Below are 69,654 nucleotides of genomic sequence, written 5' to 3'. Positions count from 1 at the left end.
ACGAATGTGAAAAAAAAATACATTTCAAGTTTTGAAAATAGTGCATCTTGTAACCCATTTTTAGACCATCTATTTTCAAGATTTTCAAAGATCTCAATCACAAAGATATTTTGTATTGAAACCACATTTATTGCAGATGCGCTCTACTTTGCTTGTTTAGAGCCTCTCCTCTATACAACCTGCACCTTTTATTTTAGGGAGGCATTTGGTGGGTGATGCGACTCACATGAAGATATGCGGCCCCATTTCAAAATTCATCTTTGAGATAGATTTTGGACTTAAAATATGAGAAAATTTTATATAAAGTTGTAACACTGAATTGTAGAATTAAGTTGCATCTCAAAATCATTGGAAAATGTTATTTTGATGTTGGAAAACCCTCTAATTAATCATTTCAATATCAAGATCTATGAATATATATATACAAAAAAAAAAAAATTTGGGTTCCAAAAATAGTACTGCTTGCAATACATTACTTGAACCATCCATTTTCAAGATTTTCATGTGTTTATTGATCTATTTGATTTAAACCAGTTTTTAGAGTTTCAAATTTTGTAATTAGAGATGCTCTTTGAAACCAAAATTATATCTTATGATAAAATTTGGAGGTGTACTTACTTTGATTGTTAAAGGTTGCAACCTTATATAAACCACACACCCAAAATATAAGAACTTGTTAATCTCAACTTTCATGGCAATGGCAAATTTGAAATTTTAATTTTAAAGAAGGAAAAAACATATATTTTTTAATATGTTTTTCCACTATCCATTTTTTGGGTATAGTGGAAGAACCATCTTTTGACGCTCCATCTCTAAGATGGATGTCTAGATGCATGAGGAGAAGCAATGTTTGTCGATTCACCAAACCGTGTCCTTTTTATTATGTACTATTTATAAATGGGAAAAGTTTATATAACGTTGCAACCTTAAAATGTAGAATCACATATGCACCTCAAATATCTATCGGAAATGTTGTTTTAATGTTGAAAAAACCCTCTAATTGATCATCTCGACATTGAGATGTATGAATATGAAAAAAAAAGTTTTTGAGTCCCAAAAATAGTGCATCTTGAAACACAATATCTAGACCGTCCATTTTCAAGATTTTCATATATTTATAGATCTACTTGATTTTAACTATTTTTTAAATTTAAAATTTTCTAATTAGGTATGAAAATAGATTTTAAGATAATACCAAAAAACATTTATAACAAAATTACATGTTATGATAAATTTTTAATGTGTGCCTTAATTGGATTGTTTAAGGTTGCATCCTTATAGAAACTGCAGCAAAAAATAGCTATGACACAAGAATGACAATCTTATCCATGGTCCCTAGGATGCGCTTTTTATAAAGTCCATACCTTGTAGAAAAAAAAAAAAGTAAAGCCTCAGCTCGAAATTTTTGGTGTGAAACATTTTGTGCATGGTATATCCTTAAGATGGCTCTAAAATCTATTTTCACCATTGACTATGAAATTTTTACCTCAAAAAGTAATATAGATCTTGTGGATCCATAAATTCTTGAGAATGGATGGTCTAGACAATATCTTACAATAAAACCTATTTTTAGAGCATAAAATCCTAATTTTTTTCACAATCATAATGATCAAGATGATCAATTTGAAAGTTTATAATCAATTTACGTTGGAACTATAATTTACAATGTGTTTTGAGGTGAGGCTTTACTTTTGTTGCGTGAAGCCTTGGCCTTATTTTAACCTTTATCCCGGTTTTTATTTTGTAGTGTTGTTAATTTAATATTGGAAAAAAGTTATATAAGGTTTCAATCTTAAAATGTAGAATTAAAGATGCACCACAAAAATCCACGAGATAGGTTACTTTAATGTTGAAAAACCCTCTAATTGATCATCTCGACATGGATATATATATATATATATATATATATATATATATATATATATATATATATATATATATATATATATATATATATAGTAATGATCCAATGCATCAATTGTATCGTAGTATAATGCAACGGCACTTCTAAAAAATCATGTTTGTGGTATTTGTATGACTTCAAAGTTTACACGCACACACTCTCCATCTCAATAATCAACTCCCTCCCCCCCCAAAAAAAAAACAAAAAAAAAAAACGTTCAATTTGAACCATAGATATGGTCAAAATGAGTCCCCTCCAAAAACAAATCTAGACCATTTATTTTGTGAATTACAAGATCTTAGCCTTTATAAACTCAAAATCATTTTTTTCTTTTTTAACATTGTTCATCTAATGATAATAAATCATTCAAAAAATTGGAAATGAAAAAAATCCTTCTAAAACCTAGATCTAAGCATCTCATCAAAATGAACGCCCTATGTTAATTGGGCTAAAAAATACTTTCTAGGTTGTGTTTTCAATTTTTCCTTTTTTTATGATTGTTCATTAGAATGAAAAGAATGTATATTTCAAATTTTGGATTAAGCAAATGGCCATAAGATGGTTTTTTAAGGTTGTTGCATTATATTACTATACAACGGTTGCATGAAATCATTACTTATATATATATATATATATATATATATATATATATATATATATATATATATATATAAAGGGTAGTGATCTAATGCAACGGTTGTATCATAGTATAATGCAACCACACTTCTAAAAAACTATGTTTATGATATTTGTATGACCTAAAATTTTGTACACACAGTCTCTAGATATGGTCAATAATCATTTCCTTCCAAAAAAAATCAATTTGAACCCTAGACATGGTCAAAATGAATCATCTCAAACAACAAATCTAGACCATTCATTTGATAAATTTCAAGATCTTAGCCTTTACAAACTGAAAATCATTTTTCCCTTTTTAACATTGTTCATCTAATATAATAAAGCCATACAAAAAAATTGGAAAAGAAAAAATTCTTCTAAGACCTCTATCTAATTATCTTATCAAAATGGACAGCCTATATTAATTAGGCTAAAAAAATAATTTCTAGGTTGTGTTTTCAATTTTGTTTTTTTTGTGATTGTTCATTAGAATGGAAAGAGTGTATACTTTAAATTTTGGATCAAACAAATAGCCCTGACATGCTTTTTGAAGGTTATTGCATTATACTATTATACAACCGTTGTATGAAATCATTCCCCATATATAAAAAGATTATGAGTCCCATAAATAGTGCATCTTGCAACACATTATCTAGACCGTCCATTTTCAAGATTTTCATATGTTTATAGATCTACTTGATTTTAACTATTTTTTTAGTTTAACAATTTACAATGAGAGATAAAAATAGATCTTCAGATAATCCTACGAATTTTTTAGACCAAAATTACATCTTACGATAAAATTTTCCTAATATGGGTACACATAAAAAAAAGGAAAATATTGTACTAAAAAAATAAGTGCACGTTTCTATAATTTCCACACTCCTCAAATTCAAGATATGTTAAGAGTGAGCAAATTGAGTTTGGACAACTGAAGGTAGGCTTCAAAACCAAGACATGAGCATAAGAAGCTTGAGCAGCTGCAAATTAGTGATCTTCAGAATCCGACGCCTCAAATAGAGTATTCTTGCATAACAGCAAATCAATAGGCCTCCAGAACAGACATGATCGAGTAACGGAAAAAAAAACTTGATCATCACAATTTATGGAGTAACAAAAAACTCCATCATCCAATAGGATTGAGTAACGGAAAACTCAATAATTAAACACGATCAAGTAACAGAAAGCTTGACCCTTAACCAAGATTGAGAAATTCGATTATTAAATAGGAGACACTTGGAAAAGCCAACAGAAATAAACGGCAGATCAACAAGTACAGTTGGACCTTAGATTCGGAATTGAGAAAGTTGGGGCGTGATGCCAAATAACCCCCATATGGTATTCCCCTCTTGTTCAAGGGCATTTTCGTCTCTAAAATGCATTTTTTGAGTGGAGGGTCCTTAAAAGGTTTTCACAAAAGAGAGAAACGTGGATGAAAAGTGGGAAATAAGGAAACTTGTAGAGAGGGAAGCTTGGGTTGAAAATTAGGGGGTTTTGTAACAAAAAACTAGTACCACCATTTGGGGTTCATCTTGGGCCATTTTGTCGGCATTTCTTCGCGGCATCGGTGAATCGAAGAAATGAGTCAATTGTAGGTGGTCTTATGGTAGGAAGTTTTTGGTTTGAGCATTCATTGAGATTGTATGAGGTAACTTTGTATAACCTCAATCTTGTAATTTTTTCCTCTTGATAATGAATACACATTTGCCGTCTTACTCGTGGACGTAGCCCATTTTGGGTGAACCACGTATATGTGAGTGTCCCTTGTCCCTCTCTATTTTCATTTGTGTTATGTTTTGAAGCTTTTCCATATTGCTTGCTTTATTGTTCTTATATTTTTCCCAATTATATTTCACTTGTTATGGCATCTTGGGCATGTTATTTGAGTTATTTGAGTGTTGAAATCATTGTGGTGGAGTGTGAACCACATCTAGTGGGATTTGAGATATCCCGATTTACTCAAAAGAGGTGATTGGGTTATCCTGATTTTACAACAGAGAATAGTAAGATAAACATATTAGAGAGACGAAACACGACTCGTCAGAGAGGGATCAGAGAGTCGAAACACGACTTGATAGCTGTTTTGCAAATGGTGCAGATCAGTCATTTTCAAATGTGGATTTAAAGGTAGGTTTCAGATCTAACACAACACAACAAGGGTTTGGCATCAGAGGGGGTATACATGAGTTTTGATGCCAGATGAATAGAGATGTACAATTAGATCGAGGGCTTCACCGATTAGAGAAACTGAAAACAGAGGCTCAATGCTTGATAGATGAAATACCCAAACATGACACTGGCAAGTTAACAACATTACCGATTCTGCTAATCTCGTGGCCAGGGAGGTGCTTGGTGTGTCACTACCTACTTGTTATTCCAGGGTTTTTTTTTTTTTCTTGGTAAACAAAAAATACTTTTACGAGAAGATCAGGCAAGATCAACTAGGGCAACTGAGAAAGAATTAGAGAGAGAACCAAACCCCATTCTCTGATTAATAAAAGAAATTGTTTGATATCAAGGCAACAAAGTAGCTGGATAAATTTGTAATAATCATCTGATGGGTACCAAGCAGGATAGCAAGATGATGATGTTTAATACATAAATGATAATCCTTAATATTTGAGGTGGGTCGTAAGATGCTATGAAGAGTGAATGGGACAAAAAAACAAGAATGAAATGGTGTGTGATATTAAAGGGCGCGAGGCATAGAGGGAATTTTGATACAAGTGGTATCCTTTGAAACCTAGTGGGGCCTACCCTACTTAGAGAGAAAATGATATAGGGCTTTTGTTGTATGGAAGGCAATGGCAAAAACGGAGCTAAATGTAAAAGAGCTTGGTGGAAATATCGGATGAGTCAAAGTAACGAAAGATAACATTAGCGGATCGGGGAACACCGATATCAAAAGGGCAGAAAAACGGTGACCAAAGATTCGAACTTGTAAATGACGAAGGTTGTTCGGTCGTTAGAGAATTCTTGATTTAGACAAAATTGATCTAATCTTGCTTTGATACCATATTAGAAATTGTATTTGTGCCTTAAGCCCCTATAAAAGATGTATTTCGTAAGTTATCAAATATATGAACAAAAACTCTAATTTATACGGTCACAAAGTTGTGTATTACTTAAGAAAGTAATATACGCAATAAACCACCTTCTTAATATGGGTACATATAAAAATAAAGAAAATATTGTAAAAAAAAAGATAAGTACAGATTTCTATAATTTCCACAACAACCTTAAACAAACCACACCCTTTAATATCCGACCCCAAGTATATGTTGTCATCATTTGAATCTAACCCATTTCGGGCGATGCTCCTTTTATTTATTTGTTTACTTATTTATTATTATTAATATTTCTTTTTTAAAATATGGGGCACAGCTATTCTTTTTCAAGATTCTCACTTATGGTCCAAGTAAAATTCATAAAGACACGATACACGAAAATAGTAGCTTATATAGGGTTGAGAATTCATCTGGTTTGGATTCGAAACCGAATTTCAGTCCTATCTGAATCCAGATATGGATCTCATATTTGAATCCGATGGGTCGGAACTGGATCCAAATAGTAGTTTGGATCGGGTTTGGGTACAAGTAGATCTGATCCGACTCAATTATTAAAATACTATATATTAATATATGGGTGCACTTGGCTTACAGATGCATCCGGAGCTGTAGAGGTACGGTACACATTCAAATTTTATCATGGTATATAATTTTGATGTAAAATGTTCTTAAGATTATCTCAAAATCTATTTTTATATCTAATTATAAAATTTTTAAATTTCAAAAATGGTTAAAATCAATTAGATCTATAAACATATGAAAATATTGAAAATGGACGGTGTAGATAATATGTTGTAAAATGCACTATTTTTTAGACTTAAAATCTTTTTATTTTTTATGGTCATACATCTCGATGTCGAGATGATCAATCAAAGGGTTTTTCAACATTAAAACGACCTTTTCCAATGGATTTTTTAAGTGTATCCAATATATATATATATATATATATATATATATATATATATATATATATATATATATATATATATATCGTGGGAGAGAGAGAGAGATAATCTTATGGGACCCTCCCCCACCCATGTGTGTAGAACCCCAAGGGATCACCATTAAATTTGGCACTGATCTATAGAAAAGTCAAGTCCCACATCCATATGATAACTTTTCTAAAGATCCGTGCCAACTTTAATGATGATTATATATATATATATATATATATATATATATATATATATATATGATCCTATAGGACCCCTCCCCCACCCATGTGTGCAGGATCCCAAAGGATCACTATTAAATTTGGTACTGATCTATAGAAAAGTCAAGTCTCACACCTATGTGATAACTTTTCCAGATATCCGTGTCAACTTTAATGATGATCCTTTAGGGTCCTACACACATGGGTGGGAGAGGGTCCTATAGGATCATCACACACACACACACACACACACACATACACACACACACACACACACACACACACACACATATATATATATATATATATATATATATATATATATATATATATATATATATATATATATATATATAAGGTAATTTTTTTATCCAATTGTATGTGGATTCGAATTCAAATCCAAATTCAGATCCCACATATACTTTTTGGATTCAAACCCATTCTTGGCCCTAATCTTATAGCAAGAAATGATTCATATCCCACATATACTTTTTGGATCCAAACCCAATCAAACCCACTCTTGGTCCTAATCTTATAGCAAGAAATAAAAAATAAGAGTTAACTGTTGCTAGAGCAGCGTACTCTTTAGGTGAACAAAAGGGAGGAGTTATTAAAGGGATTGTCTACAAATGTACCATTTATCTTTTGTACATGGAGGTTACAATTATTTTCACTCATTAGATATCACATTGGATGGTATGGAGTAAATCACAAAGTTTGAGAAATTTTTTTTTTAAACTTGTATCCTTTGTTTAAAAAAACGCCGAGTCAAACCGGACTCGCCCGGTTCGACTCGGGAATCGCCATGGAGGAATCGAATCGTTGTAAAAAACGGGAATCGTCCGGTTCTAGAGAGAATTGGACGATTCTGCACAGTGACTCGTCGATTCACTGTACGGAATCGGCGAGTCCCCGTAAAGAACACGGGTTGCACAGTGTTCTTCACGGGATTCTTCGAAATTTGTCATTTTTTGATCATTTTTCTTGTTTTTTTTGGCATGTGATCTAATTTATAGGCTGTAAACAGCTTTATTCAGCTTTTACACGGATTAAATGGTTGAAAAATTTGGTGTTTTTGGATCAAGAAACTTGCATTTTTAGGGTTTCTGCCTTTCCTTGTGTTTCATGCCAAATAGGGCATGAATCTTTCAAAATTTGTAGGCATTTTGATCATAAAGTTGTGCATCAAAACCTTTTGTTACTAATTTGTGATAATCGTTGAGAAAAACAGAGTTTTTTGGAGATTGAAGGCTTCGGTTCAAAAAATCAGGTAAGAAGTTTGGGTTTTTTTTTTTTTTTTCCGCCATATGATTAATTGCACTGCATATTTTGAAGATAATGAGTTCAATTTGTAGGGTTTTTAATCTTTATTGTGTCTATTATGATTTAAAATTTTCAATTTTATGTAATTTGGTCAATTACAGCATGAAATTTGAAATAAACATAGAGATGTCTGCAGAACCAAAATTCCGCTGTTTTTTTTTTTTCCGCCTTTTGATTTTTTTTCATGATATATTAGAAATAATGTGTTAAAAATTTAGGGTTTTGATTCCTTGTATTATTGTTTATCAAAATATACTCAATTGGATGTAATTTATTCACTTAGAGGTGGATTTTTGAGTTAAAATGGCTTATGTAAGATGGCTCTGGAAAAAACAGACTTTTTTTTTTTTTTTGTAATCCATGATCGAAATTTTTGTAATACTTGATTGATTTTTTTTTAATCCATGATCGAATTGTTTTTTTTTTTTTTTTTGTAATCCATGATCGAATTTTTTGTTTTTTTGTAACCCATGATAGAATTTTTTGTAATCCATGATCGAATTTTTTGTAATCCATGATCGAAATGTTTGTTTTTATTTCTTGTAATCCATGATCGAATTTTTTGTTTTTTTTTTTTTTTTTGTAACCCATGATAGAATTTTTTGTAATCCATGATCAAATGTTTTGTAATCCATGATCGAAATGTTTGTTTTTTTTTTTGTAATCCATGATCGAAATGTTTGTTTTTTTTTTTAATCCATGATCGAAATGTTTGTTTTTTTTTTTTGTAATCCATGATCGAATTTTTTGTTTTTTGTTTTTTTTGTAACCCATGATAGAGTTTTTTGTAATCCATGATTGAATTTTTTGTAATCCATGATCGAATTGTTTTTTTCTTTTTTTGTAATCCACGATCGAATTTTTTGCTTTTTTTTGTTTTTTTTGTTTTTGTAATCCATGATCGAATTTTATGTAATCCATGATCGATTTTTTTGTAATCCATGATAGAATTTTCTGTAATCCATGATCGAATTTTTTGTAATCCATGATCGAAATGTTTGTTTTTTTTTCTTGTAATCCATGATCGAATTTTTTGTTTTTTTTTGTTTTTGTAACCCATGATTGAATTTTTTGTAATCCATGATCGAATTGTATTTTTCTTTTTTTGTAATCCACGATCGAATTTTTTGTTTTTTTATGTTTTTTTTTTTTTGTGATCCATGATCGAATTTTATGTAATCCATGATCGAATTTTATGTAATCCATGATCGAATTTTTTGTAATCCATGATCGAATTTTTTGTAATCCATGATTGAATTTTTTGTAATCCATGGATTTTTTTTAATCCATGATTTTTTGTAATCCATGATTGAATTTTTTGTAATCCATGGATTTTTTGTAATCCATGACTGAATTTTTTGAATATTTGTGATTTTTTTTTTTAATCCATGATCGAATTTTTTTTTGTAATCCATGATTGAATTTTTTGAAAATTTGTGATTTTTTTTTTTTAATCCACGATCGAATTTTTTGAAAATTTGTTAATTTTTTTTTTAATCCATGATTGAATTTTTTTTTGTAATCCATGATCGAATTTTTTGAAAATTTGTTGTACTTTTTTTTTTTTATGAAAAATGATGATTTTCCGAAAAGATGTGAAAATCGTGATAAGGTTTTGATTAACATGATGTATTAAACCCAATTTTTAATTTTTATTGTTTGAGTTTGCTGTACTTTTTTTTTTTTTCCATGATCGAATTTTTTGAAAAATGATGATTTTCCGAAAAGATGTGAAAATCGTGACAAGGTTTTAATTATCATGAGGTATTAAACCATATTTTAAATTTTTATTGTTAAAGTTTTTGTTGAAAAAATTGTATGTTGATAGATTATTTATGCAAAAAAATGCATGTTATTATATTTTTAATACAAAATTGTATTTTTTTTATCTGTTGTTCTTGGATTTTTTAGTTGGAATGACTGATGTTAGCTGGCTCTGTGAAGAATTGTTTTTATTATTAATTTTTTAATGCAAAAAATGTATGTTCTTGATAATTGAGTTATAGCCATGTTTGGAGTTTGCATTTTGTATTATATTATTCTGAATGTTTGTAATTGATATGTATGAAAATATTATTGTCAATAAAGGTATTTTGCAATAACAAATAACAACAAATATGATTACATGAACTACCGCAACTTATTATCACTACAGATGGTGATTATTTTTTTTTTTGAACTGTCAGGTTAATTTTATACTTTTTACATCTTAAAACAGTTGAATCATGTCAAGATCTGCAGACGACCTTGCATGGCAACATGGGGTCAGACTTGATCCCAACAAAAAAGACAAAATTATTTGTAATTACTGTCAAAGAGTGATAATTAGTGGGATACATAGGCTCAAACAACACTTGGCAGGGGTTAAGGGAGAAGTTTCTGCATGCACTAGTGTCCCGAATAATGTAAAAAAACAGATGGCGGCAATTTTTAATGCTAACAAAGGTAAAAAAATTGCCAAACATAGGATGAATGAGGAGATAGCTAGTTTATATACACCATCAAGCATGAATGATACAAAAGAGCAATATAATAATGACCTAAAAGAGCAATATAATAATGAGCTGGACATGGCCACAAGATTGAGTTTACATGAACAATATCAGAGGGAATGTGGGTTTAGAATGCCCGGTGGGTCTAGCTCAGACATGCATGGTGGGCCTAGCTCAGATATGCATGGTGGGCCTAGCTCAGATATGCATGGCGGGCCCAGCTCGAACATGTATGGCGAGCCCAACTCAAATATGTATGGAAGGATTGGTGGCAATATGTATCAAGGAGAATCAGATGTTGAAGAAATTGTTTCTAGGTTACCTAGGAGTGTCAGTATTGCAGGTCATGGTTGTAAAGACCCACTTCTCTCAAAGCCTAAGTCACAATAGATGACCCTAAAAGGTATGATTAAAGGTACAAGAAACATGTTAGGGAGATATGTTGGTAAATGGTTCTACGATAAAGGGATTCCCTTTGATGCAGCCAATAGCCCATATTTTTCACCTATGGTCAGTGCAATCCAGAGAGTCATGCCCGAGGTAAAACCCCCGACGGCATATGAGATCAGTGGGCCAATATTAGATGAAAAGATGGAGGAAGTTAAAAAGTGGATTGAAGAATACAAACATAGTTGGCCAAGGACAGACATTACTCTCATGAGTGATGGTTGGTTGAATAAAGTTAGTAAAAAAGAGTTTTTAAACTTCTTGGCCTATTCCCCAAAAGGTACAGCTTTTTTGTCTAGCAAAGACGTATTAGGGACGAAAAAGGATGCAAACTTCTACGTACGATTATATGATCAGATAGTGGAGGAGGTGGGAGATAAGCATATAGTCCAGTTTATTATGGACAATGTGCGTGCATATGTTTCTGCGGGCAGCAAGTTGATGGATAAGAGGAAGCATCTAGTATGGACCCCGTGTGCTGCACACAGCATCGATCTTATGTTAGAGGAGATCGGTGAGATCAAAATTGTGAAGGAGACTCTAGAGGAAGCAAGGTTGGTGTCGAGATTTATATACAACCACTCTAAAATTTTATTTCTGTTTAGAGAACACTCTAAGAAAAAAAAGATAATCAGGCCTGCCATAACCCGCTTAGCGACCGATTACTTAGCTGTGGACTCCATTCAAGAATCTGAAAGTGCATTAAAGAGATTGTTTACCTATGAAGAGTGGTTAAATGACCGCCTCTCGAAGTCCAGTACCGATATAAAAGTGGACAACATAGTCTCAAATAGGCGGTTCTGATCTCGATGTTCCAGTGTTGTAGAGGCCACTGCCCTTTTGGTCACGGTGTTAAGAATGGTGGATGCTGACAAGAAAGCTACCATGGGTATCCTTTATGAAGGTATTGAGAAGGCGAAATTAGCTATTAGGGAGAAGTGTAATTTTGCTAGCAAAGTGATCGAGATTATAGAAAAGAGGTGGAATACCAAATTTAGACGTCCAATTCATTATGCTGGTAAATAGATATTTATATCATTACAATGTTTCAGTTTAAATCATTTTTTTATGAAATTGTAAATGACATTTTTCTACCTATATATTGTTTAGGTTACTACTTCAACCTAAAATTTTTCTATTTGACACCTGAACAACCCCACAAGATTATGGAAGCGGTCAGATACATCATTGCAAGGTTGGAGAGAAGCCATCGAAATTAAGTAGCAGCAATACAAGAGGTATTATTTAATGTTTGGGTAAGAACTTCATTGAGTTGTTATATTTGTGAGGAATAATGCACTAAAACGTAAGATATTTGTTTTAGCATGCTATGTATAGGGATGCTATAGGATCCTTCGGAACTAGACTTGCCAGGAATTCTCGAACTATGATGGATCCAGGTTATCCCCTCGCTAATATTTTGTTCATTAATATATTTAATCTTATGAATTATTCTTTCCCTTACAATGCTTTTTGTATTTTAATCCAGCTGAATGATGGGAGATATATGGTACTGATGCACCTCACCTAAAGAGGATAGCAATCAAGGTGCTCTCCTAGACATGTTCTGCTACTGGCTGTGAGCGCAACCGGAGTACGTTTCAATGGTTGCACACTACTAGGAGGAATCGACTCGCTTCTGAGAAGCTTCATAAACTAGTCTACGTTCATTATAATTTAAACCTCAGAGAGCGACAAATAAGAAAGAAGCTTGAAGACTACGGGCCGATAGACTTAGACACAATATTTGTGACAGACACAGCAGACCAATGGGTAGTAGAAGAGGAAGAGCCAATGTTGCACAAGAGAGCGTTCCTTGAGGCTATTGGTGATGAAGATCTTGAAGAAAGTGATGAGCAGCATGAAAGAGGAAGCAGCTAGCCAACGTATCCACAATTCGTCGGAGATGTCGGTGATATTGCACCTAATGAGGGAGAGTGGGAAGGGGGTCTAAGAGAAAATGAGAGAGATGATGATTCTGAGGCCACCCTATCCCAGCCATATTATTCACATATCGAGTCCCAACAGCAACAATGTAGGGATGAGCATGACAGTGCAGGTGAGCATGAAGGATTGACAAGCTTCGGGGATTTTGGATTGGGAACACAACAAAACACTAAACACTCAGGGATTTGGGAATAGTCAGACGCCTGCTAATATCGATGATTCGTTTTTAGATCGAATCAATGAATTGTCAAACGAATTCAATCAATGGCACCAGCGTGACCAAGAAGAACAACAACGTCGTCTATCATTTTATTTTTAGATCGTATGTTACTAATTTTATGCTTTATTGTAGTCCATGTATGTTGATATACTTATTCTATGATAATTCTATGTTTATCCTTTTGTGTGATGTAAATTAAATGCTGAATGGCGGTTCATGTAGGGAAATAACATATCAATATTCGCATATTCATTCAAAAACATGAAAATTCTTAATGGAGTACCCTCATTTCTTATTGAATTCTTAAAAAACAATATTTATAATGAATTTTAATAAATTTTTTGGATTTTTTTGAAGCTTTATTCTGACCGATTCACCCAATTCCCTATCCGGATCGCCGATTCGCCGATCCGGATCGGTTTTTTGGGTGCCCGATCGGGGTCACCGATCCGTTTTTTAAACCATTGCTTGTATCTATTCGATGACACTCTTACAACCACCCATTTTGAAATTTAATGTACAAAAATGATTTTGACCTCTATGTACAAAAGATTAATGGTCTCTATGTTAGACAATTCCATTATTAAAAGATGCAATTTCTATGAGGCCTAGGTTTTTTTCGAAAACACCAAAAATTTCCTTGATGGCTTTAAACCCAGTTTTCAATATATGAAATTTTCAACTAAAAAATTGGCATAGATCTTGCGGTTCTGTCAGCACTTATTTTTAAGGCAAAATGGACCGTCTAAATAATGTATTACAATATAAACTACTTGTATTACAATATAAACTAGTTTACGGCTTGAAACCCTAAGTATTTTCAAAATTATAATGTTTAATGCCAAGTTGATCAATTTGAATGTTTTTCGATACTAGAATAGCAATTTCTTGTGAGTTTTGAGGTGAGGCTTTTCTTATTTTGATAGGGTTGCAACTCTTTCAAAATATTGCCCATTATTAAAAGGTAAAAAGAAAATTTCTGTTCGTACCATATTTAAATATAGTAGTAATATGTTAGTACAAATTTATAAAAATTTAAATGGGAGTATATTGGTCTAATAATTAAAACATCGGACACGTGCATTTATTTAAAAATTCCTACGACCTTTTTCCTATTTTTAAAGTTCAATATACCAAACATTGGACCACCATTTTTCTTTAAAAAAAAATTGTAATGTAGGGAGTGTTCTAATGTTGGAAATATGGTACCACCCAATACCTCATAACTTATTTATAGTACATTGTCTGATATTGGAAGCATCAGACCAAAGTTTTTTTAACAAAAGGAAAAATAGGCGTGTTCAATCTCTCTAATATCAGATTGTCCAACAAACAACTCGCATAAATAGGCCGGTTCGATGTCTCCAACATCAGACCCATTGAAGCATCAGTTGGTAGTTAGTGGGTCTTATATTAGACCTATTTTGCTTTTTTTAAAAAAAGATTTCAGTCCGATGCCTCTAACATTGGGCTACATATTTTAAAAAAGAAAAAAGTTCATGTAAGGTTGCAACCTTAAAATGTAGAATTAAAGATGAGCCTAAAAAATCCATCGAAAAAGGTTGTTTTAATGTTGAAAAACCCTCTAATTGATCATCTCGACATTAATAACAAAAAAAAAAAACAAAAGAAAGATTTTGAATCCCATAAATAGTGTATCTTGCAACACATTAGACCATCCATTTTCAAGATTTTCATATGTTTATTGATCTACTCGATTTTCACTATTTTTGGAGTTTAAAATTTTATAATTAAAAAAAAATAGATTTTCTCATAATTCTAAAAACAAATTACACCAAAATTACAGGTACGCCGTAATTGGATTGTTAAAGCTTGCAACATTATAGAAACCATACATTTTAAAAAATTATGAGATATTGGATAGTCAATAAAAAATGTATTATATTAAACGGCTCCCTGCCCTTCAAAAAAATAAAAAAAAAGTGGTATGATATAGGCAAAATAGAAACTACAAAGGGCGTGGGGTATTTTTAAATAAATGTACAGGCGTAATGGTTTAAATATTGAACCGGTATACCTGCCGTTAAAATGTTTTATATATGACGATGTCATTACAAATCCTCCGAGTAAACTCTGCGAAATCCATTGAGAATTCTGCAAAACTTTTCCATAGGTGAGATTGGAATTGGACCTCTCCTTCATCAACTGAGAAAACTCGGCAAAATCCACTGAAAAATTCTGCAAAACTTGTCCATAGGAGAGATTGGAATTCATCAACAATGGAAGCCTTCAAAAAATACTCTCCCTTCGTCGTCCACACAGACGGCACTGTCGAGCGCATCAAAGACACCGAAATCTTGCAGCCCTCTCCCTTCTCCGACGCCGGAGTCACCTCCAAAGATGTCGACATCTCTCCCAATGTATCTGTCCGCCTCTACATCCCTCACTCGGCCCTTTCCTCTACCACAAAACTCACAACTCTAGTCTACTTCCATGGAGGAGGTTTTGTCGCAGAGTCGCCCTTCTCCCCAATCTTCCACACCTACCAGGACGCACTCTCCGCAAAGGCAGGGGCAATCATCATCTCTGTGAATTACCGTCTCGCCCCCGAGCACCCGCTCCCAGCTGCCTATGACGATTCGTGGGAGGCTGTCGAGTGGACTGTCGGTCTGTCTGACGAGTGGCTGAGGGACCATGCCGACCTAGACCGCCTGTTCTTAGCTGGGGACAGCGCCGGGGGCAATATCGTGCATCAGATGGGGATGAGGGCAGGCAAACCCGCATCGAAGGTGAGATTGCGTGGGTTAGTATTAGTGCATCCATTTTTCTGGGGACCAAACTTGGGTGACACAGAGAAAGAACACAAAGAGCTGGTGGAGAGGATGTGGAAGATGGCTAGCCCCCCAGTTGTTGGTATTATGCAGTGTCACTGGGTTAATTGGCAGGCGGAGGACGCGACGCCATTGTCAAAGCTCGGCTGTCGGCAGGTGATGGTATGTGTCGCAGAGCTGGATTTTTTGAAGAAGAAGGGAAGGGAGTATTATGAGGCATTGAAGGAGATCGGGTGGGAGGGGAGGGTGCAGTTTGTGGAGACTGAAGGGGAGGGTCATGGGTTTCACTTGATTAAGCCCGACTGTGAGAAGGCCCGGGTGTTCATGGATCAGCTCGTCTCCTTCCTTAATCACGTCTAGCTAGGTGTTACCCATCTTTTTTTCTCTACTGGTTTCTTTCTTTTCAAGTTTGCCTGCACACACTCTCTCTAAATTAGACCTCTAATGGGTTTGTTTCTTGTTCAAGTTTGCCTATTCTCTCTCCATATGTATATGTAGAATTTTCAGTAAAAGAAATAGAGTGACAAGAGAACGAATAGGAATTAACAAAACTTATACGTAGTTCATTTATAGCAGCAAGATATTAAGTTTCTAAAGTTATTTCACTTCTCTCTCTCAATTAGATCTTTACTGGGTCGGTTTCTTTTTCAAGTTTGCGTACTCCTCTCAGCATATATTGTTGGAATATGTGGGAACAGATGGATCCTTAAATTTCCAGGATTAGGGGCAGTGTCGTGAGACTGAAGTTCACAAAGATCAGGCTTTTACCAGAATTATGAGAACTCTATAAATTTCTGTATACCTCTGCCATGAAACTCTTTTTAAAGAGGGATGGAGGAGACTATTCTCTAACATTCGGCTTCCTCTTGAAAGCTCTAAGAAAATGTGGTCCTGTAATCCTACGAAGTGGGTGGTTACTTTCTAGCTGTTAGATAATGACACTTTATCTCTCTAAGAAACCTCCATATTTTAATGGTAAGCATTAAATTATAAGAGATAAAAAAATTGCACGTTTAAAGGCCTCAAGGCTACACACTCGTACTAATATCTTCCACTTGGCTATGAGGACAAGATATATTGAACTATCATAAAGTCTTTATCACTTAATGAATTTAATATTTATGAGCATATTTTATCATGGGGCTTTTCACGCAAATATGGTTATATATCTCATAACAAAAAATATCCAAAGTCATGTCATGGTTTTTCATGCTAATGCGGTTTTTCATCTCATGACCAAGACATCAAAAAAATATCCCATTTGGGAGTTCCTGACTTAAATATTTTTAAGTCTCATCAAAGCTACATGCTTTGTTAATATTTCTGCACTCAATCCCTTTGTTAAAGTGTCTGCAATCCTATCCGGAGATGGCAAATAATTTACAATTATTTCATTCTTTCCAATAATATCATAAATATAATGATAATCAATTTCAATGTACTTACCCTTGGAACTATAAGCTCTATTTTTAATTGTTGAAATTACAGCCTGATTATCACAAAAAAATTTAACAGGTCCATCGGCGATATTTAGCTTCAAATCATTTATGAAGCGTTTAATCCTGACGACATAAGTTGTAGCAACACTACAAGTAATATACTCGGCTCCATAGTACACTGAGCTACACAACCTTGTTTCTTACTAGACCAAGAAACACATCCACCTCCAAAAAGGAATACAATTCCTGATATTGATTTTCTATCATCTAGGTCTCCTACAAAATCTGCATCAGAGTACCCAGTAACCTCTAAGTTGTCAGCTTGGAAGCACAACTTGTAATTTTTAATTTTCTGAATATATATGAGTATCTTTTTTACAACTTGCCAATGAGTTGTCCTATGATTACTCTGAAATCTATTTACAAAACCATATGCTTGACTTAAATCAGGTCTTGTACACAACATGACACAATTTATGCATCCTACAACTTGAGTATATGAAATTCTTTCCATTTCAGCTTTGATAATAGACACATTTTCTTTGATAATTTCAAGCCTTTATAAATAGTTGTATCTATAGGCTTGTAATTTTATATCTTAAATCTCTTTAAAACACTTTCTAAATAATTTTCTTGAGATAAATATAAAAGTCTTGAACTTCTATCTCTTGGTATTTTAATGCCTAGTACATATGAGGCTTTTCCCATATCTTTCATCTCAAAATGGGAACTTAGTCATGATTTAGTATGGTCAATCTTGCCAATATCATTACCGGTTATCAAAATATCATCCGCATATAGTGACAATATAACAAAATTGCTCGTACTATTCCAGACATATACACAATGGTCTAACCTATTGGCTATATAACTAATTTCAGTGATTGCATTATGAAAAATAAAATACCATTGCCTAGAAGATTGTTTTAAACCATATAAAGATTTCTTAAGTTTATATACTTTGTCTTCTTGGCTTTTAATTACATATCTTTCTGGTTGTTTCATGTATATATCTTCTTTTAATTCTCCATTTAAGAAAGCTATTTTGACATCCATCTGAAATAATTTTAGATCATAATATGCAACAAATGTAAGAATGATCCTAATAGATGAAAATTTGGCTACTGGAGAATAAGTTTCTACATAATCTATACCCTCCCTTACCCATTTGCAACCGATGGCTTTTCTAACTTTAGAGAGGTCAACCAACTCCCAAACTTAATTTCTTTTAATAGAATCAAGTTCATCATCCATGGCTTGAGTCCACTCGGCTGAGTCATGTGAACTAATAGTTTCACTAAAGCTTCGAGGTTCAACTATTGTATCCTCATTCATTGAAGAGTAATTATCTTCATTTATAAATACATAAAATTCTTCTAAAGTCATAGGTAGGGCTTTAGTTCTTTTAGGCCTATCTGGTATACTTTATTCAATTGAATCATTCTCACCAAATATAGAGGGAGTCTGAGAAACCAGGTCTTCCAGACCCTTATCTATATCAATTTCATGTAAGTCAATAGGCTTATTTAAAATATTTTTATCATATATATTTTCTAAGAAATGAGCATCACGACTCTCTACTAATGGTCTAATATCATGGTTATATAATTTATACCCTTTAGAATTTTCTGAATAGCCTATAAAAGAGCATTTTATAGTTTTACTTTGTAATTTATCTCTATTTTGTGGTGGTATAAGTACATGTGCCTAAGAACCCCAAACTTTCTTTCCATAATTCATATGGGGTCAAGTCTATAGATTTTGTTGGAACATGATTAATAATATACATTGCAGTGTTGAGAGCTTCACTCCAAAAATGAGCTGATAAATTTAAATGGCTTATCATGGATCTAACCATGGCCATTAGAGTTTTATCTCTCCTATCTACTGCACAATTTTGTTGTGGTGTATATGGCATGGTTGTTTGGTGAATTATACCATACTCCTTACAAAATTTGATAAATAAGGTGAAATAATCTTCATTTCCCCTATCTGTTCGAAGAATTTTAATATGTCTAACTAATTGATTTTCTACCTCAGCTTTATATTCTTTAACATTATAATGCATCTGATTTCTTACTAATTAGGTATCCATAACGTGAATAATCGCCTATAAATGTTATGAAATATTCCATATCTCTATGTGTTTTCATATTTAATGGGCCACATATATCAGAGTGAACATTACTAAATAGTTCACTAGACTTTTTCACTTTAGGGAAAGACTTCTTAGTTAATTTACCAGAAATACATAGCTCGAATGTTTTGAACACAATTTATCCTAAATTGGGGAGCAATTCTCTTTTAACCATTTGATTCATTTTATTTTTATTTATATATCATAATATTAAGTGTTATAAATATGGATCATCCATACACATAAAAGCATCAAAAGAAGCATCAATATAACCAGAAAATGATGAACTTTTATTAATATTCAATCGGTACAAATTGTCAACTTTAGTACCGTATACCAAAGCTCTAGAATGCTTCCCAATGGTAACCCGACCAGACCTGAACCTTATTGCATAACCCTTGTCGTCTAGCTTAGGGACAAAAATCAAATTGCGCCTCATATTGGACACATATAATGTATCAATCAATAAGAGATTTGTTCCTCCTGGTACATACAACTTGAAAGTGCCAACACTTAGTACATCGCAGTAGGTATCATTTCGCATATAGATCTCTAGTTACCGACTGCAATCTTTTTCAATTCTGTGAATCTGTCATTGGTCTTCGAGACATGTCGAGTGGAGACTGAGTCGACCCACCAATTTATCAGGTCATCGATGATTCTAGGACTACACAGATCAAGTCTTTTACCTTATTTTGATTACTTCGAGTATGGTTGTTATTTTGGTTCCTATTTTTATTTTTCAGCTTAGGACAATTAAATTTGATGTGCCCAATTTCCTTACAATAAAAATAGGTCTTCTCAACCTTATTATTTTGATTTTTAAAATTTCTCCCCTTTCCCTTATATCTATTATTTTTCTGATAATTGAAAGGTTTCTTGGGGATATGAGAATATGAACTTTGAGCAAAGCGGAGCTCATTTGACTTCTTTCTCATTCTTTTATCAGCTTCAATACTGAGATGCATGGGAAGATTTAACATGGTTATCCCTTGTGCAGAATGGTTTAATACAATTACAACAGACTCCCAAGATGGAGGGCGATTGTTAATGACAATGGACAGTTGCATGCGATCAGGGATTGAATTCCCAACTGTAGCAAGGTCCTTTGCGAGTACTGTCATTTTATTGACATGCCTGGTCACTTAGTCTGTTTCTTTCATTCTGTAAGAATTGTATTTTTTTAACAACAATTGTACATGGGTCTTAGAAGTGGTTTCATACTTTTCAGATAGGGCGCTTGTCATACTTTGAGCTGTAGTGTAATCCTCAACGACTCTAATTAAATCTTCTTTCATAAAGCTCAGCATAGTAGTCCTAGCTACTTTGTCATCTTCTAACTATTTTTTAAGTCGTTTTTTGACTTGACCATTGGCATTAGGCTCTAAAACTGGTAGTTCAATATCTAGGACATAATCTACCCTATCTTGGAAAAGAATAGATCCAATTTTTCTTTTCCACATAGAAAAATTGGTCCCATTGAGTTTTTCAAGTTTGGATAGTTCTGACATGACTAGCCTATATGCCATTTTAAATTTTTAGATAATACTTAAAAGTTCAAAAACAAATTTAATTGTGTTTAAGAAAAGGTTGTCTGCTAGCTCAATCAATAAGTTTGCCGACTCTCAGTGAGCTGCAACTTCAAATAAACTTTTTCTCGAACAGTTTATGTTCACACTGTTGTGATGCAACAAAAAATTAATAAAGTAAGGCAGAACTACTTTTATGTCAAATCTTGCATAGAATAATTTTCATAAATATGTGAATATGTCTTAGCATAAGATAGAGAGTCTACAATGATATTTGATATTTTTCAACAAAAAATATGGCATTGCATAATCATAAAAAAAAAAAAAAAAAATCACAAAATCAAAATCATGAAATTTTCTAACTTAAAGAGACCAAAGCATAGGACAATTATGCAATGCAGTGATAATTATTATGCAAATAAAATATGTCGAAAATCCCTAAATTATAAGTCACAAAAAAAACATATGCAATTGATATGCGGGCCTTTACTCCAATAGAATTGGCGCACGCATAATAAGATTCAATAAAAAAAAAAAATATGCACTAATTTTTAGCAACAAAAAGATGGAAGAAAGATGCCAGTTACCTTGCACAGAGTAGAAAATTTTTGGGCAGTCTTTATAAATTACTATTATTATTATTGTTAATTTTATTAGAAAATAGAGAGTAGAATTATTTGCCTTATTTTCTGTTACTTGACCGTGGGCTAAGTATGTACTTTATCAGCAAGAAAATAACTACACAACGTGCTCCTACTCTAGCGAGAACCTAATATTGAGGCATAGAGAACCTAATATTGAGGGGTATGCTAAGTCAAGATAACTCTTTTGCAATAACCTCAAACTTATTTTCTCTCTTTTTTTTTTTATGATTCTTCTAGTGTCTTTATCTCTTTAACTTTTCTCTACAAAAGATTAAACAGAGGACTTAACTGAGTCCGCTACGATCACGTAAGCCAAACACAATCTAGAAAGAGAAAATATGACAAAAGAATTATGGAGAGAAAATATCAGTAAAAACAAACACTGAATCGCAAATGAGGAGCAATAAATTAAGAGAGATAAATTCATAAAAAAAAAAAAATTCAAATTATTAAATTTAAGGTTAGAAAAAATTTACAGCAAGATATACGTGAATGACAAACACAATATCAAAGTTATTGTAAATAGTTACTGCAAATTAAACTCAGGAAAAAATAAGATATAAAATACCAAATTTTTTTTGGGACTTATAGGTTATGAGCCCACCATGCTTCCACAACCAACTCTGATACCAATGTTGGAATATGTGGGAAGAGATGGATCCCTAAATTCCTAAAATTAGAGGTAGTGTAGTAAGATTGGCTTTTACCAGAACTTTGTAAATTTCTATGTACCTCTCTATGGTCACAAAAACCCTTTTTAAAGAATGATGGAGAAGGCCGTTCTCAAACGTTTGGCTTCCTCTTGAAATCTTTGAGAAAAGATGCCTTGTAATTTTAAGAAATGGGTGGACACTTTTTAGCCATTAAATAATGACACTTTCTCTCTATAAGAAGCCTCCATATTTTAATGATAAACATTAAATTTTAAAAGAGAAAACATTGCACGTTTAAAGGCCCTATAGGCATACACACGTACCAACATGTATCTCTTCTGTAAATTAGATGAGGTCATGGCAATGACAACTTAGGAAAGAGGAAATAGGCATATTCTCGAATGTTCTCTATACATTGGTACAATGTGCTCGTGTACAGCTTACTGTGCATCTCCTTCCTCTTCGAAACACCTAGCTATATTTATTTTTTTAGTCTCAAATTTTGTGAACCATGTACCAATTATTAGATTATTATTTTTTTAAAAAAATTGAATTTCGTGTTTCGTGGCACTTATATCTAACCATTAAAATCTTGGACAGTCCGTATTCAATTTGAGGGTTTTTTTTCTAGTATATAGAGAAATTATTTCTATTCTATGTGATTATCGTAGGTTGTAGAATTTATGTGCCCAAAAATTGAGATCTAAAAGGTATTTTAGATTTATTTTGGCTGAGGGAGTAAATAAATAGCATATTCCAATAAAAATAAATAGTTATAAAAAGTAGGGAAAATGATAAGTGCCCCAAAATGAACTTTATAAACATCTTCTCACATAATACTTTTTGCATCGTAACCTAAACCCAATCCAACCTAGTACTATTTTTTTTTAGACATCTTCCCCCAAATATTTTTAACATTATACTCTAAACCTTAATGCCATTTTTTTGAAAAAAATATCTATTTTTCCCTTATTGCTAACTTTCTTATAGCATGACACCCAATAACTAAAATATTAATTACAAACAAAAAGTCTAGTTCTTTTCTATCTTATAACCCCTTGACCTATTTGACCGTTAAATTTTAACCCCTTAACCCCTTTGACCGTCAAATTTTAACCTAGAGAAGCGCTGAAATGATACTCGGTCCAAACTCCATCTCTCTATGGACGTAAGGGAAAATCAGGTGGTTTTTGGCCTGAAATTAGGGTTTTTTAGCGGTGGAGGACGCGGAGAGGGAAGATGCAGGTGCGGTGGAATCAGTGGAAGAGGAAAGGAGAAATTAGGGCTAGGGTTTGTGGGTTGTGGAAATGGCGTCTATGAGGTAACATGATTAGGGTTAACCAGAGGGTGGGGCTTTCCATTAAGAACCAGACCAGAGGCGGGGGGAGGGAGGGGCCCCATCCATGGCGGCTATGCTTGCCGTAAGGGGCTTGGAGAAGTTGCAGAGGGAGAACGGTGAGGGGACAGATGAGGTAGAGAACGAAGAGGGCGCGAGGATAGAGAGATGAATCGAAGGAGTCCTCGGGGGTGGCCGCCATGGCTGCTCTAGTTCTGCAACTTAGATTTTAGAGAGAGAGAGGATCTGGTTATACAGCTTGGGGTTTAGAGAGAGAGGCAAGTTGAGCAGAAAGGAGAGTGCTCGTCCATTTGTTCTCTCTCTAAAAAACCTCCTCTTTCTCTCTTTACAAAAGCCAGAAGCCGTACTCTCTTTTATCAACCAAAAACAAGAAGAGATGGCGGGTAGAGGAAAGGCCATCAGATCAGGAGGCTCTAGAAAGGAGACATCTAGGAGGAGCAAAGCTGGTCTCCAATTTTCGGTGGGTCGAATTGCTCGATTTTTTAAGGCATGGAAATATGCAGCGAGGGTTGGTGCTGGTGCTCCTGTTTATCTTGGTGCTGTTCTTGAGTATCTTGCTGCGGAGGTGTTGGAACTTGCCGGAAATGCAACTCGTGATAACAAGAAGTTAATAATTGTTCCGAGGCACATCCAACTTGCAGTGAGAAACAATGAGGAGTTGAGCAGGTTGCTTGGGACTGTCACCATTGCCAATTGTGGGGTTTTGCCCAAGAAAAGAGCACCCAGCACTGGTTCGAAGGCATCGGCTGAAGAGTAGAGATAATGACGTCTCCTCTAATTTAGGATATTGCTTTTATTGTTTTTACGGTTTTGTTTTTTTGTTGGGCACCTGTACTGTACATGCCCTGTAAGAACCGATGCTTAGCCTTGTTGGGTTCTTTGGATAATCATTTGTTAATGGAATATGTGATTTTTTATTAAAAAAGAAAAGAAAAGAGAGTGCTTTCTAGAGAGAGATGCAAACTGTGCCGAATGTGGGTTTTAGAGAAGAAAGGGATGGAAACACATGCAATTGGGTCGAATCAAGGGGCATATCGAGAGAGGAATCAGGAACGGATTGAGAGAGAGAGAGAGGGGGGTAGACGTTGCAATTGTATGGGTATTTTAGTAAGAGAGAAGAAGAAAGCTATGGTTTTGGAGAGAGAAACCTGAAACTTCTGGTAAAGAAAAAACGAGGTTTAGAGAGAAGTTGAAAAAAAGATGAAATCAAGAGAGATGCAATTTGAGATAGAGATGGAGTTTTGAATAAAGTGTTATTTTAGAATTTTTTTTGGTAAAAAATTTATGGTCAAAAGAGAGGAGTCGTAAAACAGAAAAGATAGGAGACCTTTTGTTTATAAATAATATTTATAATTTTTGGATTGTAAAAGTAAAAAATAAGAGATAAAAAGATATATTTTTTTTTATTTCTTTTGTATTTATCTCTCAATTTAAAAGTCAATAAAATATAGAATAAAATGCCCTTTCCCTTTCTATCTCTATCCGCCTGCCACTCTCTGTCTTTAACTCTACCATTATTCACAAAATTGAATCGGACACGAGGTTGGAAGCATTCAATCGGCCTAACCGGTAAACCGTCCGATTCAACTGTTCTAATCGAGCTATCAAAATATTGTTGAAAATAATAAAAAAGATATAAAATAATTTATTAAAATATGAGAAAGATATAAAAAATGATTAAAATAAAACATATTCAAATAAATTAAAAATTAATAAAAAATAGATTTTAAAGAACCGATTTGTGTCTAGTGATATTTTTAAATTTTTTGAAAAATATAAGAAAATATAAAAAAATGAGTACCACCTAACCGGTTACTAGTCTAGGTGATAACCGAGGGGTTACCAGTTAAATCGCTCGATTTTCCCGGCAACAGTCTCTACCCAAACTCTCTCTCTCTCTCTCTGTGTATACGCCGCCTCTCTATCACCACCCAAATTCCTCTCCCACCAGAAATGACAAGAGGCGACGATGGGTTTAGGAAATGCCACTGGAATCTGAGACACCCAGTTCTTTAAGAGCGAGGACATCCTGACCGTCCTTTGTGCCCATACAGAGGGCCTTAGATTGAAGAGAGATGAGGCTTTGTTTTAAGAGGTATTGAAAGGAGAGAGTAAAATATACCATTTTTCTCCGGTTCTTGCGGGTCCATAGCCTTTTCAGTGATTCATCAACTGTTTCACCGATGAGAAATTGGAAATACTGGTCTACAGAGGATCGCCAAGATATTTTCAAAGCTGGTTCAATACCAATTAGATCGGGGGTTCAGAATCATCTTGAACTATGACCACATGAACAAACCTCAAGCAAAGGATGAAAACCCAAAGAGCATGGCTCTTACAATGACATTCCTCAGAGAATTGGCCTTATGATTAGGCTCCATGCCCATGGAAATTACGAAAAGAAAGCTTGTTATGGGGATTTTTTCTTATTATCTGTTTGGAATTTCTTGATGTTGGTTCTGCAGGTATCAACCAGAAAAGTAAGAAACCCTACAAAAAATGAACAAATTGAGAAGAGACCAAACTTGTTTTAAGGGTTTTGATGGATAACCAAGATTCGAAATACAACCAATGTTTTGGTATCCAAAGAGGAGAGGAAAAAAGGGAGACGAATATAATTCAGATGATACGAGCTTTGCTTTTTGGTTTTCCTATTGACACCAGAAACCAGAAGAACGAAGATTTGGTGAGATCGAATGACGATTTAGTGAGAGAAAGGAAGTTTAGGTGAGAGAAGAGCTTGTAAGAGAGAGATGGACTCCAGGCAAAGAAAGAAAGAGCCGGAGGTAGAGAGGAGTGTACAAGAGAAGGGGAAAGGGCATTTTATTCTTTATTTTCTTTACTTTTTGATCCGGATAAATACAAGATAAAACCATATTTTTCAGGATAATAGCATGGAAAAAATTTATATAAAGCCCGGGCTCTATACAATCAAATTAGAGCCTAGCCTACGTTCAAAATTTCACTAAAAAAGATTGTTTTGATGCTCAAATATCTTCAAATTGATCATCTTGACATCAAGATGCATGGGCATGAGAAAAAAATTAATTTCAAAATTTAAAAATAATACATTTTTTTACTGTCAATTTTTAAGATTGTTAAGTTTTCACAGATCTACTCGATCTATACTATTTTTAAAGCTTTAAACTTTATAATATTGAAACCACATTTGTTGATACTATTTGAATGTAGGCTCTAATTTAATTGTTTAGAGCCTAGGCTCTATAACTTTATAATATTGAAACCACATTTCTTGATACTATTTGAAGGTAGGTTCCAATTTAATTGTTTAGAGCTTAGGCTCTATACCCTATTGGAATAGAAGGTAGTCTCTAATTTAATTGTTTAGAGCTTAGGCTCTATACAAACGGCACCTTAAAAGTATTGGGGGTAGGATGTCTATAAAATTCATTTTTGGGGTATATATATATTTTTCCTTTTTGTTTTTCAAATCTGTTATTGTCAAGATTGAGTTGATCAATTTGATGCTTTTCCATGGCCCAAACAATTAATTCCGACAAGATTTGAGCCCTAGCTTAAAAAGTTTGTGGCCCAAATTCTAACCTTTTCCTAGAGTAGAACCACTAACATTTTAATGGATGATCTAGATTAAACAGTCCGCTATGGCGAATGAATGGATGCCCCTTGTATTTCATAGTGCAAACTCATTTTGGAAATGTTCAAGCCATTCATTGAGAAACTAATACGTTAAACATCAGATTAGATTAGATATTAAAGAAGCAGCTCTAGATATCCATCATCTGCAGTAAATGGAGTCAAGTTAAAGGAATATTTCTCAACATCAGTAAATACTCAACCAAAAAAACTCAAATCCATTCAATTTTCCTCTTCTTTCCTTTTTCTATGGAGAGCTCAGTGGTTTTCCATGCAAAGAAAACCATTACAATTTCCAAGTTATCAAATTAAAGGGAACAATCAAAATTTTCCTCTTTTCATTTTCTTTGTAAATACGGTGAGTACTACTCAACACCGCAAATCAAGAAATAAATTCCAAAGTTACATTAAAGATCAGAAGAAAAAATTGCTGGAGCTCTTCTACAAAAATAACAACTCTTTATTTCAATAATATTACTGGAGATACAATCAGTTTCATGACTCATGTTGGTGCTCAGCATTTAGGTCACCCCACCTCACATTATACTTAGCAGCAAGATAGTGAGCCCCAACCGGGCCACGGCTTCCATATGGGTAGAGCTCTGGTGCGATCTTCTTCTCCTCTATCTCTTTGAGCAAAGGAGTGAAGAGCTCCCATGCCGCATCGAGCTCATCACTCCTTATGAAAAGCCTTCGCTCCCCTTCAATGGCATCGAGCAATAGCCTCTCATATGCATCTGGAATCTCCTTTGAATACCTATTAAGTCCACAATCCAGTATCGCATTAGTTACAACTAGAACAAATAGAATAAAGAAAATTTACTGTCGATCAGTTATAGATTAGGTGACAAACAAATATGCCCATCCGGTATATCACTGTTAATCAGTTATAGATTAGGTAACAAACAAATATGCTCCTCAGGTGAATTTGCTTTAACCCCAGAACAAAATATCCACTCGATAATGCAACAACTTTGGGAGCCAGTCAACAAGACAAATGTGGCAAATGCAAAGGGAAAATGAAAAGATAAGGTATAAAAAAATGAAAGGTGGAGAAATTTCAAATTCCTTCATATTTGTAGGCAGTTGAAGTATCATAGCCACCACAAGATAACTCAATTCACAAATTCAAAATAAATGGAAAGATCTTAGCCACATAAAGAAGGCTCCCTCTTAAGTGGATCTCAGCCACATAAAGAAGGATCTTTCTCTCCATACATTCAATATAAAAGACATTTCAGCCACAGAGAATAGGAGCACTCTCTCTTGCCCTTCGCACCCCCTCCCAAAAACAAAGGACTCAAAACTAAGAAAATCATATTTTTACCTTGCTGCATAATGGAGATTCAAATTACTTCGATCCAATCGCATCCCAAGCCCAGGAATCTTATTATTGATCTTCAAGTAAATGGCTTCATCGGGCTGTACACGAATGACAAGCTCATTGGTCGCACGGTCTAGGTCGGTTCCAAAGCTCCGTTTGTACAGATTACCAGGTACATGCCTAAATTGCACCCTGATCTCTGCTCTGTTTTCAAAACCAATAAATGTACCACATAACATCAGAGGAATGTTTACCTGTGCTTATCCTTCAAATCTAAAATCTGCTGACATTTGGATATACATGCAAACCTTATTTGAAAAATCCACAATTATTTGGATTATGAAACTAAAATTCTGATAATGACATGTCAGTGTTTCTCCTCTATTTTTTAATACTATTTTTTAAAATTAACTTCAGCAAAAATTTGGAATGAGTTATTCAATTATGATATTCATCGAAGCCTTTTCCCAACTAATTGAAAAGTTTAATTCATTTACAGTAATGGACCTAAAACATTTCAATTACAGGAATGGACCTAAAACATTCTGAAACTTCGATTATCAACCTTGGAGCATCCTACAAACAAAAAAAATGTGAGATAGTGAAAGAAAGATCAACAGCACGTTGGATGATTGCCTAAGCCTAGCAGGTTGAAGCTCTCAGTCTCAGACTAGCAGGCCGCAAATTCCACTAGTTAGCAAGAAAAACAGAATAAATGATCAATAGAAGGCCAGTCCAGGTCAAGCTTAAGCAAGTAAAGGACAAATAATGTGTTCAATCTGACTGATCCCCAAATTGTACTCTAATCCAATGGAATATGGAAAAGCTAAGTAGGAGGGTTGCAACACCATCTAATGAAATAATAGATGGTGATGAAGAGTAGAATCCATCTTCTAGATGGTGATGAAGAGTGGAATCCATCTTCTCACACTACATCACGGTCCCCCATTTCCCATTGTCCATTAAATTATAGGAGTCTTTCCCTGTGTGGAAAAAGAAATGGAATACCTCCTTGTGTGTAATGCTTTGCCCGCTTTCATAAGGAATGGAACCCCATCCCATCTAGCATTGTCTATGAAAAGAGCAGCAGCCGCAAATGTTGGCGTGAGGCTGTTCTTCGGCACAGTCTTGTCATCAAGGTAAGATGGATACGAGATGCCCCCTTTTGTGTGGCTCTTATATTGCCCAATTACTACATCCTCAAGTTGAAGATGCCTCATTGATCGAAGAACTTTTACCTGACAAATAAATGTTTTTTGTTGTTAAAGAATGACTCCCAATTAACCACAGATTAATTAACTGACTAGTAAGAGAAAAGCAAAGGAGGGTAGTTTGAAATAAAAACCTTCAATAACTCTTTTGGGGTCTGGCCTCTTGGTTTATTTCTTTTCCACTAAGTAAATTAACCAGGGATTAAGGATTGTGAAAAACAAACCTTCCTATTCCTAAGATTCCGAATTAGGCCCCATTTTGATAGCTTGCATATCAAAGAATTAACCCCGCCTAACTTTATACTGATAATACTGAAATACTGTAGTCTTAAGCGGTCATAGTGATATCAAAGAGGTCCAACTTCTTGGGAAGTAGAGAGAGAACATTTACGAGAGTTAAGGAGGCATTTTGGGAAAAGTGGAGCTACAAAAAATTGTCTACCATGTGATAGAGGCACCCTAAGCCAGGACACCTAGTCAACCTTTCCGTAAAAAAAGAAGTGCTGAACACTTATGAATCGTAAATGGGTGTAAGAAAAAAATAGTCATATTGGTAAAGAAATGCACCCAAATGGGGCCTTAAGGTTTATTCTCTTGGATTGGAGGTTAGGTAATAAAGGAACATCAATGTCTAATGCTTGAATCCTAAATGATCCATATCATTACTGAAGACAGATTAGGTAATAAAGGAACAAAAATATCTAATGTTTGAATCCTAGCTTATCCACATGGAAAAAAACATAAAAATCACCAAAACAATAAAAATCACATTGCATCCATATCATAGCCCAGGTCAGATGCCACACAAAAGTCATGCTGGCTTAGGCATTAAAAAAGAAGAATACAAAAGGGATAATTGACGATGCAAATCAGCAAAAGTAAAATCGAAGTGCTTTATGTAACCTTTTCATTCCTTATGTCTTCTGCATCTAAACTGACAGGGGTTTCCATGGCAAACAATGCCAGTATTTGAAGCAGATGGTTTTGCATTATGTCTCTGATGATCCCATAGTTGTCAAAATACCTGCAAAGGATGTGCAAAGATAGGAGAAAATATGTCAATAACAAGAAAAACTTTTAAAAACATTTTTTTTTCCCAAGAATTGGGTCGAATGATGCTTTAGAAGATTTGTTAGCCACACTTACCCTCCTCGACCTTCAGTGCCAAAATCCTCTGAGAAGAGGAACTGTACATTCCTAATATACTGTCTGGACCATAGTGGTTCAAAAACCAGATTGGAGAAGCGAAGAACAGATAAGTTCTCCACCAGTTCCTTTCCCAAATAGTGGTCAATTCTATAGAGAAGAAGAAATATGAGTTCAGCATGCAATGCATTAATTAACATATATGATCCTGAATAGAAACAAAGATAAAACCCCTGATTCTGAAACAACAAAGAACTGATATTGAAAAACATAAGGAAATAATAAATACTAGACCTAAGGTAGCTAAGAATAAACATATCTAGACCTTTGGATTGTGTTACTATGTGTGTCATATGCACTATCTCCTAAGGGGTGTATGTATGTAAACACGTATACTTGCACACATGCATGCATGCAGAAAGGCATTCAAACACATACACACACACACTTGCACTCATGGACACAGACAGAAATGCATAATATGTGAGTTACGCAGTTATGCACATGCATGCATCAGTACACACACAAACTTGCTATTTTCTAAGGGCATCTGTGTGCAGTTTACATACAAAGATGTGTGTGCATATACGCCTAAATGTATGAAATATACATACATGTGCAAATTGCATGATTATATGGATCCATTTGTGTGTGTAGCATGCACAAATCACAATTGTCCTTCCAAAGAGTCGTTCTACCTGAAAATTTGCTCTTCTTCTAAGTATTGCTTTAGTGCTCTGGTGAGTGCTGCTGATGACCCTAAATCACGGCCAAATGGTTTCTCAACAATGACCCTCGTCCATCCATTAGCAGATGATGCTGACTGGCTAGCACATCTCACTGCATCTATAAATATACTGGGTGGAGTTGATAAATAAAACAACCGGTTTGAGAGCCTTGAAGCCTGGGAATGAAATCATTAGAGAAAGAAACCGTTTAGAGTTGAGAAAAAGGAAGCCAAGACATATTTACAGAGAATATAAAAGTCTCCCTATTAAATATAAATAAGAAGCTGACTATAGGACGAACACCCAAGAGTTCTCACAGTTTGATGGATACATTATTGCAATCTGATTTTCTCTAGCAAAAAGAAGAGAGCAACGCAAGAATGGATTTATTTCCATGAACACTCAAGTAAATCATGAATGGAGGACTGCCAAAGAGGCAATTCATGTTGCAGTTTGATTTAGGTTATATGAATCCAATACTCAGGGAATGCACTTGAGGTTCTACAATTGGACCAGAGATCCCAAGCATGAAGCACTACTAATTTTGAACACCATAACTCAAGACATTGCATACAGTGATTATTACTTAAATAATTCAAAATAATATACGCTGACATGACAAACATATCCATAAATTTCCACACTATTAATGCGTTGAAGCCACTAATCTTAGAGTACCCTTGCACATGCAATGCTTAAAGAAGTGTCCTCAAGAAGCATATTGTATCAAATGACTTGGTAAATTTACAGCTGCAGGTCCACAAAGTCTAGTGCACCATAGATGCAGTGGTATCAATGTATAGGTCAGCTTTAAAACCATGTCAGAGAGAGATATAACAGTGCAGATTTTAAATTCAAACCACATAATACTCACATTACCTCATGTTCCTTCAGTTTCTTGTCCAGGGCTGCAAAATTCTCCTCGGAATCATATTGACCTGAATGATAGAAGCATCTTTTAAGAAATTGTTCCATCTTGTCACTGCAGTTCTCCCTGGCAGAAGAGAAGCAAATTACTTCTTTCTTTCAGAAAATTAACAATCTTTTATTTGTTTCCCATACACAGCCAGGGTATGGCATGACATAAGTAGATGGGGCATCCACTGTTCATTCTCACCAATAGCAGACATCAATTATCTTAAAAACAAGTTACAGATAATCAACCATTTGGGTCAAGAATGATCTGTGGATGCCGCAGCAGTTCACTATATATAATAATCATACACAGATTATGGGGCCATATTCTTTCCCTTCCTCTTCTTTATGATCTGAGAATTGGCATTTATAGGAATGCGAGTTAAACCCCAAAGTTTGTGATTGGGACAAAGAGCTCCATCCGACAGTTAGAAACTTGAAGCCACCCTCAAGATTATTACATCACAGAGGGGACGCACATCATAAACAAATAGACAATGGAAACACCGTAGTCTAGTTGACCATCACTATCTATTGAAATGAAAGAGAAAGAAAGGGACCGAAGACAATGATTCTACTCTAACTCCATCACCATCCATCATCTCAATGGATGGTGAGTCAATGGTTCTTCCAAAGTACATTGGGTAATATTTGTGCATCAAATAAGAAGATTTGCAAGCAACAAATTAAACACACTTCTCATAAACATCAGTTCACCATTCAGTTCACAAGAAATACTGAAGAGAAAGAACTCATGCAGTGTCAAAACCCAAACAAATAGCGTTATAAAAAAACTGCCTTTTTTATTTCCTTTTTAGAATTATTCCTAGTTCACCACCACCAAAGACTGAAAAGAAAGTCATGAATTTAATGGACAAAATATTTGAAAAAAACAAAACAGATTTATAGGCTTAAGGTATAAACCCACCTTTTATCAATCCTGCAAGTAAGAGTCTTGGCAACCATGTTTCTAAGTTCGGCATCTGTCATCTTGCTACGAGCATACCCATAAACAGTGAAATGCTGTGTTCCAAACAAACAACATTCATCAAAATTTGAAGTTTTCAGTATGAAATTCTATAAGATCATTCACAAAACTGGATAATCACAAATGTAGCATCTTTACCAGCAAAACCCATTTGGAAGAAGACCTAGACAATCAGAATTTTCAAACAAAACAATAGAAAGAACTCAATATCAAGACCGACAGAAAGAGTGGTACATATATAGAGAAAGAAGAACAACCTTTGGAAGACAATCTTCGTAAAACAGAGCGAAAAGCGCTGGAAAGATCTTCTTCTTTGCAAGGTCACCAGAGGCTCCAACCACTGTTATACTAACAGTTGATTCTCTCTCCTCTTTCATTGAACCCAAATCATCAAGACCCTCTTGGGGTGGTGAAAGAGGCAACATCCCGTCCTTCATTTGCTTCAAAGGAGTTACCTTTTCAGTTGCAGCGGTTGCCAAACCTAAACCCATAAACCCAATTCAACAGAACTAAGAAAATAAACTCTCAAAAAAATAGAATAAAATAAAATAAAAATCAAAAGAGTCATATCTCAAGGAGAAAAAAGTCCCTCACGCTAGAAAGCCCGTTTGAAAAAGCCCCAAAAGGGAATGAATCATACAAAAAAACTAAAATAAAAATAAAAAGGAATATAACCCCAATAAAAGTTCTATATCTCCTCTCTCTCTCTCTCTCTCTCTCTCTCTCTCTCTCTCTCTCTCTCTCTCTGTATAACAATTCCATCAAATTAAGCTCTCTATCTCTGTAAAAATCCAATCAAATTAAGCTCTGGTGAGATCAACCTATAAAGAAAATCTCACCTTGTTGCATAAAAACAGCATTTAAAGGAAACCCACTTGGAGATTGATCAGAAACCAGCTTCCTGTAGGTCTTTGAGCAAAAGCCCTGATAGACACTAGCAGGAGCCTCCCTATGGCGTACATGCCTTGAAGAGTAAGAGACACCAGACTGAGATGAATAGTGGGGTAAAGAAGCCGCCATGTTTGATTATGCCTATGAGAATTGATTGATAAGAGAGATGGGTATGGAGATGGAAGGGTTTGAAGGTGAAAAGTGGGCATAGGAATCACCGGTGTGTCTCCTAGAGATCCTCGAAGGGTGGCTTTTTGTTGAGAGAGAGAGTCGAAACTCAACAGAACCCGACGGGGCAAACGTCTTGTTTTTAAACACGAATGAGACGGAGAAGAGGGGGGGGGGAAGAGCAAATATGATAGGACACTGGCACAGTTTGGACTTAGAGAGAGACAGTAAATATGACACCCAGTTGGACTTAAGGAGTGAAAGATGTGAAGCGAACTTCGGTATTGTTCCATTGATCTTCCCCATTGTTTTGAGAGAGAGTGTATACTTCAGTATTTAATTCGATTATTCTTTGATGCTTTCTTAGGTAGAGGAGGCAACGGGTCGGGTATGGGTTTAGGTTCGCCTTGGACTCATATCCAAATAGTTTTCGGGTCTACCCCATCGGGTTTTGGATCTAGTCGGATCCATTGCCGTTTTCACTATAAGCATTTTTTTCTTGTACTTTTTTTTCATAATCATATACCCATATTATTGGCAATAAAGTTACAATCAGCCATTAGATTTTAAGTCGTTTGATTTGTTGTTTAATAGCTAAAGATAATTACGAGTTCTTATTGTATACAAATTTTAGTAAAGTATTTTATCTCCAACAATTTATGGGTACGGTTCGAGTCTAGATGGACTCGAATCCAAATAGTGTTTGGGGCCAAGTTTTGGACCCGATCCCGACTTGCCGTTTCCAAATGATGGACCCATACCCAGTTCCATGTCGAGTAATCGAATAGGTCCCGGGTCGGGTCTGGGACCATTGCCACCCCTATTCTTTACGTTAAGAGAGCAAGATAATTAATTAATTAAATTATTCGTTGAAGGCTTGCTATGGTTGAGCGAGAGAGACCACAAATAAATTTCCTTTTTTTCTATTAATTATGCATACAATTGAAGCTGGCGGGATTGGACTGTTTTGTCTCTTGATGGAAGAAAGAGGCAGCTCTATTTATACTGTATATGCAATTTAACCCCTGGCGAACGTTTCTTTTCATTTTTTTCCTTACAATCATATTTCCTCGAAAATACCCCCCAATCTAAAAAAAAAGAAAAATGAGACTAACCTAGTCCGCTCTCTCGTCGTGACTTTTACTCACGACTCTCTCCCCGTGCGTTTTACCCACGTGCTCTAGTAATGCGGAGATTGGCTCCAACAATGAAGACACACGCTCCAACAATGTAGATGGTTGCTCTAGCAATGAAGACACGTGATCTAGCAATGCAGAGGGTCGTTCCGACAATGAAGACACGCACTCCAGCAATGCAGAGGGTCGCTCTGGCAATGAAGATACACGCTCCAACAATGCAGAGGGTTGCTCGGTAATGAAGACACTCCCTCCAACAACGCAAGGATTGGTTTTGGTAGTACACCTTCTGGAGCCATAACGTTCCGGCGGTTGAATAGGTCGCTTCGGCAATGAAGACAAGCACTCCGACAATACAAAGACGTGCTCCGGCAGTACAAAGACACGCTCCGACAATACACCTTTTAGGGCCACATCGTTCCGGTTGAATTGATCGCTCTGGCAATACTCTACTTGAGACTGCCAATTGACTTTTTTTTTGCACGAAAGGGCATTTCCGTCTAAAAAATAACAACTTTTTACCTTGGGGGTTTTACGAGGAAAGGTGGTTGTGGGGAAAAAATTGAGAGGAAAGGTTAGTTGTGGGTAAGTTGCATAGATAGTATACTTGGTGTTTATAATTTTTTCTTTTTTTTATTTGACATCTTGTAACTCACAATTTGGATTGTTCATTTTCAAGTTTTTCCGGTCTTTATAGATTTACTAGATCAACACCTCGATTAGAACTTAAAATTTAGTGATTAGGACATAAACTATGTTTTAAGCCGGGGGTTCTGGCACTATCCACATCTTTTTGGTACAATGTGGAGGCATGTTTTACTTGGATTGTTTAAGGTTGATGCCTAGGGTTGTTAACACGTTTGCGGGCTTGGCCCTGAAGTGCAGCTTGAGAAAGTTACATACGGTTACCAAAATAGAAAGAAAAAGTTAAAAAGTTCGAATTGCAATTTCGTACTGACCATCTTTTTTTTTCACTTTTCTAGGAAAGGTAGGAGCCTCCGGCAAAAGGATCATGATTTTATGGACTAATATTCCAAAATATAAACCCTAGGTCAAATTTTTTTTGCCTAAACCAAGAGATTCTTAGGAATTACCAATTACATACTATAACCCCTTTGTGAGGACTCCTAACCTGATCTTCATATGTTCAAGTGGATTCTCCAAAAGTTAAGAAAAAACCAAAGAGTTTTCGTTTTTTTTTCTCTAAAGGGCAAACTTTATGTGCTTCCCCTACTGCACTAAACTTATATACTTCTCCTCATCCAATCGTCCATTTTGAATAGAAGGATAAGATTGTCACAATCACAATATCACATCTCTACACTATTTTATTTTTAATTTTTTTATAAACTATTTTAACACCAAAATTTGGACGTCCAATCTTCTATTAAACTCGCACTAGCAAAAAAATATAAAAACAATATTTTCAATAACATAAAATGACCAAAATACCCCTGAAAGATTCAAGGGGTATTTTGGTCATTATATTTTATCGAAAAAATTTAATATTTTTTATAGGTGCGCCCCAGTGAGAAGATGACATGCACCAAATTTTATATTTATGTAATTTGTATAAAAAAACTAAAAATAAAATACTTTGAGATGTCAGATCTAAGATCCAACGGTGAGTGGCCCTCTTGATCAAAATTGGACGGCTGGATGTTAGGGGAAGCATAGATCGTCTATGCTGTAAGGGAAATATAGAAACAAATAAGTCATTGCTTCCAGTGCACTAGATCTGAGTTGAGAAAAAGATATTTTCTCGTTAAAAAAAAAGATGCAGTTTGTATAAGGTGCCAACCTTACCAGATAATATAATCTGGGTGTTGAAAGTTATATTTCCACCTCTAACTATGAAATTTAAAGTTTTAGAATTGGTGCAAATTAAGCAGGTGTAAAAACACTTGAATTTTTCAAAAAATGGGTGGCCCATATAATGCATTCTAAGATGCACTCTTTCTAGCAATTGAAATCTTTCTTCTTTCATGTCTATACATCTCAAAGTCAAGATAATCAATTGGGGGTCTTTAAGTTACGGAATAAAATTTGCCAATGAATTTTTGAGGTGTGCTTTACTTACGAAGAAGTAAAGATGTGAAGAATAAATTTCATCTAGAGATCAACAACCTTGTTCTACAAATTAATCACCCTTTGGCCTAGATATGGAGCAAGTCCTTCTTGTTTGAAGCATTTGATGAGAATGTAATTTGTTAATATGCTCGACGCCTGGATGAACCTTACATGAGAATGCCCTTGGGCGTTGGCAATAGTATTGCCAAGACCTGTGATGATGTTGACATGAATTAGGGTAATCCGGAAAGCTAAGAGGGATCTTTTCGTGAGATGGAAAATCATTTTCCTGCCTACTTCCTCAAAAGATGATTATGCGGCATTAGAATAGTGCTTTCTTTCATTTTCCTGCCAAGAGTAGTGATTTCTTACGCTCCATAGTATCAGCCTCTTTCCTCTGAAATAAACATGACAAAGTGGTAATATCTTGGGAAAGGGCTCTGCGAAGTAGGGGTGGCAACGGGTTAGGTCGGGACTGGGTCTGACCCTCGACCCAAACTTGAAAAAATAATGTGGAAAATAATGTGGGATCCGGACCTGACGCAAAATTTAATATATATATATATATATATATATAGAAAAAGCTGGAGTTAGACCAACGGCCTATATATATGTATTTAATTATATTTAAACATATTTTATACATTGGGACCCAAAAAATATTATCAAACTGAGACCCGAATAATGCTCGGGTTCAAGATTTGGACCCAGACTTGACTTGCCGGGTCCAATTTTCGAACCCATGCCCGAACCCAAATCGGGTCTACACCTCGGGTCTCGAGTCCATTACCACCCCTACTGCGAAGAAAGAATTCCACCAAAACAAAAGTGGCCCTAGATTTGGCCTTTGCCCTGAAAAATAATATATACCAAAACTAAACTCGAGAGATGTGGTGTCCTAGTTCACGAGATGCCATATGACTTTAGAACGTCTTTGTGAATCCACACCTGGATAGCTTTTTCATGGTTTTTCAGCCTCTGTAGGTGCAGAACCGTGGAGATGTTGCACAATCAAAATTTTGACCTTGCTCCTGATGTATCAAATGTGATTCAGCTTTGCCATGGATGGGGTTTAATCCATGGTCAAATATCTTCATTTGTCGTTCAAGCCTATTGTTAATATTTACGTTTCAAAACAATAGTATTGTGGACTATATGAGTGTGTCATCAAGAGGATTACAAGTATATGTGATCACAAGATTATAGTGTACGCAAGAACACAATGAATGGAATGGTCTGGGAGGATCACTATCAGTATTCATAAGCTTTTGTTTGAGTTGGTTGTTTAGTTTTAGTATATTACAAGATCTTGAAGTTTATCCTTAATTTTATTGTACATTCTTTAAAATCTCCAACTATATATATGTATTTATTTTTTAAAATCTCTAATTCAATTTCTATCTATCTATTCCCACTAAAATCTCTAAAGATATACATATTTCAATTTTTTAGGAAGCCATAAGATCCAATCTCTTTCCCTCACGTCTCTTTGTCTCGTCTCTGTAGACATCTCTCTCTACATTCATTATTTTTAGGAAGTGATTATCTCTAAATAATAACATAGTATAAAGAATTTCTAAATTAAGGATGGTAAGTTTATCGTTACATGTGTATCCCAAATCATGGAAGGGAAGTAGTTTTATAAACACTTACCCCAAAAAAGTAATAGTTTATAAACTCTATTTTGCTTCATGTTCATGTTTTTAGCAAAAAAAATTTTATAAGGTTGCAACTTTCAAATATAGAAGGGTTTCTATAAGGTTGTAACTTTAGAATGTAGAACGGTTTCTATAAGGTTGCAACTTTAAACAATCCAATCAAGGCGCACTTCCAAATTGTGTTATAACATGTAATTTTGATGAAAAAAGTTACTTATATTATCTCAAATTTTATTTTCATATCTAATTATAAAATTTTAAACTCCAAAAAAGATTAAAATTAAGTAGATCTATAAACATATGAATATCTTGAAAATTGACGGTCTAGATAATGTAGTGCAAGATGCACTATTTTTTAGACTCAAAATCTTTTTTTTTTCCTATATTCATACATCTCGATGTCGAGATGACCAATTAGAGTCTTTTCAATAGTAAAACAACATTTTCCGATGGCTTTTTGATGTGCATATGTAATTCTATATTTTCAGCTAACCTTATATACACTTTTTCCAATGTTGTGCACCTCAAAATTCAATTGAAAAAAGTTGTTTTAATATTAAAAAACTCTCTAATTGATCATCGAGATGTGTGACTCTGGAAAAAAAAATTTGAGTATTAGAAATAGTGCATCTTGCAACACATTATGTCCAAGATTTTAAAAAACATATCGGTGACTCGAATCAATCTCCACCCATACCCGTGTCAGATCGGAGAATCGGTGGATTGGATCGGAGAATTGGTGGAATCGGCAATTGTTATACCAAATATTTTTCAAACAATCACTATAAATCTCTAACAATAATGTTCTTTTAGTTTATAAAAGAAATTAAGAGTAATGCATTATGTATTTTTTAAAATTTATAAAAATAGGTTAATATTGAGATAGGGTTTTCCTGTCTTAATATCTATATAATTATTAATTATAATACAGTGTTATAATATTGTGTAATGATCCTATGAGATCCTCACACACCAATGTGTGTAGAACCCCAAAAGATCACCATTAAATTTGACACAGATCTCTATAAAAGTTATCACATGGGTGTGGGACTTGACTTTTCTGGAAATCTATGCCAAATTTAATACTGATCCTTTAGGGTCCTACACACATGGGTATGGGAGGGTCTCACAAGGTCATTTCCCTATAATATGACATCAAAATAATTTAAACACATTAGAAAACATTTCCATATAGTTTAAAAATAATTTTAATGTATATAAAAATAATTATATTGAGAGTTTAACATAACTATATTAAGTGATTAACATAAATAAACAACAATTTCATATAATTATGTTAATTTTTGTAAATTATTATATGAAAGTTTACTTTTGTAATTATATGTAATTAAAGCTTAATTATATGGACTTTGTGTTTGTATATCATAATAAATAAATAAATATAATTAATTTTAAAAAAATTAAATTTTAAAAATAAAAGAATATAATTAATTCTAAAAATAATTATAGATCATTTCATTTTAAATATGGCCTTGTATAAGAGAAAGATCTATTTATAGAGTATTTAATTTATACATCATTATATATATATATATGAAAGAGCGCGCTATTTTATAAATTATTTAATTAATTTTAATGAGAAGTGGGCTGTGCATAAATGGTGTGCGTTGAATTATCCCACACCGATAAATAATTCACTGTTATAAAATGTTTGTGGCCCGTATACTTTATTACTACTGTGAGTGGGTCACTGTTATAAAATGTTTGTGGCCCGTATGCTTTATTACTACTGCGTGAGTGGGACGCGTTTAACACATAATGATAACGGACATGTAGAAAGGTGGGCAACGTAAGCTCCTAATTTTGTAAAAAATTCCGGAGCACTAAAAATGTGGTAAAAAAAAATTAAAAAAAGAAAAATACTGTAGCAAATTGGAAATTAAAAAAAAAGCAAAATTCCATTGCTACCTTCCAAAAAAAAGGTAAACTTTTTTTTAAAAAAATAAGTTCGGTAGCAAATCGGTTGGCAAAACAAAGGATGGTAGTGAATCGGTTGGCAGGATCCAAAACGGTCTAGCCAAAACCTGCCCAATTCCGGATCGGGTCAATTTTTTATTTTTTAAGATTTTCATATGTTTATAGGTTTATACTTGTTCAAGATTTTCATATGTTTATATGTTTATACTTTCAATTTATATTTTATGGATTTACTTGATTCGAAACTCGATATTGATCCCGATTTCGTATCCGGTCACCTATTTTTTAACCCACTTTCATTCTCAAGATTTTCATACGTTTATACATCTACTTGGTTTAACAAGTTTTGAAGTTTAATTTAGAGGAGCTCCATGGATATCGATCCATTGCCGAAACATGGCCGTGGTATTGCTGGACCAAGGACTGGGATGATAAACGCGTAGCTAAGTCCAGTGCCCAAATTGATATTATAACATCAGAAGTGTTTCATGTTATTGGTATTCTTTACTCTGTACAAGCAGAGACTCCCAGCCGTGTCAAGGTTGATGGCATAGCCTTCCGGTTGATTGAAGTCTTGTCTTCAATGAAGAATTGGATAATTATCTAGCAAGAACATACCACTCCTCTGCTGTATCTGAATGATGTCGACAGAGAAGTTGCCTGTTTTCTGGATTATCTATCCACCATTGAAGACCTCTTTGATCCGGCGTGGAAGAAAATAAAAAATTATCGATGATGTAACGGGAACCCCCATCGGGACTAAGACTGAATTCCAGAATATGAAAAATGAAGTGTTTGTCGCTCTCAGTATCCTCTACGAAATTAAGGCAAAAGGTCCCAACATTCTTACTGGTTTTCAAATATCCAAAATCAGTAGAAGAAAGCGTTGGGTTTTTGAGGACATAAGGAAAATTCATCTCGGCCACTATGGTGTGGAGGTACCTCTTCCTTGTCGAAGTACAGAGGTATGTGCAGTTTTACTTGATAAATTGGATACAAAATCAAGCAATAATGTCTGAGTGTGTTAAGCTGAGACTGAGGTGCTCTCATACATTTCATGTGGACAGTATAAGGGAATGGTGGCTTCACAAGAGTAACTGTCCGTTGTGTTGCAGTTCGGATTGCCAACCAGTATACTGTTTATCTCCTCATTCGGCCCATTTTGAGACCGTTCCGATTGCCGGCCAGCATACTGTTAATCACCTCATTTGGGAATCTCATCTCTGTCGAACTGATTCTGCTAATTCTTTTTTTCTAGAGACGGTTATTTAACTTTTTTTGTTTTTATTAGAAGATATTTGTTGAACTCAAATTCATCATCTTTTACATGGAGTGAGAATGCACTTTCCATGTTTGGATGAAGTAAACATCTCACACAAAAACCTATCACTGTCCTGCTAGATTGAAATCTTACAGTGAGAAAATGTATACTAAAGTCCAATGGACTGTGGTGCATAGTCTATCTGGGTCGTCACCATTCAATGAAATGGACGGTGATGGTGAGAGAGTGAACCTGATGTTGGCTTTGTGAATTTTTATATGATGGTCCGCCCTCTCTTACCACCATCCATCATTTCAATGGACAGCACCAAACCTAATGGACTATGGTTCCCTGTCAAAGAATATTTTGATTATGGTATAGTTTTACTTAGAGCACATACCTTCCCGCATGCAACAAGATTGAACAAGTCAAGAAAGCTAACAACAAACACGAACACAATCATCCACCTCAATGATGGATTTTCCACATCGTCTTGCCTATTACCTGGATAATCAGCTCTAATAAGTTCATATGTCCTCTGATCCAAAGGTAGCAATATGATCCAAAACCTCCGGTTGTAAACAAAGCATTACTCCAAACTAAAACAACTTTAGAAGTTGGGATTCTCTATAAAGAGACCATCTAACTTTTGTATGTAGAAGACTGGGGCCCGGTCCTGTCTTGGCCTTGGCCCATCGCTCAAACTGTAGTCCCAGCCCGGCCCAGCTCTCGAATCATAGTTGCCCAGCCCTCAGGCCACATAGTGTGGCCAGGCCCTAGTTTACTAGTGACGGGGTTGATCCCCCTTCCGAGGTAGATTTGTAATAATGGATAAGGGATACTAGACACTTCAGACCCGTTGAAATGCTTGAAACGCTATCTGATTTCTTACTGTGATTAAATTTGGGGAGGAAAGGATCATTATGGCAATGGTTTCAGCCTTTCTTTTATGATGATTTAATGATCCAATTCCCATCTAAAGGGCTCTCTCTGAAACATTCTTCACTTCTGTGGAGTAGTCTTTTAGGGATGCATTCTTCATTGTTTCATATGTTGATATGAGTGCATATTTACTTCCATTGTGGCTCAGGTGGAGGTGGCTAAGCTCAAGTTGAGTTAGTGAAAGATTTGGTTTATTGATTTTAGTTTTGAAAATTCGAATCAAATTCTTATATGTTGTTTCAATCTAGATCTGCAAAATACATCTATGATTCTATGATGAGGACCTACATATCTATGAACAACCTTGGAAGAATTAATGAGGGGAATATTTTGGTAGAAAGAGAATAAGTTTATTTATTTGGGATCTGATTGATTTGTCTTGAATGTAATGTGTTCATGTGTAAATCCATGGCAACACAAGGAAATTGCTTGGATAGTGAGGATTGTGGGCACAGTAACGACCAACTGTGAAGTTTTGTATAGGAAACAAAATTTCAATATCGACATATCACAGATTAATTGAGCTGAGGCATCCTTCCCTCTTAGTGCCTCTCAAAAACATGGGAAATTATCTAAGCAAGAAATGATTTACAGGCCATTTGTTATTTTTGGGCTCTTTTTTATTTAAAATAGGCATGATCATCACCTTCCTTGCTTGGATTGTTCCTTCTTGTTAACTCCTCGGGCATATTGATTCCATTTAAGTCATTTGCCTATGCGTATATTGGGAGTTGATAATGGAAGTTGCACTAATAATCAATTAATTTGGATTGGCCACTTTTTCATCTTGCTTCAAAAGACTGTTGGAACAAGAAATTTATGAAATATGTTTTTTTCTTTTAAAGAAAAGGTTAGCCCCTTCTGCCGCACAGGAGGGTTGGAACAAGAAATTTATGAGATGTGTTTTTTCTTTTAAAGAAAATGATTTATTCTTGTGGAGGATGTTTTAGAGACTCAAAAGAATGGAAAACATGGAAGGGCAATTTGTGATTGATGCATTCTGAACACAGTGGTCTTGTGATTTGATTAGGATTCAAGATTATTTTGCAACTTCTTAAACCTGGAAACAACCGGAGGAGAATATGTGAGCTAAGATTTATTTATTTTGACATGTATTTATTGTTGATCTCACACCTATAAACCTATCTTCTCTGTTGGGGGCTGAATCTTTAGTTCCATATTTCGTTTACTATCCTTTGCCTCTTGATGGCCATCCATGTGTGCACAGGCTAATTTCGTGCTTCAAGGTCTCACTTATTTACTAGTAGGATAAAGTAATATCTTTTGATTACTAGTTCTTAAGTACAATGTTTTCATTCCTGCTATGGTTTATTATGAGTGGCTTCTTTGATTTTCGGTCCTTGAAAATATGGCCTTTATCTAATTGCATTTGCCACTATGATTTATTTAAGAATGAGTTTCTAGGCCAACTTCTGGGAGTCCCAAAAGGGGATGCTATGTAGATATGCCTCCATTGTACTTCTAAAATTTGTGACTCATGCTGATATTGCTCTACATTGACATGGCAAATACTTGATTCATTGTGAAACTTCTGTTTTAAGCACATGTTACTGAATTTTTTGGATTGTATTTTTTCACACTTTGTCCAGGACTTCTCATAGCTTTTTTTTGTTGTTTAACCATTGAGCTAAATTATGGCCAAGTTAGTGAATTAACTTGACTTAAAATCTGACCTTGTTGAATTTGAGTTCTTCAGAATAGTTACTATAGGGAAAATTATTATGTGAGATGAATTTCAACTTGGAAACCACCCTTTAAAGCAAAGATGAAATCTCCATTTTTTAAAAGATCAAGGGGCTGTACTTTAGCACATAGTGGCTCTAGTTTATTCCCTTGAACGTGTAGGCTCGGAATCAGACCTAACCAATAACATTGTGATTTTGGTCTTACTGATCAAAACCAACTGGCCATATTTTGTTCTTGTAATGTTTGTTGTGAATTGGTGGTGTTTGGCATATAAGCGAGTTCTTTGAGGTAAGTCTTGAGTCTTTCAGGATAATCCTAGTTCTTCTATTTTATATGTTATGGCCATGACATATGATATATTATTGAAGAACATATTTAAACACACACTCTTATGGCCATGTGTAGCGCCGACCCAATAAAACGTTTGTTAGAAGGTGTGAGTTAGTTCAAGTGGAAGACTCAAAATGGGCAATGGGTTGGCCCAAAATGATATGGTTGGAAGTTGTGAGAAAAAATATGGAGACTTATGGCCTAACTGAGTGTGTAACCTTTAATAGAGTAGAATGTCGGACCAAGATTTGTGTAGCCGACCTCAATTAATTAGAAAAGAGCTTTGATGACGACTCAATGCCTTTATGTTATCCTTTCCAAACTTTATGTATGGTGTTTTGTTCTCACGAAGAAAACATTTGCATTAGTAAATATTTAACTATTGTCTTTTAAGGAGTGGTTTTCCAAGTTATAGATCGATTGTCCAATCAGTATGTCCTTGGGAACTGCCATACTAGGGGTTTTTATAATCATGTTGCTTTGGGAATCCCATAAATGTACCAATACTTTACTTTGGTAATGAGTTAAACTTTTTGTAGCTGAAGTGCTCTTTGTTTTGTTTTTTTATCAAAGTATGTATTTTTTAGCTCAATACTATATTAAGTATTAGTATATAGAATTAGGCAAAAACCATTGGGTTGTAAACACAATTTTCATGCTATACAAGAGATAACATGATTGGGGTGAGATTTGTTTATTTCATTTATTCATGGAAAAAATAATAAGGTTGTCAACCTAAAATGTAGAATTAAAGTGCACCTCTAAACTCTTTTGAAAAAGATTGTGTTGATATTGGAAAAACATCTAATTGGTTATCTCGACATCAAGATGTATATAGATGGAGAAAAAAGATAGATTTCAAGTCCTAAAAATAGTATATTTTGTAGCACATTATCTAGACCGTCCATTTTCAAGATTTTCATATATTTATAGACCTGCTTGATTTGAACCATTTTTGGAGTTTAAAAGTTCATAATTAGAGATAAAAATAAATTCTCTCACCATCCTAAGAATTTTCGATACGAAAACTGCATCTCATGACCAAGTTTGAGATGCATCTTAATTTTATTGTTTAAGGCTGCAACCTTACTCAAACCACGCTATTTATTTATTTATTTTATTACGGTTGGGATCATATAGTTGTTTGTATTGCATTATTGTTTCTTGTTTAAGTTAGGATTTTAGTATTATCAGTTAGATTTTGCTAATGTAAGGAAGAAAGTCTCACAACTATTGAGATTGGACATACTAAATGAAAGTAACAACCCTTACTAGGACAATGTTTCCCCAAGCAGTTATGTAATTTTTAATTAAATGTGCCTATCCCTCTTCGATTATTTAGCATTGTCACCATAGTTGTTGGGTACGCGAATAGGAACGTTCCAGGATCGGGGGCAGGATCGGCGGATCGAAGCTATACTGAAGATACATGTGTTAGGGATCGATATCCGTATAGACTCAAAGGTCAGAATCGAGGCCCATATGTGTTGGAGATCGAGCTCCTTTATTACATAGGATTGATAATTATTATATAAAGGTGCAAGATCCTATACGTAAGAAGCGAAGTTCCCAAGGGCATTTTTTTGAGTTTCTTAACTCAGGGAGCGCATTAGTAAAAGTGATCCAACATATTATGGAGCGAAGAATAACTTTTATAGGAGCGAGCTCTATTTTCTTAAAAGACGAGTTCCTCATGTAGGTAATAGGAATCTGTGGCTTTAAAATGTAGCTCCCGCCATTGTTAATCAATATCATGTAGGCTTAGTCTGGGAATGGGGTTGAGGTCAAGGTGGTAGCACCACTTGTGACTCGACTACCGGTCTTGGTCTTCATTCCTACCAGTACTAATCACTTTCGAAAACGACTAACAGTTTCAAATTGCTAACCCACAGGTAGTGTTAAAAAAAACAACATGCAGGCTTAGTCTTCTATGAAATAAATAACTAAGGAACTTTAAAGTGATCCCATATTGATGGGATTTGGATGCCATATATGGCGATGCTTGTGTTCCGTTATTTCGGAATCTAGATCCCAATGCACCCTGGAGCGCGAACCATAAGACTAGGGGTTAGATCTTGTAACGTGCAAGAACGTGAAATTAAATTGTAAGGAACTCGTTCCCTTATAAGATGGAGCGAGATGCCGAAACACTAAATTGAGTTTCAGATGAGATCCGTTTGAGGATCGCAAAAATCGAAGTTCTGCAAGGGATTGTCTAGCAAAAGAGGCGATCCCAGTGACTATGGTTGTCACCCATATTAATATACCAATATTGTAAAATGTAGATAACGTGATAAGATTATGATTTGGTTTGATCAAGTCTAATTAGCTAGTCTGGTCAGATCATCATAGAGTTATAGCTTTACAAGTGTGCAGGTAGCAAAACTCTTATGTTGTGGCTTAAGCCTTATGGACCAAGTTTTTTCAGATTTGAAGACATCATGCTTCTATAGACCTTTTTTCTTTTGGGGGCTGGGGGGTTAATTGAAATTTATTATATTTATAGAAAGAGTATTGCTAAGATGTGACTGTTGAGATGAATGAGTGGCAAGACAAAGATAGAGTCAAAAATGAATATATTTGAAGGAACTCAAGCGAAGCTTCAATAAGTGATAAAATAAAAAAAAGTAGACTTAAGATGTTTGGTCATGTGTAGTATCGACCTAGAACAGTACAATTAGGAAGGTTGATTATTTTAAAGTTGAAGGCTTTAAAAGACAAGGGTAAGGACCCAAAGGGTATGAATGAAAGTTTGACCTTTATAGAGCAAAATTATGGAACAAAATTTGTATAGTCGACCCAAATAATTAAAATAAAATTATGAAACAAAATTTGTATAGTCAACTCAAATAATTAAAATAATAATTGGATGATGATGATGTCATTGCAAGTAGCTGCATTATTTCCTTTTCAAAATATCTATGTAATAATTTTTTAGCCATAGAGATTACTACGGACTGCCCCAATTTTAAAAAAGGTCTGGTACTATGTCATATGGGAGGTGGCTATTTATTCTTGGTTATTTACACCAACTGGCAGATAATATTTACTCCTTTTTCTAATTGAAAACATACAACCCTACGTTTTAATTAAGAACTAACAACCAAATCCATAGCATATGTTTTAAATGTTTGTGTTGTACTCTGGTTAGAGTTGACTGATTAGAATTTTTTTTTTTTTTTTTTGTTGTACTTTGGTTAGAGTTGACTGATTAGAATTGTTTTTTTAATTTTATTTTGGTAATTTAATAGAGAATATAAGTTTTTATCGATTTTTTAAAATAGTTTAAGAGTTAATTTTTTGAAAACTTTAATAAAGTATTGTCAGTAAGAATAGAAACCACAACATAGTGACTAGGGTATAGGTATGTTGTACACTAATTAGAGTTGATTGATTAAACAAGGTTGCATTTGTCTTGAAAAAAGAAAAAGTAGCAACCTAATTTGGCAAGCACAAGTCAATTACGACGTTCTCCAATCGGTTTTATTGGGGTGGCAATCGGATCGGGTTGAATAGTGGGATCCGGGTATGGGACCGGGTCCATATTTTGGACTTGGCGATTGGGTTCGGGTCCGCCATCAACCTATTGGGTCGGGTTTGGGTCAGAGTCGACCCGACCTGACCTGTAATAAAATATTTAAATATATATAGTATATAAATTTGGTTTTCTTTTTTTTTTTAATTTTTAGGACCGGGTTTGGGTCGGTTCGTAATTGTTCCCCGATCGGGGTCCAAATCACTCGAACCCAACCTGGGTCAAGGTCGGGTTCAAGTCCATGTAAAACTTGGTCAGGTCGGTTCCCTATCCTTTCGGATCACCCTACATAGGACGCTCCAAAAGAATCATATGGAATTGCCATTGTTGATTCAGAAGCGTTTAAGATTGAAATCCACTACCCTCTTAAATTGATTTTAGTATACATAGCTGGTTTGTGATACCGAGCGGCCGTTTGGGTACCTGGAAATCTATTACATGACAATAGAGTATAAAGAAATATGATATTTTCATAGTTTGGTACACTTTAAAAAAAGAAAATGGGAAGAGATTACGCGAGATTACCCAAGATTTCTTTAAAAATCATGAAATCTATTCCACGCGGTAAAAAATCTATTATGCAATTTGACGGATAATCTTTAGAAATCTTTGCCCTATCTTGTTTAAAAAAAATATTTCTCTCGTCTATGTTGTATTGTATAATTATTAAGGTAAATAGAAAATAATATTTCCCTAGTCTATGTTGTATTGTATACTTATTAAGGTAAGTAAAAAGTGAAATTAGGAATATGTAATCTAAATTGATTCGAACTTAATGCGGAACACTTTTTTACTGCAATCATAATAAAAAAATTTATATATCCCTCTTTCCCTGTAACCCTCATCTAACTCTCATATAAAAACAAAAAAAAATTCTACATCCCTGCAATGGAATGTAGCCCTCATCTAACTCTCATATAAAAACAAAAAAAAATTCTACATCCCTGCAATGGAATGTAGCCCTCATCTTACTCTCATATAAAAACAAAAATTTTTAATAATGGGTAAATGAAAGTAGGGGAAATCTAAATTGATTTGAATAAGTGTAGAACTAAATGAAGCACAATTTTCTACTGTATTCGTAATAAAAAAAATTCTACATCCCTCTATCCCCAATTTGAGTTGTAGCCGTCATTTGAAACTATTAGCTCATATAAAAATAAAAGTAATAAAAATAATAATGGATAATGGATGAAAAATTACACAACACAATCATAATAAAAAATTTCACACAACATAATCCTCATAACATATTAATAAATAAGATACCTCTTTAGTCTCCTCCCATGCTTCAAAATTTATACTTCAATTACCAAACTTTCTAGTTTACTAATCAAACTTCTTCCTATTTTTTAATTTATACCATAAAGATTTTGATTTTGGTATAACAAATTTATTGCTTATTTGAAATTATATATAGAGACATTTGAAAGACACCTCTAAAAAATAAATAAAAATAAAGCTTATCACAATAAAATCAAGTTATTCCAATCATATTATTCCAATGACTTATCATGTTGAAAGCAAAGTCTAATCATGTTAGTTAAACATAGCCATATTTTTCATATTTGGTTGGCAGTGCATTTATCATATTTCTTTGAGAGATAGCCAAATACTAGAAATGTATTTCCTAATTTACATCTAAATACTACCCAAACAGTGACAATCCATTTGCAGGTAATGTATTACGTAATAATGTATTAGACAAGTAATATATTTCACAAACAATATATTTTCAGGTATCCAAACTGCCCTTGAGACTTCAAAGTGAAAACTCATAAAAGTTTTGCTTGGGATCCACATGTACAATTTGGAATTGCAGGACCACTATAAACCAAAAAATTTAAATTTTAGGTTTTCCAATTTTAGGATTTTTTGCCATAGTCTTGAAAATTCTGGGCACCTGCCGATGATGCCTTCGATAATTATTCAGGAATCAACCTTGTGCCGTTGAACCTGGTATTTATGAATCACTTATTCGAATCAACAAATTGTTGATCGCATCGGTGGCCACTGATCCTCTTCCCAATAGAACCGGGAAATTGCGTAATTCTGTGGAATTTACCCATTTCTCGAGGAATTGGACAATCCCGATTCTTTATACTTCTGAAATTGAAAAATATTATTTTCAATTAGTTTATGATTAATTTTTCACACCAGAGAATGATCTGATCCGGCCTAGACCATTATTCCAGATTGGTCTAGTGGGTAACCAATCTAGTCTCCTTATTTGGGTTTTAAAATGCTGGTTGAAAGTAAAAGGTTTCCTTTCCGGCATTTCCTATAATACCCTAACCTTTAACCTGGATTAGTGAGGCCTATAATATTCCAACCTTAAACCTGGATTGGTGGGGCGGATCATTCACCATGATCTGGATCTAGTCTGAATTGGTCCGAACCATTATCCAGAAAATACTAACAAAAAAATGATAAAAAATTAAAATAGGGGCTTATGGGTTAGGGATTTAGATAAGATCTTAAAAAACGTTAGATAAGCTTAAAAGAAATGACTCATACCTTCCTAAAACTGAATCGATCTTGAGCGATTCTCATCCAGAGATGATCCGGTTAAAAAATCACATAATTTTAAACACTAAAATAATGAATATAAATGGAGAAAGTCTCTCTCTTTGCCACTTAGACCTCCTTTCGGTATGAGTTACTTTTCACAATGGAGGGATACTGCAAGCTAACAAAGTTTGGTTATTATAATTAAATTTTAGCTTTGCTTTATTTATACCAATGACCTTGCTTTAGCTGATTTTGTGCCCTTGCCAAGCTAAAGCGAAACCAACTTTGGAGGATTCTTTTCTAAGAAATTCCTTATAGCTCCTGGTGTACTACTGCGGAGGGTATTGTACACTTACTCCATAAGGCAAAGACTACTTGGGAGAATATTCTTTCTTTGAGCTTTTGGATCCGCCATATGATCAAGTATTTTCAAGAAAATGAAAAGTTGAATTTTGTGTTTCTAAGCATTTAGATCTAATTGTCTGATAATTGGATGGTCTACATTCATTTTCACGACATTATTTATTCGAGGCACATGTAATTGCCTATATTTATTTATCACATTACGGATCAGGATTCGTGTAGCCGACCCCAAATGTCAGATCAAATTTTGGCTTAGACCCGGTTTTGTTTGCTGCTAGCTACCGGAGTCGGGATGGGCTGCTGGGCCCATTGTCTTCTCTAATGAAAGGATAAAGACATCACATAATTAGTGTAAATACCATGTTGTGCATATGGTAAGAAAGATCAATACTCCTACGATTGGACATGATATGGCCATTTTGGGTCGTTTGACTGGCAATCACGAGTCATTAACCTCATTGATTACAATTGTTCTCAGCCGTCCGATTTGGAAATGTAAGTTTAAGTTGTGTATAGTTTAGGACTTTAGGCACTATCGAAGTCCCAAGCGTAATCACTATTAATTTGCACTTAAGAAAAGAAATCCAAAACAAATTAATTAGTTAAAGCATTTGTCTTACACTCTGTTTTGTTCTTTTGAACATAATTTCTTTTTGGAGCCTGCGTACTATGCTCCTATTGGAACATACAATACGTTTACTCTCTTCATTGTGTGCAGTCAACTTTGATGCGGCCCGATAAGGTCCAGACTTGACCCAGACCTGTTCGGTTTCAAGTCAAGTGGATCCGGACCTTACCCCCTAGGTCCTAATTATTCCTCCTGCTAATAGACCCATTGCACATGTATCTTTCTCTTGTTCTCGTAAATAGAATATTCATAATTTGGTTTATGCGTGAAGTCCATTGTTAATAACAATATTTAAAGAATCAAACTCCTGCTTTAACTTGCCACGGGCCCGGGCCGGGGCCCAAGCCGAACCCAAGCACCCCTAATCCATGTTATATTGCAGGACATTTAATAAAAAAAATTAAGACTCAGGCAGTCTCTGCGTTTTAGCGATCTTCCTTCTGTTGAATTTCCAATTCGGACCGACGATGTTTTTTAACGGATGCTTGTCCAAATCCACTCTAGTTTCTGCCAAAACCATATCAAACAAGCAGATCTGGCTCAATTTTGATTCCATTGTACTGGAAAGGATTGATAGTTTATTTTGGCTTCTTGATTACCAACTTTTTAATTCGTTCCATTAAAAGTGAAACAATTTTATAAGTTTTTCCAAAAGTAACAAGGCTCCATGCATATCATATTATTTTAGGAAAGCATACAAGCAAGTAGGCATACTCCTAACTTAAATAATAATTTTCAAGATACGGAATATATGAATGCTATGCTCAATGGATATCTATTATGATCACTTAATCACAAACATATTGTTATAATCTTGGGTTTATCAAGTACTCAAAGTACAACAGCTGGAAATGGTGTGATCTTATCTTGCCTTTATTTTGCTTTCTTTAAATTAATCACAATATTCAAAAGAAACACATGCATGTAGGGGCACACATTTGAAGGCCAAGATGAAATTTTTGAAAACTTTTTTTTCATTGTCAGGAATTTACAGTAATTCGAAAAGCTACACCTCAAAACCCTATCGGAAAATGCAGTTGCCGCAGAAGTATTCCGTTAAGATGCACCTCGGAACCTTGCGCTAAATGCAATTGTAGCAGTAAAACTCTTTCTTTTTTGTTCCGATCATGAAATTTGAAGCTCAAAAAATCATGCGGATTTGGCAAATTGTAAAAGCTTGATATAAATAGTCCAAATAATATGAATATTGACACCAAGATAAATGAATATTTCTGCAACGCAATTGCATTTTACGACCGTTTTTGAGGTCTATTAAATACAACCTTCTGTGGAATGAAAATTTCTAATAAAGGGCAATTATGGAATTTCAGGAAAATTTAAGAAATTGCAAGAGAAATATAGAAAGAAAAAAAATCTTGTCGATATCTAATTTTTCTCCCTTGCACATAACAACTGACATTTTTCATTATTTTTATATATTTACCAACTATAGTTTGTTTACTTTCAAGTGTAACTTATTTATCCAAAAGAATTGCAAGAGAAATATAGAAAGAAAAAAAATTCTTTCAATTCTAAGAAAAGTATCTTTTGTGAGGCTGTCATGGTTTTCTTACTCCCAAAGGAGATGGGTTACATGAATCCATGGCCAAATTTGGATGGAATATTTGAAAAACTGGGAAAGGTGGGTAGGAAAGAAACCATCTCAATTTCTTCAATTATTGAACTCAAGCTGCATGGTGGGTACGATGAGAGAGAAACTGCTTTGTGTGCCAATTATTGAAAGGGGAAGCTTCTCTCTCTCTCTAGAGAGATGAAGGTTATTTTCTAGAGAGAGAGAGAGAGAGAGAGGAGAAAAGAAAAGAAAGTCCATGGTGCACTTCTTTCTTAAAGTTGCACTCTCAAACACATGCAAATAATGCATTGCTTTCTTTAATTCCACCATTGAAAGCTCCTTTAGTTTTTGGCACCTTTTGGAGTGCATTTTGCACGTCTAAAAAGGCCTAGGAAACCCTACCCTGATTGGCTTCCTACGCAAATTTTGGTTCTCACAATTGAATAAAATCTAGCCGTTGCTTTTTCAAGCCGCCTACCTAGCTTTTCCAGATCAACGGCTGTGATTCATGATCAATTTACCAACTACGCAAGAGTGGAAAAAGTGTACCATGCGGTGTTTTTGTATTCTTCAGAAACAAGTGCACCATGCATTATCAAATGGATGATACGATACTTCGGCATGTCACATACTAGAAAAAAGAAGTAAAATGCACCTCAAAAATCCATATGAAAAGGTTGTTTCCAATGTAAAAAAAAACTGTTATAATTGGCGGTTTTGACCTCGATAGATATATATATATATATATATATATATATATATATATATATATATATATATATATATATATATATATATATATATATATATATATTACATTTCGTAATGCTAATGTTAGACTGTCTATTTTACAAAAAATTACTTTATCTACACCATTTTTTAAGCTTTAAATATTTAAATATCATAATTAAGGATTGAAAAAAAAAAAAAACGAGAGGATATCAGAAAGGTTTTCAACAGCAAAACTACATCTTTTAACAAGATAGAGGCAAGCCTTACTTTGATTGTTTGACAAACTTCACCAATTTTTAAAACTTAGACATTTCTTTTTTTACCTTCATCCTTGAAATCACATTGTAGGGTATTTAATTTCATCTAAAATCATGCCTTGGTACATCTTACAGGTATATCCCGCCATAAACATTGATACTCAATCAATGCAAATACTAATGTAAAAGTATACAATAAGACTATTTCTAGTCGTAAAATAGAGATCACAATTAATCATCACCATTAAATGTAAAACTAGATATTGTATTTATTTCATTGACAAGAAAGAATAAATTTTAAAATTTTTTTTTTCAAACTTTGTGTCATACTCAAATAGGCATATTTCACATGAGATGGTTACAAGTAATTGTCTCCTTATTTGGTCATTAGTCCCATTACATACAATCTTATTAAATGTATTCATATGTATGACATCGTACGAGCGTCAACCTTTGCTTCCAAGTGAACGGTGGCCATTTAAGTGCAATACCTAATTATTGATATTCACCGGTTAATCTTCATCGTCCATCATTAGGAATGGACGGTGGACGTCTACGTGCTGTACCACATATAAACCCCCAATGTACACTATAATAATTGACACTAAAAGGAAAAAAGCAATGAGCATCAGCCGTAGATTCTCGACAGGCAATGGTGATTAACTGCAACACCAGCGATTGATTTTCTCCCGGATGCGAGTTAGTCGTCCATCACCCCATTATGGGGAATAGACGGCAGATGTCCATTTTGTGTACCAACACACCACTTGTGTATAATATATTGAGAAGGAAAGGTATAGAAAGAAAACCTGGGCTTTTGGCTTAAGAATCAAGCAATCACTATGGAAATGGCTTCCAGCTTCAATTCTTTTGCTCTTCCATAAAGGGCTGGCTATATATGCCACACATTGAATTTCTCTCTCTCTCTCTCTCCTCTTTCTATGTGTCCATTAAATCTAGGGCCCCTTTCTCTCTCTAACCTAATGCTTGTCTCTCTCTTAAAGTACCCAAATCTAGTGTTCTCTCTCTTCATACCATCATCTTATGTTCCTGTCTCTCTCTAACATACCAATATACGATCTAGTGCCCCATCTCTCTCTAATATGGTGCTCCTCTCTCTCTCTCTCTCTCTGTTAACATACCCAAATTTATTGGCCCCTCTCTCTCATACCAACATCTATTGATCCACCCTCTCTCTCATAATCTATTGGTCCACTCTTTCCCAAATCATTGTTCCTCTCTCTCTCTCTCTAATCTAGTCTATTTTCTCACCTACCCAAGTTGGGTGTTTTTCTCTGAATCCAATCTCTCTCTCTCTCTCTCTCTCTAAATCTAGTCTCTCTCTCACATACCAAGTCTAGTGCTTCTCTCTCTCTCTCTAATCTAGTCTGTCTCTCTCACATACCCCAGTTTAGTGCTTCTCTCTCTATCCAATCCCCCTTTCTCTCTCTATAAACTTTACAAAGTTGATATTATCTGGCCCAGTTTTGATGGACACAATTCTTGGAGAGCTGGAGACTTAGAGAGGAAGAAAACGAAAGTGGGTTTTCAGAGTCTCTTGTTGAAATTGAAGGTGTCGGTTTTTGATAAATGAGGAACTGATAACATCAAAAACCAGTACAAAACAGTACCAACAAGAAAACCCCAAGAAAAAGACAGAAAACTTCAGATCAGATGTTGGGTATCGTTCAATTTCTATAAAATTGTGAACAGATCCATTAATAACGACCCATTGATTGGAAATGAGACAAAAAGAGGATCAGAGCGATGGTAAGTAGAGAGAGAGAGAGGATTAAAAAAAAGTTGGCCATGCTACGAAAGGAAATGCTTTCAAAGAGAAACAATCATCTGCTTCTAATGAAAAGGAAAATTAGATATCCAAAATATTACATTTGAATAACCATATTAGTTAAATATTTTCTCCCTCTTGTTTTTTCTCTCTAACTTACATTTACAGAAAGCTTCGTTGTCTGCAGAGATCTCATGTACAGTGAGAGGAGACAGGGATTCATGGACTGATAAATCATCTGATATATATTTACAGTCACCTCAAATCCACAATTGCAATAAATAAACCATCCATAATCTTCTTCTTCTTCTTCTTCCTCTTTCTATCTGTAACTCTCTCTCTCTCTCATGCCCTGCAAATAAGGAGCTTCTTAGCTTCGAGCCTCCTTTGATGGTTCACCCTCGCAATGAAATCCTCAACCCTCTTGTTCAGCTCATCTGTAGGCAACCCACTCTCTTCTTCTCCCTCACCTTCATCAGTTACCCTCTTAACCTCCTCTTCATCTCTCTCTTCTTCTTCTCTCTCTGCAATCTTAGAGACCTCCACGACGGAAATCACCTCAGTGGCAGCCGGCCCAATCACCTTCTCGGTGTTTTTCTCTCTAACTTTCTCCACAACAGTGGAAGAGGCTCTAATGAAGCTTTGATTTCTCTTGATATACTCCTCATAGAGGTCTGGTTTCCCATTGGATGAGCCAACAAGCCTGGATTCACCAAAGAGGAAGAGGACTATGCCATTACAGAGCACAAACAAGAAACCCGGGCTCATCACAAAGTTCGTGAGCCTTGGGAGAAGAACAAAGAGGAAGAGAGCCGCATAGCGGTAGAGAGAAGGGAGCCACAGTGGGCTAGAGAGAAGAAGGCCAAGCAAAACGGCACAGACAGGGTAGAACAGCAGTCCCCCAACGAATTGGTTCCTCTTGTACTTGTTCATGGCCTTGAGCTTTTCTGCATTAATGGAATCCATGATGAATGAACAGCAAAGGAAGAGAGAGAAAGCAGGTTGTAGAAAAGGAGTTGGTGTTGGTGGTGGTGGTGGTTTTTTAGTGAGAGAAACAGGGGGGGATAGATAACTGAAAACAGAACTGGGGTGGTGGTGTCAGAGGAGAGAGAAGGGGTCCAAGGTAGAGAGAGAAAGCGGAGAGAGAAGGTGGTGGATTTTTAGTGAGAGAAAGAGGGTTTGAGTTTTAGAGAAAGGGAGAGACTTGGAGAGAAGTCGTAGAGAGAGAAGGATGGATGGGAATCCGACTGAAAATTGTTGAGGGGAGTGAGCGGGGTTAAATAGGGAGATAAAGAAGCGCTTTTTCTCTCTCTACAAATGGAGAGCTTTTTGAAAAGCTAAAAATAAGAGAGGGAGAGTGGGGGGTTGCCGGCCTTATTTTTTTGTTATTTTAGCTTTCCACTCTCGAGAGTTTGATGGTTTTGAATAGGACCACAAATGGGTATTTCCCGTCTTTTAGAACGCAAGCCCTTCACGCCTCATTTTAAGGGGCCCTTCTCTTGCTTGCTCGAGGAGGAAACTAACTCAAAACCCGCTTCCTTTACCAGCTCTTCTAAGGCAGTTTTCACTGTGCTCTCTCTCTCTCTCTCTCTCTCTCCCCCCTAAGGAATTTCCCACTTTAGTTTCTCTCTCTGGTTACAAAAGGCAGTTTTCACTTTGGTTTCTCTCTCCTCCCCTTTCTCTCTCTATATTATAAGAAAATGTTTTTTTTTTTTTTTATACGATGGTGTTAGATTTATTAATGAATTTATTACAAAATTACAACTATAGAAAGGAAGCCAACTCCGAAGAAATAGACACCGCCCCCCCCAGGGGAAGGATGAGCCCCATTTAGCTAATCCATCATACCTAACATTAGCTTCTCTGTAAATATGTTTTAAATGAAACCTGCATAGAATCACTATTTCTATAAACATGTTTTAAATGAAACCTTCATTGAATCACTAATATCCATGATTTACAACCGCATGAATCTCAATGTCCGAGGTAATCTTTGTAGCTCCTTGCACCAATCATTTATTTTTAGTGAATCCCCTCGGCAATTAAATAATTTCCAATCGGCTTAAAATCTGATTAGCCATTTTACTTCCAAGGGTTCATTATTAAAGAACAACACCACATTACTATCGGTTACAATAACTAGACATTGAGTTTCCTATCTTGTAGATTACAAGATATTGAGTTTTTTATTTTATGGGATTATATTTATAATGAAATTTATTTAAAAAAAACAAAAAATGTAATTTTATAAATTTTTTGTAAACCAGAATAATCATTATGAATGAAGTACAAGTTTACCTTATGTGAACATACTCTATCTCGTCACTATTTCTTTCATTATAAATTATACACGATTAGAATCTCTATGTAATCCTCCCTCTCCCACAGGTCTCAAGTTCCCAAATATCAAATTTAGTTTGTAACATTTCTACGCAGGAAGAACCCATTTGCCTTTTAGTTGGAAATTTGGAATGCAATGGTTTGCTAAATTCACCAAGTTCAGTGGTGCATCAACCATTGAGACACCCATCCTTCTTTTGTAACCAAAACCAACTCCAAAATGTATATGGGACTTTGCTTTTAATTTTATTCTCATTCAAAATAATCCCATCAGAAAGTCTTCTATTCATTTCTTTCCATAACTCCCATAATATGCCTCACGAAATATTTTCCAAATTGTTTTTCTAGTTTTGAGCAATTTGGGCAAGTTGAAATGCTCAATAATGTCCTTATGGCATCAAAGAACATTCTATCTTTTCTACCCAAATACAAAAGCTAAAGGAGCAATATAAAAAATAAATGATCTTGTATTTCCTCATCTTCTTTACGCATCAAACAAATACTAGTCATAATATTATCTCTCATCACAATAGGAATCCTACCTTCCGAACCCCTCTTTCTCTCCAATATGGAAATGCATTGAGGAATTTAGCATGTGTGTGTTATATATAGGGCATCAACCTTATACTATATAGGTATGGTGCACCTAAAAAACTAGCAAAAAAAAGTTGTTTCGGTGCTTGGTAATCTCGACCTTGAGATATATGAATATGATAAAAGGTTTTCAAGTCTTAAAAATATTATGCATCTTGTAATACATTATTTATATCATCCATTTTCAAGATGTTTAAATGTTTACGGATCCGCTTGATCTACACTATTTTTGGAGCTCTAAATTTTATCATCAGTGACAAAAATGGATTTCAGGCCATTAGAAGGTGTTTTTTTTGGCACTAAAACAACGTCTCTCGATAGAATTCTGGGGTGGATTTTGTTATGTAACCTACACCCATATGCACACATGCACACACATAAGAAGAAAAGTTCATTTTATTAATTTTCAAAAAAGCAAAGTATTTCAGTTAGCAATGTAAGCGATGAACTAAGATTAATACTTAATTGGTGCTCAAATGTATATCTGATTGCCAATTGACAAAAATAACAAAGCAGAGTAAGTTCAAGATAATTATGTAGAGATTTTTTAATTCTTTTCAAAGATTATATAACACAGTTATGCTTCATTTCCTTCATAAGTTCAACGTTTTGAAGTTATTTTTGAAAATCACCCTTTCACTATTTTTAAGAAATTAGAGTATTCTCCAAAACGTTTGTGTTATAAATGGAGCTTTGCCAACATTAATTAAGGTTAAAATATCAACGAGACTAGATCTCTTCTCTCTTCCTCCTCATTTTCTCTCTTGTTGCTTACCCGCATGTGCAAAGAACATTTGACTTTGGTCACTCTCTCTCTTTCTCTCTCTAAAATTTTGCATTGCACAAAGATCCTCAAAGTTTAGGTTAATATATGAAAGAAGCCATGTGTCATCTCATTTCCTCATTGTCTCTCTTATTACTCTCTCGAGTCTGATAAATATTGGAATTTTGAGCTAATATCTTTCTTTCAAAAATTTTCTTTTTGACCGAACATCTTTGACGAAAACTCGATATCAAGGAACTGGCATCCACTGCTTAAGGACTAATAAAAGGTCCCTGAATTTTTTTTTTCTTTTCCACTAAAAAAAATAATTGCCAGGGGTGGCAATGGGCCGGGCCAGGAGGCCCCTACCCTAGCCCAACCATAATCCTCATAGGATCGGCCTTGGCCCGATCAAGCACTAATCGGGCTAAAAAAGCTGTGGGCCAACCATGGCACTAGCCTTATCTGGGCCTGGCCAAATGAAAATGGAAGAAAACGAAACAAAAGAAAAAGTCTGCACGGCCGGCTTAGCCCGTGCCCAGAGCGAACCCTACCCATAGGCATTGGTTACCTGGCCCTAGTTCGTTGGGCCACCCGGCCCATTGCCACCCCCTAATCATTGCCGACATTGAAATATGATTGTGTTGTTAATGCAGCATGACAGGGGCAATCCAGGTATTTTAAGATGCCAACTGTCACTCTTAGCATAGTTAATGCAGCGAAATAAGGTCCACAACATTTAGTCTTTGATTTGTAGATCCAGAAATATAATTGTTTTTTTAGATGTCATTTTTCCTTCACATAAGCCTCTCTCTCTCTCCCTTGAACAAGCAAAGGATATTGTAGGGCCGCGGCTCAATAAAGCCGCACCCAAAAACCGGCCACAAAATACATTTCTCGTATCAATAAACTTTTCGAATAGGTCATCTCAACCTCACAACCATGATTCTAATTTTAAACCTTCGAAATGATTTGTAACATATAAGGTAGGGACACTAAACCAATGTTCGCAAAATTGAATCAGAATGGTCAACTGGACAAGGTCCAAAAACGGTTTAATCGGCCTAACTCGAAAATCAGTCGATTCAAACGTTCTAATCGAACAAGTACCAAGTAGTCAAAAAAGTGTTGAAAATAAAAAATATACATAAAAAAAAAAATCTACTAAATTATGAAAAACATATAAAAAATGATTAAAATAAAAACATTCAAATAAAATTGAAAATTAATGAAACATGGATTTTAACAAATCGAATTTGAATTAAAGTGAGTAGTAATGACCAAAATAACTTTTAATCTTTACCATAATGTAAATAACATTAAAAAATGCTTTACAACCCAAATTCTTTATTTTGAGAATTTATATACATTTTTATAAAAATTTTTAAAATACCAGTCGATCACCAAAACCAGAACTGGCCAGTGGCCAGTTCCAATCTAACTAGGCTGTTGGTGGTTAGATTGCCTGATTTTCCAACAATGCTCTAAACAATCAAATTAAGGCGGACCTCAAAAATTCAATAGAAGAAGTTGTTTTGACACCCAAAAATCCTTAAATCGATCATCTCAACCTCAAGATGTATGGAGAAAAATATATATTACAAGTCTTGGAAATATTATATCTTGTAATGAAATTTTTTTTACCGTCAATTTTTAAGCATTTCAAGTTGGCATAGATCTGCTCGATCTACACGATGTTTTAATCTTGTTTCTTCTAATTAGAGATGAAAATAAATTTTGTGGCCATCACAAAGATTTTTAGTATTAAAATAATAGCTTTCAAGTTTGCATACATCTGCTCGATCTACACTATTTTTTAATCTTATATCTTCTAAGTAGAGCTGAAAATAAATTGAGGCCATCACAAAGATTTCCAGTATTAAAATAATATCTTTCGACATTATTTGAAGGTGTGTCCACTTTGATCGTTTAGGGCCTCAAGTGTATACAAATCACACCCTTTTTAGAATCATTTATTTGAAAAGCTCCCAATCAAACTAATCATTTTTAGAGCTTCAAATTCTGATGGTAATGGTGAAAACAAATTTCCAAACCATTACAAGGTTTCTCACACCATAACTCCATTGTACATTACGTTTTGGGTCCGTCTTCATCGTATATTGTGAACCTACGGTCCTACCAAAACAACACCTTTTGGACATCTATCCATGCTTTTTGCTTGTAGAAAGAGAATTGGCGCGGTAAATATGTATTTGAAGAAGAATTTATTTTATTTAATTTCTTTCCCCTAGATGTTTGGCTATGTACGTGGCACCTATTTTGCTTTAGGGTATATCCAAAATTTTTTGTGTGAATCGTTTATATTTTTGAGTCATTTTCACCTTTATATTATAAGGGGCACGTGGCAACCATCCAATAAATTTTTAGGCAAAAGTTCACTTTAGAGACAACACATACCTTGATGTTTTTATTGGCCTCTTGCTTCACTCATTTACCTTATACTAAGTACGTGGGGGACCCTGGCTCTCACACGTGTAACACACGTGGTACTTAAACTATGCTTAGACTAAGCATATACATCAATAATTGCTGATTATGTTGATCTTCTGGGTATATTTCACTTTTTGGTAAATTTCATTTGTTTCTTAAATAGTGAGAGGTAACTTAAACTTGTTACACCCTCTTTAGGTTTAGTTTGACAATTGATTTTAATTACATAGGTGATAAGTACCGTACGGATGCACCCATCAGTTCAAGTAAAAGGTTTTAGAGACGGACGAGCTCAAACGTATATAATTGCAGTAGTGAAAAAAGATATAAGGATTTCGAATATCACTGATGTTATGGCCATGTACATAAAAAAATGACAAACTAGAATTCGTTTGACTAACCCAATTAATTAGAAAAAGGGTATATATATATATATATATATATGGAAAACATTTATATAAGGTAGTAACCTTAAATCTAGAAATAAAGATGAATATATCGGAAAAAGTTGTTTTAATACTGAAAAACCCTTTAATTGATCATCTCGATATCAAAATGTATGAATATGAAAAATATATATATTTTTTGAGCCCCCAAAATAGTGCATTTTGCAACACATTTTCAAAATTTTCATATGTTTATAGATCTACTTGATTTTAACCATTTTTTGAGTTTAAAAATTTATAATTAGATATTAAAAGAGATTTTGGGATAATCCTAAGAGTATTTTCCACCAAAACTACATGTTAATTGTTTAAGGTTGCAACCTTATAGAAACCACACCTATATATATATATATATATATATATATATATATATATATATATATATATATATATATATATATATATATATATATTCTTGTTTGAGGTTCCTTTCGTGAGGATAATGTGTACACTAAGAAATTGATTATGAGGAAACTAAATTTCCCTTATTACTTCTTAATTTTTTTGCTTCTTGGGCCAAAGTCCTACTTAGGAGGATTTTCTTGATCTAAAATTACGTTCTCACTTTAGATTTACTAGCTGAGATTCTAATTCCTTATCTAAAATAAGAATTTTGAGTGCTTATGTACCAAAAATGAACCTCCCAAAACTTGGACAGTCCTTGTTCAAACTCTGATATATAAATTTTCTAATGTGCTTTCGGAGTGAATCTTGTTACAATATCATTGAAGATGTCAAAAGATAACAAATTACAATTAAAAGTGTTCCTTTAAATTTATATATCAAACAGGTATGTCCTAAAAAAACATAGAAATTTTCCAAATTACCCATATTCATTCAGGTACATCCTAAAAAAGAAACAATTAAGGGTACTTTGTTCATTTTAACTCCAAAGAAGTGTTAACGAGTAATTATTTGGGATGAAATTAATTAAGTACTTTCATTGTTCTGGCTTACCAATACTGAATAGGAGCAATTTGAAAAAATTTTAATATTGTTTTTAAGGATCTACTTGATTGATATAAAAATCTAAAAGTATAGTCTTAAATGTAATTTGTAACCTTTAGATACCTTTAAGAATATTATAAGGGTTTGCGACCACTTTTTGATATTTTCGTTTCCTTTTTGTTGAGTCCAACTATCATTAAAAACTGCCATCCCTATAAAGGTTCTTTTAAGTAAATGTCAATTTTGCAATGGGAAAAGATTCCAAGCGAAAGCAAATTGCACACTTACTTTGACAACCAAAAGCTTGTAGGGATTTGTTTCACTTCGTAACTTGCATATCTCACCATTCAACTCAGATCAAGACAGAAAAAACAAAAATTGCATGCCTAAAGGGTAAATCCTTATATAAGGGTGAGGCTCTAAACAATCAAATTAATCACACTTCAAAAATTCACTAGAAGAGGTTATTTTGATGTTAAAAAACCCTCAATTTGATCATCTCGACATCAAGATGTATAGACATGAGAAGAAATAGATTTCAAATATTAAAAATAGTGCAATTTGTAATGTATTATCTAGACCGTCAATTTTCAAGTGCTCATAGATTGAGCAAAGATTTTTAAGTGTCCATAGATTTGCTTGATCTACACTATTTTTTTAATCTTCAAACTTTATAATTAGAGATGAAATTAAATTTTCAGGCCATCATAACACTGAAATAACATAATTTTCACTATTTAAAGGTGCACTGTACTTTAGTTGTTTAGGGCCTCAGCCTTATACAAACCACACCCGACTTAAAGTGGTTAAAATAAATTCTGCGCTGCCAGCAATGAGTATAAACTGTCCATTGATAAATAGTCAAATTTTGGTTTTTTAGTACTTAAAATCAAATGTTTTAAATTATTCATTGGTGAAAGAAAAATAATTGGAAAATCTTAGATGAGAAAAATCCTCCCAAACTATTCACTTACTCGGGACTACGTGGACATACAACAGTGAATGAAGCTGAGACAAGAGCTCTTTTGGAGGGTTTAAAGATAATAAAAAATCTCGATGGCCAAAAGATGATTAAAGGTGATTCAAGCAATGTCATTGCTTGAGCAAAAAGAGAAATAACGCTACCTTGGAGATTATGCTGTATTTTCAATGAAATCTTTTTAATTTTAAGTAGTGGTTCTTTTGAGTTATCTCATTGTTTTAAGAAGGCTAGTATAGAAGTTGATGCTTTAGCAAAAGATGGGGTGCACCAATATTCATTGGTGGTTACATCCTTTTCTTCTTGAACCGCATTATAATCATTCATAGGTGAATAAAATTCATAGTAACTTATTTCAAAAAAATAATCCTCTCAAATAGGTGTTTTGCTTGCTCATTGCGAGAGCAAGCATACTCTGTACTCTTCTGAGATCATGCAATAGAACCCCTTATTTGACTGAAGGAGTAATCTTTTTGGGACATTATAGTAAATACGAGCATATAGCATGCTACTGCAGGAGCATATACTATACACTTACTCCATCGGGTGAAAGACATACACAAGGATTTCTTTGATATGGAAGCTTTAGATACACCTAAGGATCAACAAATAACAATTTGAAGAAAAAAAGAGGGGGAAGGGGGGTCGGTGAAGCTGAGATTTTGAATTCTTAAATACTTAGATCTTACCATCCAATTTACCATCCAGGAATTGGATGGTCTCTTTATTTCAAATCTTCGATGCTATTTTTTTCTCAAACTTTGTTACACATCCAAGCTATCAAATTTCTTATCAAATGGTTATAAAGAATTGTGACCACCTTGTATCAAAAGTAAATGGTCACATGGTATACAATCCCTATTTTTTTTTCAAGTGCAAAAAAGATGTGCTTGATTTTTATATTCTTTTTCCTTTTTTGGTTTAACACTAAGTTGATGAGGTTATATCCCAAAAAATTAAAGGCCCAAAGGTACTCCTAAAAATGAATTTATTAGAAGGCGTAAAGAGAGGATATACTGCTGAGGGAGCATAGAATCTTTTGACTTATGTCCCTCCTATTCTAAGAAGAAATGATGGGTATGCTCCCTTTTGCATTGCAAAGAAATGGCTCTTTGCTCTTTAAAACCACAAGACCAGGAATGGTGTGATGAGTGAAGATGTAAGAACAAAGACGCAGCCCCCTTCAAACCATTGTGCCATAACAATCTTCCCATTTTTCCTCACTTTAAATATTTCTAGTGGGCCAAAGGCTTGAAAATCTCTTTAAAAGCTAGATTCTTCTTTCACAAAAGCAACATACTTTCACCCTTTTGAATTATACCTTGATGACATTTCTTCCTCTACCAAAACTTCCTCCAATTTTGAATAGGTCTTCTCGTTATTAAACATTAATTTTGCCCCCCAACATAATTAAACCTCTCACATTAAACTAATCAATCCAAACATTTTGATAAACAATTGTACAAGAAAGGACATGTGGGAAATGCATCACAATTTGCTCACAAAATAAGTGGAGAAAATTGTAAGATTCTCCTTTTGAAAGGGACCAAAAGAGTTCTAGGGTCTTCAAAAAAAGGAACAAACAATGAATTCCAATACAGGATTCTATTCAGCCCACATGTTGTCTATGCTTTGGTGTGGAATCAAAGACAATACCATGTATGCTTAGGGTTGATATTTAAGAAAATTAGGAAGGTGCCACGAAGTTTAAGCATGTGTCTTGAGAAAACATCCCATGCACCAGTGCCGGGTACGAAATCATCTCGAATCCTTTTTGAGGAAAACCATTGGATATTCATTCCTTTTGGCTAGATGTTCTTCATACCTACCAGTTTGGTATTCGCTCGAAATAGGGGTGGCAATGAACCCAGACCTAACTTGGGACCCAAGGGTTAGACTCGGGTTTGGGTAAGGGTCTAAAAATTAGACCTGGTGGGTCAGGTCCGGATCCAAAATTTGGACCCCAACACTATTTGGGTCCAGGTCCGGTAATATTTTTTGGATCTCAGTATATGAAATATATTTAAATATACATAAATACATAGATATTTTAATTTTTGGGTCAGGTCCAATTGGGTCTGGGTCCAGGTCTAGGTCCCATATCATTTTTTCTGGTCCCAGTCGGACGCATGCCCGATCTGACCTATTGCCACCCCTAGCAATATCTCAATGTTGTCAAGATCAGATTGATCATCAAATTGATGCGGGGGAAGGGGTAGTCTAGTCATTAAAACTGGTTTGCCTATCAGTTATGCTAGTTAGACCGGATTTAGAAAGAATAAACAAAATATTGTGTTTATTTTAAATTTAAAAATATATAATGTGTTAAAAATTTGCCCAATCTTGTTTAACCGGTTTAACACGCGACGCCCACCAACTAAAATCCATTAAACATTGTTTTTAACTAGCTTTCCGCCAAACTGAGGTTCCGACCCGATCTGATATTGACAACTATGGTTTCCAGTAGTTTAACAACTGCTTGATATTGGCATGCAATGTTTTGAGTACCACCTTTGAAGAAAACCATATTGATATTCTTTTTGGTAGGCGTTCTGCGTACCAGTACCCGTTCCGGGTACTTTTTGAAGGAAATGGCATAAATTTGAACAAATACCAAAAAGATGAAACAATGAATCGATAATGGTTTTTGAACCCTAAATCTTCTTCAAAGAAGAGGCACATGATGCCACCTAAAAAGAAATATTTATGTGGCTGTTATATAGAAGCAATAAAAAATGAAAAGCAAAGAGAGGTGAGAAAGCGATGCTTGTTTGTGAACTAGAGAGAGTGGGATATTGCATGCATTGGTTTTATATGTTTATACAAGTTCCAATATTCACATTGATCATAACTTTTTTTTTTCTTCTTTTTGGAAAAGTCATCTTGATCATGATTTATAGATTAATCGTCTATAATATTGCGTATATTTACTTAGTCATAGTCAAGGTTTTAAAATTCAACGATATGAATCAAAATCGATCGATCCGAATCAGATTTGGAGGTGGATGAACTGGATCTACCAATATATCGGATTACACCCGATCCCCCCTGGACAACGGCTTTACTTTAGCAACATGTAGAATCATCGAATCATGCGATGAGACATAGTGGGATACGGTTTGAAGCATTTCTTAGGCTTTTTTATTCCTTTCTCTACCACATTTTGGCATTTTGCAATGAATAATTTGTACGAAAGCATTGTATTATGACTACAAAACAATATTTTCAGAATCAAACATGTATAGAAAAAAATTTCGATCAATTGAAAGGGCTGTTTTTTCACGGGTTTTAAAATTTCTGCCATTCTTTCAATTAAATCTTCAATACCGAATGTTTTTTTTATGAAATTGGGTGCTTTGGAAAGATAATCGAAGCCTCTACCAGATCTGTGTGTAGGTTTGTTCAATCTATAAAAGATTGTGGGTCGATTTTCGCTCAAAAGGCTGCTGTTGAAAAAACAAGAGATTGATAAAAAATTGAAGATTATGATTGATTTATAGCTCGTTTTAGATCAAACTGAGTTTTGGTTTTTCGTCACCAAGGCTTCATTTCTCAAATAAAATTGTTAAAATTTATTTATCATTATTTTTCTATCAAATTTTTCTTGCTCGCAATAAATGAAAAATTTATGGATATGATATTTCTCACATTCTTTTGATTAAATATTTTGTAATACTGAATGCTTTGATGAAATTTGGTATCTTCAAAGATAATCGAAGGCGTTACCATGTATGTGCATTGATTTGTTCGATTATCATAAGATTGTGGATCGATGTTTACTTGAAATGTTGCTCGATTTTAGAGGTTTTGGAGAAATCGGTTTTTCTAAAAAGGTACTTATTTTTCTTAATAAAGTTGTCTTTTGATGAATATGGGAATAAGTATTGTTTCTATGTTTTAATTATCTTCAATTTTATCTCGTGACTTTATAAATTTTAGAGGAAAAATGTTGGGTTTTGAATTTTTTCTTTGAATCTTATATTTTTTCTTTTAAT

The 69,654-nt window shown here is 34.5% G+C and overlaps 3 protein-coding genes, 1 long non-coding RNA gene and 1 pseudogene across 5 annotated transcripts; 3 read left to right on the top strand and 2 right to left on the bottom strand.

Moving 5' to 3' along the window:
• The first annotated feature begins 15,061 nt into the window (after positions 1-15,061).
• On the top strand, positions 15,062-16,452 carry LOC105420686 (putative carboxylesterase 2 pseudogene; annotated as a pseudogene). Its single transcript, XR_016058070.1, has one exon. The product of XR_016058070.1 is annotated as a putative carboxylesterase 2 pseudogene (transcript).
• A 6,537-nt stretch (positions 16,453-22,989) lies between these two features.
• On the top strand, positions 22,990-24,657 carry LOC18434503 (putative histone H2A.3). The gene has a single exon (XM_006844573.4). The coding sequence runs from the start codon at positions 24,099-24,101 to the stop codon at positions 24,477-24,479; it is 381 nt and encodes a 126-aa protein (XP_006844636.1). The 5' UTR covers positions 22,990-24,098; the 3' UTR covers positions 24,480-24,657.
• A 2,875-nt stretch (positions 24,658-27,532) lies between these two features.
• Positions 27,533-34,892, bottom strand: LOC18434504 (glucose-6-phosphate 1-dehydrogenase, chloroplastic). The gene is made up of 10 exons (XM_006844574.4): positions 34,489-34,892; positions 33,907-34,130; positions 33,590-33,684; positions 32,626-32,740; positions 31,717-31,922; positions 31,019-31,168; positions 30,776-30,896; positions 29,670-29,899; positions 28,665-28,865; positions 27,533-28,094 (listed from the first exon to the last, which is right to left on the bottom strand). Exons 1-10 carry the CDS (start codon positions 34,667-34,669, stop codon positions 27,833-27,835), a joined length of 1,785 nt encoding a protein of 594 aa, XP_006844637.1. The 5' UTR covers positions 34,670-34,892; the 3' UTR covers positions 27,533-27,832.
• On the top strand, positions 28,760-29,928 carry LOC148781488 (uncharacterized). Its single transcript, XR_016058071.1, has 2 exons — positions 28,760-28,833; positions 29,189-29,928. It is a non-coding gene; the product is annotated as an uncharacterized LOC148781488 (long non-coding RNA).
• Positions 34,893-57,198: 22,306 nt separating the features above from the next.
• LOC18434505 (uncharacterized) lies at positions 57,199-58,415 on the bottom strand. Its single transcript, XM_006844575.4, has one exon. The coding sequence runs from the start codon at positions 58,102-58,104 to the stop codon at positions 57,484-57,486; it is 621 nt and encodes a 206-aa protein (XP_006844638.1). The 5' UTR covers positions 58,105-58,415; the 3' UTR covers positions 57,199-57,483.
• Between the last annotated feature and the right edge of the window lie 11,239 nt (positions 58,416-69,654).

The sequence above is a fragment of the Amborella trichopoda genome, chromosome 6 (genome assembly GCF_054954075.1).
Source record: "Amborella trichopoda isolate Santa Cruz 75 chromosome 6, AtrichopodaSantaCruz75HAP2 v2.0, whole genome shotgun sequence".
In the NCBI taxonomy this organism is placed as follows: Eukaryota; Viridiplantae; Streptophyta; class Magnoliopsida; order Amborellales; family Amborellaceae; genus Amborella; species Amborella trichopoda.
Note: the sequence above shows the minus strand (reverse complement) of the source record. Positions and strands in the feature narration are given on the sequence as shown.

Coding starts and splice junctions, on each gene's coding strand:
- LOC18434503 (XM_006844573.4), top strand. CDS start 24,099: ATGGCGGGTAGAGGAAAGGCCATCAGATCAGGAGGCTCTAGAAAGGAG.
- LOC18434504 (XM_006844574.4), bottom strand. CDS start 34,669: ATGGCGGCTTCTTTACCCCACTATTCATCTCAGTCTGGTGTCTCTTAC. Junction 31,169..31,716: donor GAAGAAGAGCAAATTTTCAG/GTAGAACGACTC, acceptor TCTTCTCTATAG/AATTGACCACTATTTGGGAA. Junction 29,900..30,775: donor AAGACATAAGGAATGAAAAG/GTTACATAAAGC, acceptor TTTATTTGTCAG/GTAAAAGTTCTTCGATCAAT.
- LOC18434505 (XM_006844575.4), bottom strand. CDS start 58,104: ATGGATTCCATTAATGCAGAAAAGCTCAAGGCCATGAACAAGTACAAG.